The sequence below is a fragment of the Lampris incognitus genome, chromosome 1 (genome assembly GCF_029633865.1).
Source record: "Lampris incognitus isolate fLamInc1 chromosome 1, fLamInc1.hap2, whole genome shotgun sequence".
NCBI classification, from domain to species: Eukaryota; Metazoa; Chordata; class Actinopteri; order Lampriformes; family Lampridae; genus Lampris; species Lampris incognitus.
The window spans coordinates 150,269,422-150,341,510 of record NC_079211.1 but is presented as its reverse complement, the minus strand read 5'-3'; the positions used below and the strand labels follow the sequence as shown (position 1 = coordinate 150,341,510).

General features: G+C 47.6%; 1 protein-coding gene across 1 annotated transcript; it reads right to left on the bottom strand.

The window, feature by feature from the left end:
* Nucleotides 1-44,744: 44,744 nt before the first annotated feature.
* On the bottom strand, nucleotides 44,745-64,966 carry npffr2a (neuropeptide FF receptor 2a). The gene is made up of 3 exons (XM_056289734.1): nucleotides 64,639-64,966; nucleotides 53,854-53,953; nucleotides 44,745-45,594 (listed from the first exon to the last, which is right to left on the bottom strand). The coding sequence occupies exons 1-3, from the start codon at nucleotides 64,964-64,966 to the stop codon at nucleotides 44,745-44,747; spliced, it is 1,278 nt and encodes a 425-aa protein (XP_056145709.1).
* Between the last annotated feature and the right edge of the window lie 7,123 nt (nucleotides 64,967-72,089).

The window sequence follows — 72,089 nt, the reverse complement described above, 5'->3', positions numbered from 1 at the left end:
GATATCTGAAAATAAACATTCTGTGGCTGGGATTCAATGTGTGGAAACACGAGTCACGTATCAGGACATTGTGTAGACATATCGCACGTTACTTCCTTAAACGAAGTTAAGACTTTCTCCCCTCCTGGCTGCAGCGCTGCATCGTCTGGCCTCGTCCGTTAGATCCCGAGCATCAACCCTCACATCCATCAGACTACTTCTTCAAGCTACCACAAGAGCAGAGGCTTTTTAAAGTCAGTGTGCAGTAGCGCTCGAGAGGCTCAGTCTAAATCAGATATTCCCTAACTCCACCCACCCATCATCCACCCATTACCCACACCGCTTACCCTGCTCTCAGGGGCGCGGGGATGCTGGTGCCTATCCCAGAGGTCATTGGGCAGCCGGCGGGGAGGCTGCAGGCGGGGAGGCTGCAGGCGGGGAGGCTGCAGGCAGGGAGGCCACCACAGGGCGCATACACACACACACACACACACACACCTAGGGACAGTGTAGTACGGCTGATCCACCTGACCTACATGTGTTTGAGTCACCTGACCTACATGTGTTTGAGTCACCTGACCTACATGTTTGGACTGTTGGAGGAAACCGGAGCCCCCGGAGGAAACCCACACAGACACGGGAGAACATGCAAACTCCACACAGAGGACGACCCGGGACGACCCCCGAGGTTGGAAAACCCCGGGGCTTGAAGTAAGGGTGGGCGTGGTTTAATATTTTGATGATTTGATCTGATTGGCTGTATGTAAATAAGCGTGATGACATCATGAGGATCAGGAAAAGATGGCTGATAGAAGCTGAACTAGAAAAACTGAATTGTACCTTTAATACTTGAGCAGTTGTTACCTTGCACAGTTGACATGCCACTGGTGTGTGTGTGTGTGTGTGTGTGTGTGTGTGTGTGAGAATTAATTAATTGTAAAGCGCTTTGAGTGGCTGTTGCAGCTAGAAAAGCGCTATATAAAATGCAACTTAACTGATTGACTGATTGACTGACCGATTGATCTCTACCACGGTTGGAGACTCTCCAGTGTCTGTATACCGCTGCTGAAATGTCTTCCACAGCGTGAGCAGCATCAGCACGGAGATAAAAACCTGTGTGGTCTTTTGACTTTGCCACTGTTGTTGGGTCAGCGCTGCACCCGTGGTTACCTCGTTTGATGTTTGTGCTCTTTGACATTTGTATCCCTCTTCTCATTACCAACACAATCGGGTATCCTGGAGAACGGCAACATAAAGCATACTGGGCTCAAACCCAGTTTTATCCGCTAATCAGAACGGCCAACAGTACAGCAGTGCAGGTCTACACTCTTCTCCGACAGCCTCTGGCATTTCCACCTTCTCATACTGCAGTTTGACTGCTCACGACCTATTACGCTCTTCATCACCGTGCTCTTCGAACCACCGACACGGGTCGTAAGCTGAAGGTCCCTTTACAGCCTGTCATTTCTACAGCACCGTATTTTCTGATCCGATATTCTAGCATGTCATGCGGGGGGCGAGAGCGAGAGTCGGCTGCAGGCGGGAGGACACGGTGTTTGAGCCCAGTATGCAGGATACTGGGGTTCTCCAGGACACCTTACCGTGGTGCTGACCCGCGAAGAGGGATGCAAATGTCAAAGAGCACAAACATCAAAAAAATTTAACCATGGGCGTCCGGGTGGCGTCGCGGTCTATTCCGTTACCTACCAACACGGAGACCGGCGGTTTGAATCCCCGTGTTACTTCCGGCTTGGTCGGGCGTCCCTACAGATACAAGTGGCCGTGTCTGTGGGTGGGAAGCCAGATGTGGGTATGTGTTCTGGTCACTACACTAGCGCCTCCTCTGGTGGGTCAAGCTGCCTGTTCAGGGGGGGGGAATAGTGTGATCCTCCCACGCGCTACGTCCTCCTGGTGAAACTCCTCACTGTCAGGTGAAAAGAAGCGGCTGGTGACTCCACGTGTATGGGAGGAGGCATGTGGTAGTCTGCAGCCCTCCCCGGATCGGCAGAGGGGGCGGAGCAGGGACCGGGACGGCTCGGAAGAGCGGGGTGATTGGCCGGGTATAATTGGAGAGAACAAGGGGGGAAATCCAGAAAACATGTAAGCACGGGTGCAGCAGGGCCGACACAACAAAAGGTGGAGCGGCCGCGTTGTGTCAGTCAGTTGTACAGCGGTGCACACAGCCTGGACACTTACACCTCCCCACTGAGACAGGAAAACACGACTGGGACGTGATGCCCATGTGTCCATGACAACCAGCACGACTGTACCACAGTCGTGTTTACTGCTCAGGGATTTCTGCTTGAATTCAGCCATTTAAGTTTTTTATCAGTTTGCTTTGTTGGTTTGCTCGTTATTGGCGGGAAGCTATTCCAGATGAGGTGACCTGGGTAAACCCCTGCTTGTGGATTCTTGACCCCCTGTGGAGAACCTTCATAAGGAGAACAGAACTGGACTCGGCAGCACTACCGGTAAGAGTTTTCTAGTTTGGAGGTACACGTGTCGAAACTTGGCGGCACGGTGGTGCAGTGGTTAGCGCGGTCGCCTCACAGCAAGAAGGTCCTGGGTTCGAGCCCCGGGGTAGTCCAACCCTGGGGGTCGTCCCGGGTCGTCCCCTGTGTGGAGTTTGCATGTTCTCCCCGTGTCTGCGTGGGTTTCCTCCCATGTGTGTGTGTGATGGCCTGGTGGTCTGTCCAGGGTGTCTCCCCTCCTGCCGCCCAGTGGCTGCTGGGATAGGCTCCAGCATCCCCGCCACCCTGAGAGCAGGATAAGCGGTTCAGATGATGGAAGGATGTGGAAACTTTTTGCTGAGCCTCATGCTGTCACCACCACCACACACACACACACACACACACACACACACACACACACACACACGATGGCTCACTCCAATACATGTTTCGAGTGTCTGCCCTTTCCTGGAAATACTAAAAATAATGCGTGTTGGAGATTTTGATCTTTGTTACTTCATTGCTAATTTCTGGTGTGGGTTAGACGTATTTAAGAGGTTTTGACGTCGTTCCACCTTCTGTCCCTCGGGTTTCTTCGGTTCAGGTTTGCATCCCAAGTGCTTTTACTACGGAGGACATTTGTTTTGTCTGCAAATGTCAAACGTGAGCAGACCGGGCTTTCATATCCTCCGTCCAGATAGCATCGCCTTTCATATCCATGTGGGATGTGACGCGCCTGGCGAGAGACACCGTGTCATATTCTTTCTACAATATCAAATCTTACTTCATTCACACACACACGTAGGTTCACACTAAAAAACAACAAAGATACAACACAGGACATCCATCCATCCATCCATCCATCCATCCATCCATCCATCCATCCATCCATCCCTCCATCCAGCCATCCAGCCATCCATCCAGCCATCCGAACCGCTTATCCTGCTCTCAGGGTCACGGGGATGCTGGAGCCTATCCCAGCAGTCACTGGAAGGCAGGCAGGGAGACACCCTGAACAGGCCGCCAGACCATCACACAAGCCCCCCCCCCACACACACACACACATGCACAGACACACACACTCACACCTAGGGGCAATTTAGTTCGGCCGAGTCACCTGACCTACATGTGTTTGGACTGTGGGAGGAAACCCACACAGACACGGGGAGAACATGCAAACTCCACACAGAGGACGACCCGGGACGACCCCCAGGGTTGGACTACCCCGGGGCTCGAACCCAGGACCTTCAACACAGGACAACAACACAAAAATATAGCTAAAACAGCAGTTCACAAGTCCACAATGATTAAACCTATACAGACGAGGGGGTCTCCAGGTAGCATAGCGGTCTATTCCGTTAACTACCAACACAGGGGTCGGCGGTTCAAATCCCCGTGTTACCTCCGGCTTGCTCGGGCGTCCCCACAGACACAATTAGCCGTGTCTGCGGGTGAGAAGCCGGATGTGGGTATGTGTCCTGGTCGCTGCACTAGCGCCTCCTCTGATCGGTCGGGGCGCCTGATCCTCCCACTTACTACGTCCCCCTGGTGAAACTCCTCACTGTCAGGTGAAACAAAGCAGCTGGTGACTCCACATGTATGGGAGGAGGCATGTGGTAGTCTGCAGCCCTCCCTGGATCAGCAGAGGGGGTGGAGCAGCGATCGGGACGTACAATTGGGAAGAAAAACTGGGGAAAATCCAAAACAAAAACAAACTATACAGACATTTGTTCTGCTTCCAGAAACAAGAGGAGTAGCTTGTGTCACTTCGTGTAGGCTCCGTTAACAGCATTATAATTACATTCTTGGAGCCAATTAATCGACACAGCATGAAAAGTGGGAACATTACTAGTCACAAACACATGACGTGCACTTGTCCATCTTGGAAGCTTGAGCAAGAGTCTGAACGCTGCCTGCAGCTTTTTCAGTGTTGCTTTGCTATGGTCGCACCACAAGTGGGCAGTATAGAGTGCAGTACATTAGGCCCTAAAAGGGCAGTTTTAACATCATCTGTACGCATATGACATGTGCGTGCCAGCATATTGGCTTGTGCATACAGTTTGCAACACTGGCGCTGCACATCATCGTATTCGTCACATAGATCATCCCTGATGCTGTGACCCAGATATCTCACTTTGTTCACCACATGTAGTGCTTGGTCTGCCAAGACGAATGAAAGAAAATGTTGCTTCTTATCCTCCTTGGTTTTAGCAATCATGACAACACTCTTTTCAGAGTTAAATGTGATGTCATGCTGCACACCATACCTTGAGCAGCCTCTGAGCAGCTGCTGTAAGCCAGCGCTATAAGGGGACAGGAGGACTAAGTCATCAGCACACATCACATGGTTATAAGACTATCCCCCACCATACAGCCAGTCTTACACTCTTAACTTTTTGGAGAGATCATCCATATACACACTGAAGAGAACAGGCGACAGTGTTCCACCTTGTCAGACCCCAATGGTCACTGGGAAGGGGGCAGATATACTCTTACCCCATCTGACTTGCATGGTTTGATATGAATACCAAAAATGCAAGATCCTGATCAAATAAGAGAGGACCCCTCACTCTTGTAGTTTAACAAATAATTTACCATGATTAACTCGGTCAAAAGCTTTTGATGCATCAAAAAACACATAAATAGTGTAGTGTCTTCTATATTTACTAACAACTTCCTGCAGTGCATATGTGCACAAATCTGTGCTGTGTTTGTAAAGCCAAACTGGTTGTCAGTAGTTGATATGTATTCTTGAAGCCTATCCAAGAGAATTGGTTCCAGTACTTTGGAAAGTATGCTAGCCAGAGCAACTGGCCTATAATGTTCTCTGCTGGATATTTGACCAGTTTTGTCTGTGATTACTGGCACTAGTAAGACAGACAACATAGAGAGTCAGGTAGGATGCCCTGCATTAACAATCCAGAAAAACACACAGCCAGTAACACTGAGATTCTGTGGCTAGCATGCTTCAGATGTCCTGCTGTTATTTGGTCAAGGCCACATGCTTTGTTCACTGACCATTTCTCAATGGCGTAGCACACTTCATCAGGTCTAATAACCACATCATCATTGTTAGAGACATCACCAGCATTAAATCCATCACTCTTTACGCAATTAAAAATGTCTCTATAGTGTTTTCTCCACAGTTCAGCAATATTTCCAGGCCCAGTAATCCCATCAATGCGGGATAGGGCATCTTACTATTATTAATAACCTCAACTTCCTTTCAGAAGTCGTGGACATTATTCTGCTGAGGCTTTGTGGCCATGGAGTTTGCCCTCATGGCCTGCTCATGTCTTTTAATAAAACGTACAGCATATTTAAGTCTAGCATTAGGGTGCTTCTTGTGTTCACGTGCCTAGCTTTTCCTGATAAGACCCAGTTTTTAAAAGCTTCTTTGGCCTCTACATGTAGTTCAGCTACATAGCCATTCCATCCTGGCCTGACATCATGTTGTTTAGCCCTTTTTTTTGGCAGAATGATTTACTGCCATTATTTAGACATTTCACAGTTTTATCTTATACATTATACATAGATCACGCTTGTGGTTTTGGTTCTTACAGTTAATGCTGCCACACAAATAGCATCAAATGGTATATGCACATTACTTAGGCTCTTATCAGTCTATGAATTATAATGCTTTAAGTCATCTTCTGTAAGCCTAGACCAATAAATGTATTACACTGAATATTCTTGAGCAGAGAACTGCCATCATATTTTCCTGATGGACTATGACTCCATCCACCCGCCTGTCCATCACATGTGATATCTTAGACACTACTGATCCAATTTGGATGAAACCTAAGGCAGTAAAATGCTTCCTGCCACGGCGGTGCAGCATTTACAGTACAAAATAACAATGACTGGTCCAAGCGCCCCCTTCAGGCCAAATTTATCTACTTGAAGCAAGCACAAATTTCTCACCATTGCATCTCAAGTCTTGCAAATTTTATTTGCATGTTTTTAGCATATTCAACTTCTATTAACATTAACCTCCATCCAAACTCCGGAGCAACGACACGAGCGCCCCCGTCCCACAGCCAGCCGTACATGCAGACCGACACACCGCACCTACTAGCGGTTAGCTTAGCCAGCTTCCCTTTTAGCCTGGTGGCTAGGCTAACCGTCGCTATCACTGAGGATTTAAGCTTTTGGCACTTCTACTGACTTTTTATGCCAATTTTATCACTTGATCACACTTTCCCTGCCATGTGTACTGTTGCATGACTTGCGGCAAGGCTGGATTAGTACCCCATGGGGTCCCCAGGGTACTAAAGCCCCCCCACACACACACACACCCCCAGCCATTAAACCCCACCTTCATTATTTGGAGCTTCCAGTCAAGCTGGCGTGTCAAATCCACCAGACCATAATCACACCCCTACTGGTCAAAGGCTGAACAAGCAGTCCAGCTGAGTAGGTATGCCCATACAGTTCAGTAGACCAAATACTGCCATTTCACTCACACATCACAAGACAAGGAAACAACGGATTAAATCATCCCAAAAGCAGTGTGTGACTCTAGACTAGGACAACAATATTTGTGTTCATGGAAAGACACCCAAGCAGACCAGTTATTACTGATACATAATAATGTGACTGACTAGGACTAGGCTTACACCAACGCCATCCTAAGGTCATCACACAGCACAGCTGAATGCAGGGTTCAAAATAAGGCTCACTAAGTGAGCTAGACAACTTCACACAGAACTGCAAAAACCAACATATAATGAACTTGACAAACTGACTCCAATACAATATAGCAGCATCACACCACAGTGATGCAATACACGTTATGCAAACAAGCATATCAAATAAACTCATCCACACAATACAACAGATAATACTACAATCACCACAGATAATGCTGCTCAATGCACAGACAACATAATCAGATGGCTCTTACCTTTAGAAGTTCTTCTTGTCTTTTTCTTTGTAATCTCTGTGATCAAGTCCTCAAAATCCAGTTCCCTCACAAACTCAGACTCGATGGCCATCAAAGAGAGCGCTGAAAGCCTTCTCTGACCCATGGTTGTTCTGAGTTCATCGTTTATCCGTTTCAGTTGTGAAAATATCCTCTCTCCCTCGCAGGTGGATACAGGCAGTGTGAGAAAAAGCCTGAGCGCAACAAAAACGTTGGGGAAGGTTGTCCGGAGTCCTTTCCTCAGCACAACCTGCAAAGGGTTTGCAGGAGTCTTAACTTGCTCCGTGCAGACAAAAGACCTAAACTGGCTCAGCTCCTCGCAGGGGTGGGCAGTCTTATCCAGAAAGGGCCAGTGTGTGTGTGTGTGTGAAGGTTTTTGTTCCAACCAAGCAGTTACACACCTGATCCCACTAATCAGCCAGCAGAGTCTCTGCTGAGGAACTTGATTAGGAGACACAGGTGTGTAACTGCTGGGTTGGAACAAAAACCTTCACCCAAACCGGTCCTTTCCGGATAAGACTGCTTACCCCTGAGCTAAGGCCTTGTCCAGATCAGGTGGATATGAAGAGGAGAGAGCATCAGCCTGTTTGTGGAGATCAGTGTCATCACAGTCCGGGTCAAATAGGACACCAAAACCACCATTTATGTCTCTGTATGCATTCAGCCGTTGGTTCAGTCCTGAGGGCAAACTATCAGCAATCACATGGACTGTCTCAACTTGGAGGTCTTTACTCCCAGTGAGAACCACTTCGTATCCGTCTGTGTCGCACCCTGACAGCCCGGGCGGATGTCTCGAACTCGGCAAAAGCGCACGGCGGTCATTGGGTCCATGTGCCTCTTCTGCAAGCTGTTGCTTTGTAAGCTTGAGTCGGTGCAGCGCAGTGGCCCGGAACATGGTGGCCCGCGCTGTCTCCCGCTTCCCAAGCTTGGCACATAGCGAGCCGTGTCGTTCCTCCTTGTCGGGCGCCAACATCTGTAAGGCTAAGTAAGGCCCTCATCGTTTGTTTTTTGTCTACATAAATGTATTTCTAGTTTTTCCCCTCATCCCACCCGATTAACCCAACGGCACATCGCCGGAACTCTTGTCGAAGAACTCCCCTGGCTCACGTTTCCGCAGGAAGGAGATGGTCGTGACACCATCTCAGATATCCGCGTCTTCTCAGCAGCCAGTCAGACTAGCTTGGTCTAGTCAGAAAGGCACGAACTGAGGAAGCCTCTTGGACGAGAGGCGAAACGTCTTCACGGATATATACCAAGTCCAGTTGCACTTGATTCAGCTCCTTTGGACAACAATGACCTGGATGAATGAGAACATTCACAGACGTCACACCAGCTTCCTCCCCACGCGTGTCGGCTGCTCTCGCTAGTTTACACGCTGGAGCCTCCTCGCATGGACTGCATTACCCTCAGGCCGTGAAGGAGGCGTAGGGAGAATGCTTCCGGTTGCTTGGCTGCAGGCGCCCGGGTGGGCCAGAGGGGTCGCTGGAGAACAACGAGTCCCCGAACACTACACTACACCGATCTACACCCACTATCCCTCGGGTAAGGGTGGCGTAATGAGCGCCTTACCCCGTGGACGCTCTGGCCGGGACTGGGATACGAACCTCCCAGCCACGTGACGAGCGGGTTGCCAGAACGGCGGTTTATTCCGCTCGGCCACCAGAGCGGCCGTTTCACCGTAGTGTTAACAAAGAGCTCTTGTGGAGTCATCCCCTTCTTTGTCCATTGTCCATCTTGGCTTTTGGTTAACGCCGTCCATTTTCTGCTGCTTGACAGTTTCCCCTGCACACTTCTCACTGATACAACCTGATAGCGGGTCAGGTAAAAAATTAATTCCACTGTTTTTAACCTGGACTTGGTTTAAGAAAAAATGATCTTGAATCTGTGCAACGTAAGCCGTCTGCTCTCTATGCCCGCCCACCTTGAGGGTTTAGCCAATAGAGTGGGTTTACTGTCACGTGACTTTTGCCAGCTGACAACGACCAGCTCCGCCATGCTGGAGGACGGCTAGGCCTTAGCAACCACTGCTTACATGCTGGAGGACGGCTAGGCCTTAGCAACCACTGCTTACATGCTGGAGGACGGCTAGGCCTTTGCAACCACTGCTTACATGTTGGAGGACGGCTAGACCTTAGCAACCACTGCTACTCACACTTACCGACATGTTAGACCGATATGTTCACAAATGCACGATACAAAATTAGTTTCTCTCCCTCTTGTACTAATTATATATTCAAACCGAGTAATTTTTAATCATAACTGTTGATGATGGCTGACACCCAACTGTAAAATGTCTAATAAAATTGAAATGTCTATTTTAAATGCTTTTGTTAAAGTATAACAGTTTTATACATTGACTAATTTAAATAACTTGAGAGTTGTATCAGTCTGAAGCAGGGGCGGATCTACAGGGTGGCAAGTGGTGGCAGCTGTCATCTCTGGGATACAGTCTTGCCACCCCATTTATGAATCAGATAATATGTTTTTAAAGTATATTTTATGTACATGCATGGTGAAGGTCAATGAGACCCGCACCAAACTCATCTCAAACAGAAGTCGCCGATTTAGAATCCCCCTCCCCCTCACAGGCGCGGATCTACAGGGTGGCGAGGGGTGGCAGCTGCCACCTCTGGGACACAGTCTTGCCACCCCAGGAAAAAATCTCTAGATCCACTACTGGTCTGAAGGAGTCACGTCTGTCAGTGCACAAGAAAGCAAGGCGGCAGTTTAATCCACAGTTGTCATAGCAGCACAGTCCTTATTACTCAGGTGGCCTGTTGGTAAACTTGTACAGTTTCTCCGTACTAGAACAATGACACGCTCCAAATGGACGCAGACAGGCGCCATTTTTCCTGTCTCCGTTTCTAAAGGACGGAGGTGCCTTTTCCCAGCAGATATCTTAACTTCTGCATGATACTGTTTCATCTTTAAGATCTTCCCGACTTATCCTCGACATCCATTTTCTTCTTCTTTCCTTTGACAACCTTCGGGTTTCTTCTCCTTGACGGCTGATTGATTATCTTTGGCAAGCGAGAGTAGGACTTGTTTCTGCCCTCTGTCAGCTCGACTGGACAACCAGACACAGCGCAGAACTTAACCATTGTAAAATATGGAACCATGGCAGCTCTTCTGTATGAGTCAAACATTGAAACAAACTGTTTAGAAGACGTTCAGCCCCCCGCAGTGACAGCAACACGGGATCCTACGGACTGGAGCCGTTGTCCTCCAACATGGCGGACGTGTCCTCCAACATGGCGGATGTGTTGCCGTCACGTGATATATGACGTAATATGAGTGTAAACTACTAATAAGACACGTTAGCCCCTAGCTAACGGGTCTGACCCTTTAGCCGAGCGGTTAGTGACGTCGCCTTGTGGTGCAGTACACCCCGTTTCGAATCCCGCACCAGGCAAGAAAATAACCGCTTACATTGGTGGCAGCGGTGGGATCCGGAAGTGTGCAGATCCTCAGAAGTCTCTTCGGAGCGCGGGAATAACAAAGCGCGAGAGCTCGCTTCCGGGGGAAAGTGACGACTGTAAACTACTAATAACATACGTTAGCCCCCTAGCTAACGGAGCGGATCCTTTAGCCGAGCGGTTAGTGACGTCGCCTTGTGGTGCAGTACACCCCGTATCGAATCCCGCACCGGGCAAGAAAAGAACCGGTTACATGAGAATAACCTCGCCCAGCCATCTCACCAACATTAAGACTCAATCATGAGACTTAATTTTGACTTAATTTACACTCAAACTTACCAATTCTTTTTAAATGTTTAACTTCCGTGGTTCTCAAGTATGGTAGAGTTACTATGGCTGGTGGTGTTAATGTGCACATTGACAACGTCCCAGATTCTCCTGCAACCACCTTTTGAAATATTACCAACTCTTTTAACCTTGTTCTGCATGTGTCCGGCAGCTCTATGCATGACCATGGCCGCACGCCTGACCCCGGTTCCCCCCTCGCTCCGACCTCTTTCCGTGTCTGAGTTTGTCTCTGGCCACAAATGCATTGTTTTTGACGCCATGCGTCAGTCTACTGCGACTGTAAATTTGACAAATCATCTCTAATATACACAGATGGATAATATTTCCTCTTGTCAGAAAAGCTTTTACACACCTAAATTATTTCTTGGCTAATGTAAACCTGTTACAGTAACGCTTAGAAAAACTATTATTACATCGACATCAATATTAATGAGAATAAGAATAATTTATTTACTACTTACTATTATGACACAGCAATGCTTGCATGGATAAATACATAAAATTCCAAAGATTTGTCATGCAGAAAACAAAGCTATCTACCTATTTATCTGTCTGTCTCTTCCATCCATCCATCCATCTATCTACCATCCATCCATCCATGTCTGCCTGCTTGTCTATATGTATTCGGTTTTCCCCAAATTATTAGGCCACAATAATCCTTTACAATCATTAGGAGTTATATAAATAACTCAGGGCGGCACGGTGGCCCAGTGGCTAGCACGGTCGCCTCACAGCAAGAAGGTCCTGGGTTCGAGCCCCGGAGTAGCCCAACCTTGGAGGTCGTCCCGGGTCATCCTCTGTGTGGAGTTTGCATGTTCTCTCTGTGTCTTCGTGGGTTTCCTCCGGGAGCTCCGGTTTTCTCCCACAGTCCAAAGACATGTAGGTAAGGTGAATCAGCTGAACTAAATTGTCCCTAGCTGTGTGTCCCAGATGGCAAAATCGCTGTGACCCGGACCCGTCTCACACCCGGCACTTCATCCAGCCCACATACCGCATAGAATGATGGCACTTGGGCGGTCTGCTCCTGTTTGCCAGATGTGGGCCAGAACCAAGCCATAGCAATGCTGCATGTGCCACATATATGCTAAAGGTGGCCATATTTGTTTTGTAATATTTGGGCCATATTCACCATTTACCACACGGGCCACTTCAGGGTCACATCCAGATCACATGGTGCCCAGAGCACCGTGTCTTTGCCAAAAAGGCCCACATGTGATTTGGCATATTTGGGCCATATTTGCTATTATACATGTGGGCCACTTCAGGCTCACATCCATTTTGTCAGGGCCAGAAGAAGGCCGTCAGTGCCGCATCATTGCCTGAAGTGGCCCACATCCGGATGCTATCTGCCGTGTGTGTTGGCCCTGTGATGGCCTGGCAGCCTGTCCAGGGTGTCTCCCCGCCTTCTGCCCAATGACTGCTGGGATAGGCTCCAGCATCCCGCGACCCTGAGAGCAGGATGAGCGGCTTGGGAAATGGGTGAATGGATAAATAACTCACCAGTGGGTTTAAAGCAAAACTTGACGCATTTAAGCGATGACATACAGAGGTCATCCATTAAAACACACCACCGTGGAACAATAAAACCAGCTTCCTTGTTGTTTCAGTCATGTGGAATATGGCCTCCCTTCTCCTCGTTTCTGAAATAAACGGTAATCATGAAAAACATTTTCACACAACAAACGCTTCAACAAATTAGGTTACATGAGATCACTGGGCATCACGCTGTCGTTTCCTGTATGGCACACATGAGCATTTTCCATTGCGTCGCTAATCAATTTTTCCCCACTGGGTGAACTTCAGAACACAGTAGGTCCCCGTGTCGCACACAGTACACACAGAAAAACGTCTGAAGCACACATCTTCATGTCTAATTGGCCGCAAAAATAAGCACATTCGAAAATATGAGCGCACAACTAGTCAACGGAACCATCCATCCAGACAACAGTTTCAATTTGCCGGGTCTCGGCTAAGAACCGCAGAACCAGATCGTTGATGAAGAGGATGGCATGAAGCCAGAAACGAAAGAATACAAGTTGGGGTGTGGATGGACATGAGGGGAGAACTGAGATGAGAGAGAAAAAGATTGAAGTTTCTGAGTAAAGGAAAAAAAACCAGGCCCGTAACAGCTGCTCATGTAATAACTGCCAGACAATGTGATGATCTTAATAAAATGGAGTCCATTAATAATACAGCTGTCTGACTGTTTTTCCTCAATCGCTTTGGCTCAATTCTCGAATGAGAATTATCCATCCATCCATCCAGGCCGCCAGGCCATGACACACACACACACACACACACACACACACACACACACACACACACACACACACACACACACACACACACACACACAGCTAGGGACAGTTTAGTACGGCTGAGTCACCTGACCTCCATGTCTTTGGACTGTGGGAGGAAACCGGAGGAAACCCACGCAGACACGGGGAGAACATGCAAACTCCACACAGAGGACGACCCGGACACGGAGAGGACAAACCTTGGGGGTCGTCGGTGAAAATGTCGTTCTTCAAAACTTCTAAACCTTCCATCATCGTGTGAGCCGTCACATGCAAAATGATCTATTCAGTTATTAAACTCTGCCAGGCATACATGTATAGTCCATAAATATTTATGACATGGCATATTTGTGATGTCTGCTAAATTGGAAAATTCTACCTGCCAGGTGACATAGTGATGAAACAGGGATCACAGTCTCACCAATCAACCTTGGAAGTACACACTATATGGGGCTTGCCCACAGCATAGTCACTACCACTTTTGAACACGATGGAAGGTCAAAACCCTGAACAGCAGCTACATGCTCGTGGAAGAGGAGTAAGAAGAATGCATGGTGGTGGTGGTGGAGGTGTTAGGGGAAGACATAATAGAGGAAGAGGTAGAGGGCAAAGAATAAGAGTCCCTGATGAAATCAGAGCCACAATTGTGGACCATGTCGTAAACCATGGTCTTACAACGAAAGAGGCTGGCCGGAGTGTCCTACAGCCTAACGTGAGTGGGTCCGCAGTGTCATCAAATGTGCAAACATTCTGTAGGGAAAACAGGTAAATATACGTACTCGTTCTTTACTTTTGTCACAGCATTTCAATCACAACAATACTGCAACTATTGTCAAGGTAAATGCAGTGGTTTAGAAGCGATGAGCAGGCCCACTGCACTACCGAACTCTGCTTCCTCCTCAGGGTAGCTGACTAACTCCTTGGCTCTGGGTGCTGGCAGGTGCTGGCAGGACGGGCTCTGGAACAGACCGATCTGATTTCTGCAGGGCCCCTTGAACCCCTGGGTTTCCTGCCACGAAGCCTGGGAGTCTGGCTAACACTACGGGGACCACCCAGGGCCAGGTGGGATCCCAGCAATGGGTTTGGGACTGGAACTGGCTCGGGACAGGCAGACTGCAGTGCCTCCGCTATGGAAATGGCCGGTAATGGCGTGAAAGGGCCCTGGTATGCGCCAGCAGCCTATTCAGATAGCAATCTGAGTCGGCTGGGTTCACGTGTGGCCAGATTGTACTGTCACATTTCCCAAGGAAACTGGCAGACGTGAACCCGAATGCACGACTCACAGACAAGAAGGCTACAGAACACAGTTTATTAGTCTAGGGCAGGCAGACAGGAAAAAGAGGTTCAAAGCATACGTTGGAATTATACTGGGGAAGTCGGTCCAAACAGGCAATAAGATCGGATGAGGGGCTGGCAGAGAACCAAAGTTCAGGAACAGGAAAAAGACTCCAAACATGGTAAACAGGAAGAACTTGGGCTGGAGAATGCTGGAAAGCTTGGCTATACACACAAGACACTCTGGCAGGGGGACAGGGAAACCAGAGGAGTGTTTGAGCTGGGGAGCTAACGAGGGAATGGGGGACAGGGAAACCAGAGGAGTGTTTGAGCTGGGGAGCTAACGAGGGAATGGGGAAAAGGGGAAACCAGAGGAGTGTTTGAGCTGGGGAGCTAACGAGGGAATGGGGGACAGGGAAACCAGAGGAGTATTTGAGCTGGGGAGCTAACGAGGGAATGGGGAACAGGGAAACCAGAGGAGTGTTTGAGCTGGGGAGCTAACGAGGGAATGGGGAAAAGGGGAAACCAGAGGAGTGTTTGAGCTGGGGAGCTAACGAGGGAATGGGGAACAGGGAAACCAGAGGAGTGTTTGAGCTGGGGAGCTAACGAGGGAATGGGGAAAAGGGGAAACCAGAGGAGTGTTTGAGCTGGGGAGCTAACGAGGGAATGGGGGGCAGGGAAACCAGATGAGTGTTTGAGCTGGGGAGCTAACGAGGGAATGGGGGTCAGGGAAACCAGAGGAGTATTTGAGCTGGGGAGCTAACGAGGGAATGGGGAACAGGGAAACCAGAGGAGTGTTTGAGCTGGGGAGCTAACGAGGGAATGGGGAACAGGGAAACCAGAGGAGTGTTTGAGCTGGGGAGCTAACGAGGGAATGGGGAACAGGGAAACCAGAGGAGTGTTTGAGCTGGGGAGCTAACGAGGGAATGGGGAACAGGGAAACCAGAGGAGTGTTTGAGCTGGGGAGCTAACGAGGGAATGGGGGACAGGGAAACCAGAGGAGTATTTTAGCTGGGGAGCTAACGAGGGAATGGGGAACAGGGAAACCAGAGGAGTGTTTGAGCTGGGGAGCTAACGAGGGAATGGGGAACAGGGAAACCAGAGGAGTGTTTGAGCTGGGGAGCTAACGAGGGAATGGGGAACAGGGAAACCAGAGGAGTGTTTGAGCTGGGGAGCTAACGAGGGAATGGGGAACAGGGAAACCAGAGGAGTGTTTGAGCTGGGGAGCTAACGAGGGAATGGGGAACAGGGAAACCAGAGGAGTGTTTGAGCTGGGGAGCTAACGAGGGAATGGGGGACAGGGAAACCAGAGGAGTGTTTGAGCTGGGGAGCTAACGAGGGAATGGGGAACAGGGAAACCAGAGGAGTGTTTGAGCTGGGGAGCTAACGAGGGAATGGGGAACGGGGAAACCAGAGGAGTGTTTGAGCTGGGGAGCTAACGAGGGAATGGGGGGCAGGGAAACCAGAGGAGTATTTGAGATGGGGAGCTAACGAGGGAATGGGGGGCAGGGAAACCAGAGGAGTATTTGAGCTGGGGAGCTAACGAAGGAATGGGGAACAGGGAAACCAGAGGAGTATTTGAGCTGGGGAGCTAACGAGGGAATGGGGAACAGGGAAACCAGAGGAGTGTTTGAGCTGGGGAGCTAACGAGGGAATGGGGAACAGGGAAACCAGAGGAGTGTTTGAGGGGGGGGGCTAACGAGGGAATGGGGGACAGGGAAACCAGAGGAGTATTTGAGCTGGGGAGCTAACGAGGGAATGGGGGACAGGTGCGGGTAACACGGGTTGATTGAGGACAAAACCAAGAGCGGGAACCGACAGGACAAGACGGGTGAACTTCATAATAAAACAGGGAAGACAGACAATAATAGAGGTAATAGATTGACCGACTCAATCTATGGAAGACCAGGACTGCCAAAAATAAGTGACTGAACTAAACTGTGAGGCTAAACTAAACTAGCAGACGTAGTAAAATAACACACGTGGAGACGTCATAACACGATGTCATGTCCGAATCTTGTCTTGTGTCATCTGTTATTGGCCAAAACAAGTAAAACGATGCTCCAACAAAGGATGTCGTCCCCAACCAATCAACAACCAGAATACAATATTGACATCACACTGGTCCAATGATAATTTCCAAGTTTCATCTTCAATTCTCCACCACCCTGGTGTGTGATGAGCTGGTGGTAGCGTATTAGAAAAGAAAATTCCATCCATTATCCAAACTGCTTATCCTGCTCTCAGGGTCATGGGGATGCTGGAGCCTATCCCAGCAGTCAATGGGCAGCAGGCAGGGAGACACCCTGGACAAGCCGCCAGGCCATTACAGGGGCCCACACACACACACATACACACTCACACCTAGGGACAATGCGGTACAGCCGATCCACCTGACCTACATGTGTTTGGACTGTGGGAGGCAACCGGAGCACCCGGAGGAAACCCACACAGACACGGGGAGAACATGCAAACTCCACACAGAGGACGACTCGGGACGACCCCCAAGGTTGGACTACCCCGGGGCTCGAACCCAGGACCTTCTTGCTGTGAGGCGACCGTGCTAACCACTCCGCCACCGTACCGCCGGAAAAGAAAAGAAAGAAAGAAAAAATAACGTGCAAATTACGAACTACTTTTAAGCACATCAGCAACATTTTCATGCTCAACATCAACGCTGTGGTTCCCATCTGCCCCACGGGGGTAGTTAGTTAGGATGCAGTTACCTTTGATGATGCCATCAGCTGTATCAGGAGATACTTGCAGCCGGTGTTGTTGCACTCTCCAGCACTGGCTTGAGAATGCCAAAAACATTCACAGAAATGTGTTGGGCCCTGGCGAGGCGGTAGTTGAATACCCGCTGATCCTCTGGCCCAGGATAGGGATGGAAGAGCAAGGTTTTCATCAGGAAAGCCTCATCTGCCGCTATCACAAATGACACCGGTCCCAACTCTGATGCTGAGGGGAGTAGGGCTGTAAGAAAATATCGTTACACTCAAGTATGGCGATATTGTCTGTATCAATTCTCAAAATCACTATATGGATTTTTAATTGTTTACATGTAAAGGTTTGTGACAAACATGTTGTGTTGTGTGTAACCCCACAACCGCTACATAGATAACAATGTTGTCATCTATCTTCAGTCATCTGACTCTTCCACTCCAACCCAACAACGTAAATTGAGACAGGAAGTAGCATAAGCACAAAGAACACAGGCCTATGAAACCGCAATATATTGCCTTTCTTACAGTATCACAACATATCACCATGTATTGAATCGTAACCTCTGTATCATGATACGTATCGTATTGCCAGATTCTCGCCAATACACAACCCTAGAGGGGAGTGGGCATGGTGCTGGTACATTCAAGGTACCAGCTTGAAGGGCCTGTCCCAGAGAAGAGTTGGCGAAGATGTCTCCATCACTGTTGCTGCCAAAACCTCCCACGTCGACAGCCAGAAACCGGTACTCCGTAACCACCAGAGTGAGGAGGACCAGAGAAGGTGCCCTTGTCGTTGTAAAAACTAGAGCCAGGATCAGCTGGTGGCTGATTTACAGTATGCTTCCCATTAGTGCACTGATACAATTTGGGAAATTCCATTTTTCCTGGAACTTCCTGGCAGTGTTTCACCAGAGCTCCTCAGTTGGAACTGGCAAGTAGGATTACTTAATTTGTGCCCACATGACCTCACAGATGTCTTTCACCAAAACAGCCATGGTTGACACACCAAGACGGAAACTGGTGGCAATGGTCGTGAAAGAATCCCAATTCTGAGGAATCTGGGGGAGGTAAGAAAACAATTTGATCTGCATTTGTGCCAGTAGTTTATGATTTGTTTAAAATGATATCATTTATTAATTGATATCCTTTATTAATTGATATCATTAAATTAAAAAAAGTAATCATAATCTCATTAGAGGCCTGTGCCTGGCTCTGCAAAAATGTATGAATAGATTGTAAAAACAAAAATAAAACAAATGCCAGACCATGCTCAATTTGTAATGAGTCTAGTTAAAAAGAGGATGAGGATAGATAGATAGACAGACAGACAGATAGATAGATAGATAGACAGATAGACAGATAGACAGATAGATAGATAGATAGATAGATAGATAGATAGATAGATAGATAGATAGATAGATAGATAGATAGATAGATAGATAAGGCCGTGTTGGGAAACACTATAACATAAACATTTTAATAGGCCTACATATTCAAAACGTACACTATAGTAGTTTAGGTTATACAACTTACCTCGGACAGACTGCCAGACTCTACCCTGGGTCAATAGGATCTCTGTAGTTGGTCATCTGCCTCCTCAGATGCGATGCTAGCATCCCCAGAAGGACCTCAAACTGTCCTATCAATATCCTAAAATATGCCCCAAACCGGCCATGGTAGAGCTTCAGATCCTGTATGAGGCAGTAGAACGCTCCTTCTCTTTCTCTACCTTTTAAAATGGGATGTACCCAAAATCAAAAGGGCGGCACGGTGATGCAGTAAGTTAGTGCGGTCGCCTCACAGCAAGAAGGTCCTGGGTTCGAGCCCCGGGGTAGTCCAACCTTGGGGGTCATCCCGGGTCGTCCTCTGTGTGGAGTTTGCATGTTCTCCTTGTGTCTGTGTGGGTTTCCTCCGGGGGTCCGGTTTCCTCCCACAGTCCAAAGACATGTAGGTCAGGTGGATCAGTTGTACTAAGTTGTCCCTAGGTGTGTGTGTGTGTGTGGTGGTGGTGGTGGTGGTGGGGGGGGGGGGGCCTGTGATGGACGGGCGGCCTGTCCAGGGTGTCTCCCCGCCTGCTGCCCAATGACCGCTGGGCTAGGCTCCAACATCTCCATGACCCTGAGAGCAGGATAAGCGGTTCGGATAATGGATGGATGGATGGAAGATGGGGGTGTAACGGTACACAAAAATCCGTTCGCTATGTTTTCGGTACAGTGGGGGAAAAGAAACAAAACATATAATTGCACCGTTTTTCTTTGCTTTAGTGAACACTAGCACAGGTACCCGGCGTTGCCCGGGGAAAATGTTCTCACCAAAACAACCAACACGAGCTGATCTTTACGATATAATCGATGATGAAATATAGGCTTATTTATGATATGATGCATGTGATAAACGAATGTCGAATAAACTAATCTTATAAACGAAAATGATCAAATGTCATCATTTTCAATCCATTCATCAAGCTTCTTTGCCAATGTGTGTATTAATCGCCGCAAATCCACCGCCACTGGCGCCGCTGCTGCAAATCGCCACAAAATAAACTCAATTTCGCAAATAAATAAAAAAAATTTCAATGATTTTGAAATATTTTTCAAACTGTGCAATCTTTGGAAAGTGCTGATTGTAAAGATGCCTTTCTTTTTGTTCCACAATGAGTATTTCTGGAGTTTTAAGCGAACATACAAACATACACTCTTGCTTTATATATATATATACTAGAAGAGCCCCGCTACAATGTAGCGGTTTGGTTCTCCACCCGTCTAAATCTCCCTCCTCTTCATCCTGCCAGCAAACCGCCTTCCCCCTAACCCTAAACCCCCACCCCCCACTCCAACTCCCTCCTCCCCCCAAAGCTCAGAATCATCTGAAATGCCGAGAAAAGTGGTTTTTAGCCATTTTTAGAAAAATGCATATTTTGCATATTTATGCATAATTATGCATAATTTTAATTTTCTGGGACTTTTCCCTTACTCTCTGAGACAATACCTACCACCTCCGAAAAGAATTAGGATCATAAGTGCTTTAGTTTTCAGTCCTGCTATCTACACTAACACACACACACACACTCACACACACACACTAACACCACACTCACACACATTACGAAAATATATGAGTAGATTTTCTGGGACTTAGAAATGTTTTGGCATTATGCAAAATATATGCATTTTTGCAAAAATGCACTTATGATCCTTTTTTTTTGTGAGGTGGTAGGTATTGTTCCAGAGAGGACCAGAAAAATAGCAGAAAATTAAAATATAATTATAATAATTATGCATAATTATGCAAAATATACATTTTCTATAAATGGCTAAAAACCACTTTTCTCGGTATTTCACATGATTCTGAGCATTTGGGGGGAGGGAGTTGGAGGGGGGGGGTTTAGGGGCAGGGGGAAGGCGGTTAGCTGGCAGGATGAAGAGGAGGGAGATTTAGACGGGTGGAGAACCAAACCGCTACATTGTAGCGGGGTTCTTCTAGTATATATATATATATATATATATATATATATATATATATATATATATATATCCATGCATTATCTTAACCGCTTATCCTGCTCTCAGGGTCGCGGGGATGCTGGAGCCTATTCCATTTTTTTTTAATAAAACATTTTAATAAAATTATTTTAATTATTAGATCATTATTTTCTTTGTCGACTATTTCTTTGCCGTGCGCCACCTTTCTTAATTGTACCCGTTCCCCAGAAACCCCAGGTATTGACTTTCTGCCCACCTACGCTTCATTCAATTACTGAGTAATTTTGTGGCCATCTTCACATAAAGAAAAATAGATATTTCATTAATCGTGCATTCAAATATATATCGGTGGCGTCCCCATCCCTCTAATCTGTACTATTTATCTCCAAAACCTCCTTCTCTAAAAGGATGCTACTTAGTTTTTTTCAATACAATTACTACAGAATACAATAAGAGTAATACTGACTGACTTATTAATATTATTAGATATACTGATACAACAACCAGGTCTATACTGTGAACTATTAGTAATATCATCTTCTATTTGATTGATGGGGGATTTCTCTGTTGCATTTTTTGTGTACCTGAAATATATGCATGATACTATAATATCAATATCATATGTCAATATCATATATCCCTCTATGTGTAGACTATATAATTGCCATATTTGAAATCATAGATGGACAGACAGACAGACAGACAGACAGAGACAGACAGACAGACAGAAAGGTAAAAGTTGTTTTTATAAGAAATCAAGTTATTTCCAGCCTCCTGATCCTGCAGAGTGTCGCTAATCCATGTAGACACAACATCAACAGGATATCAGAGGAATTTAACAGAGTCGTGCACACACACGTCCAAGTTCAATCTCAGAGCAACAGCACCAGCAGCAGCAGGGATACCAATACATGTTTATTATGCTCATTACTTCTGTTTATTAGGGCGCCACCTCGAAGCCAGAGAGAAAAGATGGAGATGGTTTGGACATGTGTGGAGGAGAGATGCTGGGTATACTGGGAGAAGGATGCTGAATATGGAGCTGCCAGGGAAGAGGAGAAGAGGAAGGCCAAAGAGGAGGTTTATGGATGTGGTGAGGGAGGACATGCAGGTGGCTGGTGTGACAGAGGAAGATGCAGAGGACAGGAAGAGATGGAAACGGGTGATCCGCTGTGGCGCCCCCTAACGGCAGCAACCGAGAATAATAATAATAATAATAGTAGTAGTAGTAGTAGTAGTAGTAGTTTATTAGGGCGGCACGGTGGCGCAGTGGTTAGCGCGGTCGCCTCACAGCAAGAAGGTTCTGGATTCGAGCCCCGGGGTAGTCCAACCTTGGGGGTCATCCCAGGTCGTCCTCTGTGTGGAGTTTGCATGTTCTCCCCGTGTCTGTGTGGGTTTCCTCCGGGGGCTCTGGTTTCCTCCCACAGTACAAAGACATGTAGGTCAGGTGAATCGGCCGTACTGAACTGTCCCTAGGTGTGTGTGTGTGTGCATGTGGTCCCTGTGATGGCCTGGCGACCTGTCCCTGGGTGTCTCCCCACCTGCCGCCCAGTGACTGCTGGGATAGGCTCCAGCATTCCCGCGAGCCCAACTCGGATTAATTGGCTCAGACAACGAATGAATGGATGGATATTTGTTTATTACTTATATTACTTATAGTAGTCAACAGAGTTTATATGAAATCTACGGTACATCTTAAGTGTACCAATCACTCATTAGCTCCGGGCTCTAGGGTTAAACTGTTCCCATTAATCATCCATCCATCCATCCATTATCCCAACCGCTTATCCTGCTCTCAGGGTAGCGGGATGCTGGAGACTATCCCAGCAGTCACTGGGCAGCAGGTGGGGAGACACCCTGGACAGGCCGCCAGGCCATTACACAGGGCCCACACACACACACACACACACACACACACACACACACACACACACGTAGGGACAATTTAGTACAGCTGAGTCACCTGACCTACATGTGTTTGGGTCACCTGACCTACATGTGTTTGGGTCACCTGACCTACATGTGTTTGGGTCACCTGACCTACATGTGTTTGGACTGTGGGAGGAAACCCACACAGACATGGGGAGAACATGCAAACTCCACACACAGGACGACCCGGGACGACCCTCAAGGTCGGACTACCCCGGGGCTCGAACCCAGGACCTTCTTGCTGTGAGGCGACGGCGCTAACCACTGCGCCACCGTGCTGCCCCCCGTTAATCAATATTTGATAATCAATATTGAATACTTCACTGTCAAAAAAAGTGTTCGCCCTACCGTCATCCATTCAAGTGCAGCCTTAAAACGATGCGGTCAGTAACACTTTGTTTCAATCCAAATACATTTTAAAAATAGGCGATCAGGACGTTTAAGAATTAGCCTTGATTAAACACTTTGAAGAGTAGGTTTTATCTTTTTTAACGTTTCATTTTTTTCTCCAGAGCCCCTAAACAACTGATCGACTTATAAAAACCAGCGAAAAGGGCCTCGTGTGCTGTCAGCTGAGCCATTTGTCCCTATTCACCTTGTTTGAATTTGGGATTTGGATTTTTTTCCCCCCCGCATCACAATAACCAAAATCAAATTTTCATGTAATTAAAAAGTGAGGAGCCCCCCCGTCCCCAACCCGGAGGGAGCAATCCCCCATTTTCCGGAAGAGAACCGTGGCCTCAGACGTGGAGGTGCCGACTCTCACCCCGGCCGTTTCACACCCAGCTGCAGACCGCCCCAGCGTGCAGAGTAAACCAGATAACACCAAATGTTCCCACACATGAATCTCAGTAACACTGGATATTTCCTGTTCGTACCCCCTCCCCCCTCCCCCCCGACCAGCAATACACATCTGCAGTTGTTTGTATTTGATGCACAATGACGCAAAGTTTTGTTTTTTGCTGTTTTCAAAAGATGTGTTATTCTTTGAGATTCTTTACCCACAGGAAGAGTTCAAGTATCTCGGGGTCTTGTTCACGAGTGAGGGTAGGGTGGAGTGGCAGATTGACAGGTGGATTGGTGCAGCTTCAGCAGTAATGTGGACGTTGTACAGGACCGTTGTGGTGAAGAGGGAGCTGAGCCGGGAGACAAAGCTCTCAATTTACCAGTCAGTCTTCCTTCCAACCCTCACCTATGGTCATGAGCTTTGGGTAGTGACCGAAAGGGTGAGATGGTGGATACAAGCGGCTGAAATGAGTTTCCTCCGTAGGGTGTCTGGGCTCAGCCTTAGAGATAGGGTGAGGAGCTCGGACATCTGGAGGGAGCTCGGAGTAGAGCCGCTGCTCCTTCACGTCGAAAGGAGCCAGTTGAGGTGGTTCGGGCATCTGATTAGGATGCCTCCTGGGCGCCTTCCTTTGGAGGTTTACCGGGCACGGCCAACTGGGAGGAGACCCCGGGGTAGACCCAGAACTCACTGGAGGGACTACATGTCCAATCTGACCTGGGAACGCCTTGGAATCCCCCAGGAGGAGCTGGAGGGCGCTGCTGGGGAGAGGGACGTCTGGAAGGCCCTACTTAGCTTGCTGCCACCGCAACCCGACCCCAGAGAAGCGGCTGAAGATGAATGAATGAATGAATTCTTCACTCACAATAAAACAGGCATTCCTCAAGTGACTTGTCCTCAAGGCAGACACACACACAGAGGGCTGAGAGTGGTTTCCATCCTGCATCCTTTGGCACCATAACGTCGCTCTAAGTGTCGTAAAGTCTCCAGTGAATCATCGAGCTGAAGAGGATGCAAACAGGTAATTAACAGGAGGGCGACTTCTCTCACACTCATTGAAGAGTGCTCTTCCCTGTGAATGGAGCGTTTTGTTCTCATTCTCTCACAGTACTACAAGTATTTCCCATCCTATAGGTTATAGAGTGGAACAGCTGCATAGTCGAGGATGTGTTGAATGAATCCTTTACTGAATAGACTGCAGAGACGATGCTGTAAAGCCTGCTTCCTCTGGGGAACAGAAGATTAAGTAAACATTTTTTTCCCATGTATCTTCATTTTTTGGCTTCCCCCCCTTTTTTTCACCCCAATTGTATCCGGCCAACTACCCTATTTTTCCGAGCCGTCCCGGTCATCACTCCACCCCCTCTGGCGATACGGGGAGGGCTGCAGACTACCACATGCCTCCTCCCATACATGTGGAGTCGCCAGCTGCTTCTTTTCACCTGACAGTGAGGAGTTTCACCTGGGGGACGTAGCGCATGGGAGGATCACGCTATTCCCTCCAGCCCCCCCCCCAAACAGATGCCCCGACTAACCAGAGGAGGCGCTAGTGCAGTGACCAGGACACATACCCACACCCGGCTTCCCACCCGCAGACACGGCCAATTGTGTCTGTAGGGACGCTTTTGATTTTAAAATGAATCAGCCACTGAGAGACTGCTGTAAATCGACGAGCCACATTTACCACAGCTTATCTGTTGACTAGTCGTAGTACCCCACTCTGGACTCGGTCTCTAGTCCACATGTTGCAGGTCTCGGTCTCGTCTCGGACTTCATGGCATAATGACTCGGTCTTACACGGCATGGACTCGCGAGAAACTTTCGAGACCGGTCGGGTACAAGATTTATATTTGCTTTTCTTTTTCTGGTAAATGAACATTAAACTAAAAAGTTGAATTGTGATCTAATTTGTTCCCGTTTTATATTATTAATTAATGTCTCAACATTTGAAAAGTACAATCTGAAAGATTCCTCCCTTGGCACAGGAAAAAAGTCCAATATATTACAATATGTTGCAGTTTATATTAAGGTGACCTTTCCTTTGACGGTAGACTATCACAGTTACAGTCGTGGCGTTTAATTGGACTTGTGCAATGGAAGTTTTGGCCTCACTGGTCTCGATTCTGGCTCGCCACCCTGAGGAGGTGGTCTGGATTTGGTCTCGACTCCAAAGCAACTGTCAACATGAAATTAAACACTCTCTCGGACAAACGCAAGCATGCAAATCCTCCCAGCATCATGTACAACAAGCATCAGCTATTGCCCCATTAATCATAGTTTTCAAACACTCACCATTTAGTCTCCGTATGTGGGTTGTGTTGGACTGCAGGAAATTACCGTTTTTTGTTGGCGGTTGCACAACAATGACCTATTCCCAGCTGACATTCTGTAAGGGAGCACAACTTGGATGAATGAGTATATACATCAATGAATGTATCTCTAAATGGATTTACACAAACTGATAAATGGATTTACAGTGGCTTCATAAAAACCCAAAGAGCAGATAGCAGCACCTGTACAATAACAATTGTCCAACCCACCTCGTACCAACTAGGCCTGTGTATTGGTGAGAATCTGGTGATACGATACGTATCAGGATACCGGGGTTACGATTCGATATATCGTGATATATTGTGATTTCATAGGCCGGTATTCTTTGTGCTTATGCTACTTCCTGTCACAGTTTATGTTGCTGGGTTGGAGTGGAAGAGTCAGTTGGCTGAAGATAGATGACAACACTGTTACCTAGCAGTCACGGGGTTACACACAACACAACACAACATGTTTGTCACGAACATTTACATGTAAACAATTACATTTTGTGATACTGATACAGTATCACAAAAGATAATATCGCGATACTCGAGTGTATCGACATTTTCTTACACCCCTAGTATCAATACCATTAGTGACTTGAGGAACCTACCATATATTCTGCACGTATGTATTCCTCTGCACAGTCTTCTCATCCATTAAGGTTTACTTCTCATCGGTGACGGCTGGTGGTGATATTGGGTGGGTGGGCTAACAAATATAGTATACCCACCTATAGTTCACACTGCAGCAACAGCAACATAACATCTGAGGCACCATGTTAGAGCACTGACACTACACACCCTGTTATAGCAAGTGCTATACAACAACACTATAGAGAAGTATAAGAATGGCTTGATGCCAAAAAAAGGTCTTTCTCACACACACTTGTGTACACACCATTTGACTATTTTTTTCTCTGTACACATTAGCCCACGCCATTTTTAACAAGAACAACATATGCAAGAATGATGGAATGATATGCTGCATGATAGAACAGAATGCAGAACCATGTAGCCTACAGTGTCAGAAAAAGGCTCACCTAAGGATGCACAACAAAATGTGCCCCAACTGAAACGACTGCCGGTAAACACTGCAGCTGTTCCTTTATTAGTAGTTTACACTATCGCAACTGTTTGGCAACATGTTGTGCAATAAAACAATTTGGTAAGCACAGCAAAAACAAGGGTCGTTATAGAAGAGAGACAAGCGATATGCAGACAGGAAAGCTAACCCAGATAGCAAAATTGCTGAGGCCCGGACCCGTCCCACAACCAACACTTCCATCCAGCCCACATACCAATTGGAATGATGGCACTTGGGCGGTCCGCTCCTGTTTGCCAGATCTGGGCCAGAACCAAGCCATAGCAATGCCACATGTGCCACATATTTGCCAAAGGTGGCCCAAAATTGTTTTGTGATATTTGGGCCATATTCACCATTTACCACACGGGCCACTTCAGAGTCACATCCATTTTGTCAGCGCCAGAAGAAGGCCACCAATGCCGCATCATCGCCTGAAGTGGCCCACATCTGGATGCGATCTGGGAAAATGTGTGGTGGTCTCTTAAGAGGGCTATAGGCTTGGGCCCACCTTATTGGAAGAGAAGCTCACATCGGGATGTGAACAGGTTAATCACCATGTCGCTGAAGTCCCGCTCAACAGACAGCATAGTCAGGGCGTTCAGCCTATCCTGTCCCGCAGTACTTGGGAGGAATGATTTGACCCTCTTAGGGGTACTGAGGCACCTCTCTGACTCTGCAGGTGTCACGGGGGTTGTGATGGCCATTTGTGTTAATTTCAGTCTTTCAGAAAAAGTGCTCTGAAGATTGTTTTCGGGTTGTTCCCTGAGCACCGTCACACGCCGGCTTACTACACCTGCAGCGTCGGTTGTCTCGTCAGCTCGCACAGCCACAAACGGTGCCCGCCATACTTCATCAGCCAACTTCTGTCCACAAACAGCGACCATACACAATCACGCAACTTATTTTGCCTCGTCTTAGACGTGCACTTGGCAGTGGCGCCCCCATAAATGTTTCATAGGGGTGGCCAAATGGGGCCACTGAAAATCTTGGGGTGGCACACCAAAACCAAAAGCCATGACTGGATTTGGGGAATTCTATGCTGCTGTTGTAGTATACTGTATAGGCTAGTGGAAAACTGTCAATATGAGAGTTAAGAAAAATATACATTATTGATTTAAATGAACAGCCCCTAATGTAAAATATCAGATAGAAGCATATTATGCATAATCAGAAGCATATACTGCATATGCGACTCGTGGCTGGGGGGGGCAGCGGGGGGGCCAGGGATAGTGTCAGGGTGGCCGTGGCCACCCCTTGGGGGCGCCACTGGCACTTGGCAACCTGTGTGTTTGACAGGAGACCCGGCTGAGCGGCTATCCCAAAAAGAGAGCTGGTCTACAAGGTCCAGAAACACGCCCCCTGGAGTGACGTCGGAGATTCGCCAGACCCCCCGCAGAGCCAGCTCGCGCGCCCCACAGAATGTAATCCAGTCCACAATCCGGGATGGCGAACGCCTGCTAACTTCCCCCAGCCAGCACTGACGGCTTTACGCTGCTCCCAGCGTGTGCGACTCCTGCCGCCGCATTCATGTCTCCTAACTTTGTCGTGTTTCAAATCCGCAACTCCTTGTTGGGTCCGAGCCGCGTCTCCCCCAGAAAGCTTAGCGTGGGGAACACAAAAGTGAATTCTCAGCTACACTTGCCCAGAGCCCTAGGAAGAGAGAGTTGCGTCAATGGGCCAATTATTTAACAGCAATGGCGGCGGATCACGGGAGCCCCGGATAGTTCCAAACAGTGCAAATAGAAGATGTGTCACGTTGGAATATATCTATATCTATATAGAAATGTAACAATCTGAAAATATTGATTACTAGTGTAACCGGTTAATTTCTTGCCCGGTGCGGGATTCGATACGGGTGTACTGCACCACAAGGCGACGTCACTAACCGCTCGGCTAAAGGGTCAGACCCGTTAGCTAGCTAGGGGCTAACGTGTGTTATTAGTAGTTTACAGTCGTCACCCTCTCCCGGAAGCGCGCCCTCGCGGTTTGTTCTTCCCGCGCTCCGAAGAGACTTCTGAGGATCTGCACACTTCCGGATCCCGCCGCTGCCACAATGTAAGCGGTTATTTTCTTGCCCGGTGCGGGATTCGATACGGGGTGTACTACACCACAAGGCGGCATCACTAACCGCTCGGCTAAAGGGTCAGACCCGTTAGCTAGCTAGGGGCTAACGTGTATTCTTAGTAGTTTACACTAGCTACCAGAAATGGCGGCTAAGCAGTTCATTTAAATGACCCGCCGATCTTCGTTTGGAACTACTCGGCGGCTACATGAACCACGTGACCCTCTCGCCCTCTGACCCCTCATTGACGCGCCTCTCTCTTGCTAGGGCTCTGCACTGGCCGTTAGCCGGTCCTTTTGCTGAAACCAAGTGACACAAAACTTACGGTTTTGTCGTTTGTCCTTTCGTGTTATTTGGACATCGTTTGGACGACGCGTCCCCAGTCTCTTCACTTCCAATTCTTCCTCCAAAGACACCGAAGAAGAAAATGGACGAGAACGTAAATAATCCGCCTCGTTCATGCTAACGCCCGCGGCCGCCATTGCCACAGTCGCTCACTTTTCTCCCCGCCCACTCTCGCACGCGTACACGTCGCTGTCTGCGCTGTCATTGGTCAGAAGTCAGTGGCCTGTGGGCTGATTGGATTAAGCCCAAATGAGCAGCCATTAAGGGGGCGTGCCAGAACGCCTGTCACTCAAGTAACATGAAGATGACCGGAAGCTGATGCATTTGTGCTTGGGCCGTAAAAATGAGCCCATTTAGATATATTTTGTGTCTTTCTTGTGACTATTTAGCGCTGTTGCTGCTCTTAGGTCCCACCAAAATGTAAAATAATCTGTTCTAAGGTTTTTTGCAACAATAATTTTCTCATCTTTATTGTAAAAGATAGGGAGGGCTTGGCCCTGTTAGCCCATTTATACCATACTGTGCAGTGTGCCTTAGACACTGCAATATTCATGATCTTAATGTTGTCCATTAGTGTCAAAGTTGAGTCAATTACACAAGTGAAATGTTTTATTGTTTTATTATTTATGAGGTCAGAGTTCAACACCTTTTTTAAAGATCATTAACATATTTTGACGTTTACCACATGACACCGATGCTTCGTCTCACAGCGGGGAACAATTAAAAAAAAGAAGAAAAGTGAGGCCATCTATCCAGAGCCAGAAATTAATTTGACAATTTCAGAAAATATGCAGGAAAACTTAAACGTGAGCATCACATATTCATTTATTTACAGCTGCTTACATGAAAATATCATATCAGGACAATACAAGTCTCTTTACAGAAAGTAATCTGTAGTGAAACAGAAGTGACACCCAAACTTTATGTCAGGTCGACTGAGAAGAGAGCCGTGTACAGTACACAGGAGGAACAAGAAGGAAAATCAACGACCGATTCTGCTGCATGTGAAAATAATCAAATGGTCCAAGCACGTTCCAGTCTGAATAAACCTGTGTCAGGCTGCATCAGGCGAGGATGGAAAGACAATGGACAGAAGTGAATATTCACCGCTTGTCAAGTTTTGAAATCAGTGGAGCTTCTAAGCATTTCATCTTCTTTCAAAATGAGAAAGACACAAGCCAAGATGGCTCCAACACACAGTGTCCCCCACAAACGAATGTAATTTATTTCAACCCAATTTCCCCTCGGGGATGAATAAAGTATTCTGATTCCAATTTATCACATCATTACACCAAAATAATGATAAAAAATTCCCTAATGCCGTGATTATGCTGATTGATTGGAAAACCAATTCTAAATAATTGCTGTGTAGAGCTGCACATTATCCAAGCGATGACCCTGCTGGGTGACACGGTGCGGACAGAGGTCAGTTCCTCCGAGTGCCTGACCGCCATTCATGACTGCTTAAAAGATAAAAAGTAAATGAAGATTTGCCTTCCTTACCATTTACCATAACAACATATTTTAAAAGGGACTTGAACATCGAGCCACGTCTAGCCTGTATACCGCCATCTTGTTTTAGGCCTCAGCAATCACAGCCTGACAGGAACAGTGTGTGGAAAGATCATGTGTGCTGTGCCATTTCAGGTTGTTGTAAGACTTGTCTCCTACTGTAAGGCAAGGCAAGATTATTTGTATTGCACGTTTCAACAACAAGGCAATTCAAAGTGCTTTACATAAAACATAAAAGACAACAAGACCCGGTGGTGAGCATCAGGGGGCTGTCACGGGGTCCTCTCATGTTTCAGCTCTGAACCAGTGGTGATTGCACCTTACTTTTATTTTTATTTTGTTTTATCTTGTGTGTGAGTGTGTGTGTGTGTGTGTGTGTGTGTGTATATATATATACATACATACATACATACATACATACATACATACATACATATATACATACATACATACATACATACATACATACGTATGTATGTATATACACACAAGATAAAAATAGAAGTAAAGATAAAAGTTAAAAAGAATAATAAATAATATATATATATAAACATATGCTTTTTATTTATTATTCTTTCTAACTTTTATCTTTACTGTTAATCTTTCCCTCTTGCAACAACATAGCAAGACAAATGCATTGTATGTTCTTGCACTTGGCAATAAATATGATTCTGATTCCGATTGTGAAAGACAAAATATCTGGGTTGTACGTAGCATTGAGATGTGTTTATTCTTGGTGCGGGACATTAGGATGGTTTTCTTCTCCTTTTTTCTCTTATCGTTGTTCACAGTAGGCGAGGTTGTATTGCGCAGCACAACTTGCACTGAATGTGAACTACACAGTGCAGCGGGAAGTGAGTTTGTAATGTATAGCAGCTGAATTAACTTAAGAGCAGGTGAGAAGGGGTAGGAAAAATAAGTGTATACTTCCTCCTGCTGCTTTTCCAACATGTAACAAATAATCTGATGCATACCCACATTTGTTCGCTGCGTGTGATGTGTGGATTTGTTGATCACTTCAGATTATTGGCAATGGATTATGTGTACGTTATGTCCTGCTTATTTGCATGTTCGAAATAAATCATCGTCATCATCGAAATGTAAAAGTTATGGCAATATAGAAATATGTGTCTCCCCGCCTGCAACCCCGTGACGGCTGGGGTAGGCCCCCCGCGACCCTGAGAGCAGGATAAGCGGGTCGGTTAATGGACGGATTTGTAGATACCTTTTCCAGCTGTAGTGCTTTAAAACCCAGAGGTTACCCGGGTTAATGACAGCAGCTAACAGTGAACAGAATTAATTAAGTAATTAATTAGTGAACAGAACATGAGGGTAAAAAAAAAAACAAAACAAACAGACAAAACATGCAACTACCAAAAGTGAAATCCTATCAGTTAAATCCAGTTTTCAGCAGATTTTCCTCTCTAAAAACTTGACGTTGTGAATTGAAAATCAGCGATTGGATGTCTCAGAATTTTCTTCAGTTGAACAAAGATAAAACTGAACTAATTGTCTTTGGAGCCAAGGAAGAAGGTCCGAGAGTCAGTGCACAGCTACAACCGGTAATGCTAAAAACCCCAAACCAAGCCAGAAACCCCAGACCTGGGTGTAGATAGCCACATTGGGACGATTACAAGGTCTGTCTACTATCACCTGAAGACTAGATCAAGAACTGAAGGAGTCCTGTCTCAGCAGGATTTGGAAAACTTGTCCGTGCGTTGATCTTCAGTTGACTCGAGTACTGTAATGGTGTCTTTGCAGGTCTTTCTAAAAAAAAACTGATCCAACGGCTGCAGCTGACGCAGAACGCTGCTGCTCGAGTCCTTACAAAGACCAAAAGAGTGGATCACATCACTCCAGTCCTGAGGTCGCCACGCTGACTTCCTGTTCGTCAAAGAACTGATTTTAAAACTCTGCTCTTTGTGATCTACTGCTACACCATGACCCAGCCAGACCTCTCAGATGGTCTGGGACAGGTCTGCTTTCTGTCCCCAGAGTCAAAAGTAAACATGGAGCGGCAGCTCTCAGTTTTTATGCTCCACATATCTGGAACAAACTCCCCGAAACCTGCAGGTCTGCTGCAACCCTCCGGTCTTTTAAATCAAGGCTGAAGACTGCCCTGATTGCCGCTGCCTTTTATTAAACTAGAAGCTTTTGATTTTCATCTTACACTGCACTTATCTTTTTATTTGTCTTGTTCTACTTTAGCTTATTTTTATTTAACTCTTTTTAACTGCATTTAAAGCCACCCGCCCATCCGTCCATCCATCCACCCATCCGTCCATCCATTATCCAAACCACTTATCCTGCTATCAGCGTCGGGGGGATGCTGGAGCCTATCCCAGGAGTCATTGGGCGGAAGGCAGGGAGACACTCTGGACAGGCCGCCAGCTCATCACACAGCCCCCCCCCACCCCACCCCCCCCCCCACACACACACACACCTACCTAGGGACAATTTAGTACGGCCGATCCACCTGACCTACATGTCTTTGAGTCACCTGACCTACATGTCTTTGGACTGTGGGAGGAAACCCACACAGACACGGGGAGACCATGCAAACTCCACACAGAGGACGACCCGGGACGACCCCCAAGGTTGGACTACCCCGGGGCTCGAACCCAGGACCTTCTTGCTGTGAGGTGACCGTGCTAACCACCGTGCCACTGTGCCGCTGAAATTATCTTTATCTCAGTTATTAATAGTTTTTTAAGATTTATGGTTTACAGTCATTTAAAAAAGCTGTTTCAACCCAAAGAGACCACAAGAACAGGTCCGTGTCAATTGCCAGGTTAGACCGGGTCATACTGGACCTCCACTGAACACCCTCCTGTCTGTACTGTAACTGTCCATACTGAAACCAATGACTTCAGGTTAAACCTCAACACAACTTTCAGACGTTAAACTAAACTGTGAGGGTTTTAGCTGTCTCTCTTCAGCCCCCCCCCCCTCACCCCCCGCCCCGGCCTTTAACCATCTGCACTGCAACTGGACATGGTTTTACTATTTCATGGGTCACTTTGAGTCGTTCTGGACCAGGAACATAAAGAAGAGACCGTACCCACGCCTGCTTCCTCTCAACCTCTGCCGTGGCTGTTACTTCATTCCACTGTGACAATAAATGAGGAACAAGACAAACATCTCCTACAGTGTTGTCACCCCTTTTACTATGTTCATCAACAGACGCACAAAGCACAGACACTTAAGTGTGCGCCCTGGTCTCAGAGCCCACTCCCTTTACGCCTCGCAGCGCGAACTGCTTGTCCAGCTTATTGCAAACAAGTCCGAGTCAGGGCCACAGTGGTGCGTACCCAGAGAGTCTCCCTACTCCTGTTTGGAGGAAGTAGCTTGTTTTATTGCTGGACTGTCGTCCCAATGGATAGCACAACTTGCATATTGTTCAGTGAGTTCATAGGTCAGGTCTCGTCTCGTCCTTGTCGTCCAGCTCGTTATTCTCCAGGACCGTTCCTTCAGACCTTGTTAGGCTCCAGGACCGTTCCTTCAGACCTTGTTAGGCTCCAGTGAGCTCCCCATACGGTCCTCCGCTATCAGCTAACCGTTCCCAACAGGCCTTTATCAGTTCACATGGAGATGACACGTTACAACACCACCTCTGTTCTGCTACACGCGAGCTTTAAGCATCTGTCCAGGCAACAGACACCAACGTTCAACACGGCAGAGACCATACATGGTCAACGTTCAAAGTAAGCAAACATCATATATGATTATATGGCAGACAGGTCACCTTCACAACCTCATTATTCCACAACCGCATCTGATCGACTATCACTTTCAACGCGGGGCCACCCAGCATACACCTCCAGCTCGTATTCCAAATACCGCTGCTAGTAATGTACCTGCTAGGCAGTAGTCACAGTAGTTCGGTGGGGTTTTACGCATTCTTCGTGTATTTGATGTGAAAACCATCGCACGAGATACGATCAAGTCATTATTGATCAGATCAATTTAAATTCAGCTCCTGTTTTTGCACAAGCACGTCTCTGGAGGCTGATGGTAAAAATGTCCCGTCACGTTACGTTTGGTCCCCTCGATATTAGGTCACTTTCCAGCACGTCTTACTCATCAGGACGTCACATCATCACGACTGAAACAGGGCTCAGTGAAAGTGACTATATCGCTCCTTCCGTCCCCGATCCAGGTTTTCTGCTAGAAGTGAAAGGGTGTGATGTATTTTTAAAACAAGCTTTAACTCCTCACCCATCTGCATGGGTGACTTACCTTTCATTTTGTTAGTGCCCCCAAATCTATCAGTTTCATTTGAATTGTCTTTGTACGTCTTATGTAGCACACTTTGGATTACATCTGTGTATGGAATGTGCTATACAAATAAACTTGCCTTGCCTTGATTTTTCAAAACCCCCCACTCGGGTTATGCCCAATTATGACAGCATATTGATATGTGGGGATCTCAATAGCCCCACATTTTAATATATATGTCCATCTAACGCATTCTCCATCGATTTTGTAAATCTCTTTGACACTTTTAACATCACCCAGTCTGTGAAGGGGACCGTCTATTTAAATGGCCGTGCTATGGACCTTGTGCTATCCTCTGGTATCTGCCCTGACTGTAGCAATAGCTGATTATCAGCTATCTGCCCATAAGACAATTGCTTTTAATTTACCCATGTACCAGCCTCCCACAAAAGCCCTTTTCCTGGTGTCTGTTTGTGTAACTTGAACTCTGCTGTGTTATTCAACACCAACCTATGGCTCAGTAAACCAAGGGTGCATCATGACATATCATACCGCAACATTAGATATGTTAATCCAGACGATCTCAGCAGTTTAATTACCTCGAACCCCATTCCTGCTCCCAACCGCTCACTCCCTGATCTTATGGACTACTACAATGATAGTTCATCTTCTGCACTTGATACTTTAGCCCCCTGAAAACACAGGTCGTCTCGTTTGCCCATACTGCTCCCTGGTACACACATGAACTACATCAGTTAAAGGCTGTAGGTCGCCGCCTTGAGAGGCTTTGCACCAAGACTAGACTTGCTGCTCATAAACAAGTGTGTTCGGATCACATACTCCGTTACAGAATGCTTTTTCAACAGCTAAAACATCCTATTGTGCAAATGTCATCAGTACAGTTGAAGGTAACACTAGAACACTCTTCTCCACAGTGAAAAAGTTACTAAATCCACCTGAAATCAATGTGAACAGTAACCTTTCTAATGAACAATGCTCTGCTTTATTGAAGTTTTTACAACTCCAAAATTAGTACCATTCATGAGCCGCTCGCCTCTGCTATGATCATGCAAACTGAATTACTATCGGCAAGCACCATGAAAGTGTCCCTATTCACTGTCCTGTGTGGCTTCAGTCTTCCAGCTGAAATCACATTTTTGAACTTGTTACTAAGTCTAGCACCTCCACATGTCACCTGGATCCAATTCCCAAAACCTTAGTTAAAACATGCCTGCCCTCTATCATCTCCCTGATAACCTCCATTATCAACGCTCTGCCCACTGGTACAGTCCCCCCTTCACTGAAGGTTGACATAATCAGACCAACTCTGAAAAAAATCTAATTTAGATTCTAATGACCAAAACAACTACCGGCCTATTTCCAATTTACCATTCATCTCCAAAATCCTTGAGAGGGTAGTTTCATCTTAACTCCAGATCTACCTTGACAACAATAATCTCTTTGAACAATTCCAATCAGAAACAGCCCTGGTTTAGATCACCAATGACCTCCTTCGTGCAGCTGGTTCCAGTCCACTCTCTATCCTCATCCTCCTTGACCTCACCGCAGCCGTTGATACTATATCCCATCAGCTCCTCATGGCTCATCTGGCTAGCATTGGAGTTGTGGGCACTGTGTATCAATGGTTTGCTTCCTACCTTACAGACAGGACACGTTTTGTACAAATTCAGAATTACTGACCAGAAAGTTTGATAGTTCCTCATGGAGCTCCACAGGGTTCAGTGTTGGGGCCACTCCTGTTTATTATTTACCTCCTCCATCTTGGCAACATCTTCTGTCACTATGGTATCCATTTCCACTGCTATGCTGATGATGCACGGCTTTATCTGTCCATTAAACCCACTTCCACACCACACATTGCTGGTGGTTGACGTGAGTTACCCCCTTCAAACATGAAGCGCATTGGGTGTCCTGAAAAGGGTTATATAAATTTAATGATTATTATCCATCCATCCATCCATTATCCAAACAGCTTATCCTGCTCTCAGGGTCACAGGGATGCTGGAGTCTAGCCCAACAGTCATGGGGCGGCAGGTGGGGAGACACCCTGGACAGGCCGCCAGGCCATCACAGGGCCTATTGCACTTTTTAATGATACAGCCCAATTTCGCAAACCCCATGGTTATGGGTACCAGCACTTTGAGAACCACTGTTATATAAATAAAGTTTGATTTGACTTGACTTGGCTTCAGGAATCATTTAATGTTTCAACACATACATATATGGTACACTGGTTGAAGTGAGTTATCCCCTTGTGTCTAGAAAATCACTATGTAAATGTTATTATTATTATTATCATTATTATTATTCATTCATTCATTCATTATCAGCCACTTCTCCAGGGTCGGATCGCGGTGGCAGTAAGCTAGGTAGGGCACTCCTGACGTCCCTCTCCCCAGCAACGCCCTCCAGCTCCTCCTGGGGGATCCCAAGGTGTTCCCAGGCCAAATTGGACATGTAGTCCCTTCAGCGAGTTCTGGGTCTACACCGGGGTATCCTCCCAGTTGGACATGCCCAGAAAACCTCCAAAGGAAGTCGCCCAGGAGGCATCCTAATCAGATGCCCAAATCACCTCAACTGGCTCCTTTCGACACGAAGGAGCAGCGGCTCTACTCCGAGCTCCCTCCGGATGTCCGAGCTTCTCACCCTATCTCTAAGGCTGAGCCCAGACACCCTACGGAGGAAACTCATTTCAGTCTCACCTATATGGTTATGAGCTTTGAGTAGTGACCAAAAGGGTGAGATCGCGGATACAAGAGGCTGAAATTGTTAATATTATTATACTTCCACCCCCCCCCCCGGTACGCTCACTGCTTGTCTCCATGATATACAAATATGGATGACTAACAATTGTCTGAAATTCAGCAGTAGTAAAACTAAGCTATTCCTCATTGGCACTAAAGCTACACTCTCATAAATTGATATTTGCTCACTCCCCAATGCTGGAGCCACCATACCTGTCTCCTCTCAGGCTGAGAGACATGGTGATATCCTAGATAGTGCCCTTTTCTATTTCAGTCATATAAGCAATGTCTCCTAGATTGCCTTTTTCCATTTGCAAAACATCTTCAGACTACGCCCTGCTTTAACACAACACTCGTCAGAAGTCTTACTCAATGCTTTGGGCACATCACACATTGACTACTGCAATGTGATCTTGGCAGGCATCCACAACAAACTTATTCACAGACTTCAACTCGTCCAGAATTCTGCAGCATGAATTATACATTCAGAGTCCACTGAACATGCCTTCCCCCTGCTGATTCAATTACACTGGCTCCCTGAGTCACAGCGGATTCACTTTAAAATTGTATTATTAACATTCAAAGCTCTTCATAAGCTGTCCCCTGCCTAACTCACAGACCTCCTTCAGACTTACACTCCATCTCACCCCCTGCGGTCTTCACCAGCAGGTCTATTGGCACCACCAGCCATCAACCTCAGCACAATGGGTGCCAGAGCTTTCTCCTACGCTGCACCCAAACTCTGGAACTCTATTACCTGTCACACCAGCATACTGGACTCCATTACAGAATTCAAAACTGCTCTTAAAACCCACCTTTTTAAACTAGCATGCTCACTTTAACAACGTTAACAGCATCAGATTCAGGTGGATAGTACTTGGTGGATAGTACTTGATGGAAACCTAATCTTCCAAGAGCCGGTAAGCAGAGTTGTGCAATCATTTCCCCAGAACAATCTCAAAATCAGATGGAAAAAGTCAGCTGTGTGTTTATGCGTTTCCTCTCACCTAGGCTATTGTAATTTGCTCTTTTCCTGAAGCTAATCGTACACCTCCAGTTTGTCCAAAACTCCACTGGTAGGATTCTTATGGAGGTCAAAAAATGAAGCATATCAACCCCCTCCCCCGCATCCTCACAAAGGCTGCCTATACATTTTGGGTTCAGCCCTGGAATACCTAGCAGTTCATTTAACCATTTACCAACCAGAAGGTAGCCTGAAGTCCTCGGGACAGATTAAGAGGACCCAGGACCACATTAACTAACAGCAAGGGCCTTTTGCCATCAGGGCCCCTTGATTATAAAACACACTTTCTTAAGGAGCGTAAACCAGCAAAATCTGTCTCAACCTTGAAAACAATCTTAAAGGTGAAGTAAACATCGGAGATGCTTTGCTACAAGCAGAAACTGCAGGGGCCACTTGGGATGCTACAATTTCCCCCTCTTGGTGGTATTCCTTGGTGGAAGGGTGGTTAGCGCACTCGCACTGCGGTGAGCCCTTCTGCATCTCCAGCAGGTATCTCAGGGTCACAAGCGTTTCGCCCCTTAGCCTGTACGCCTCGCCTGAGTGGGGCAGCAAAGACCAAATTAGCCTTCACCTGCAGAAGGGCTCCAACTGCGGGCTCTCGTCAACCACACCCATCTTGAGCTGGTCTCAGCTGCCGTGGCTATCTCACCAATGGCTTGCCTCAGCTGTCTGGGTTCCAAACCCATCTTCTGCAGGAAACAGCGCAATGATGCTGCTGGGAGACCATGGCGGCTGACCTCGATGGGAAACAAGGTTGTGTACCATCCTTTGACGAAAACTTCATCAGTCAAATCCTGGTCTCCTCCCAGGGCGGACAGACCTTTTGCCATCAGGGCCCCTTAGATTATGAAACACACTTTCCTAAGGAGTGCAAACATGCAAAATCTGCCTCAGCTTTGAAAACACTCTTTAAATTTCACTTTTCTTACACTGACCTTTTATCATTTCATTTTTCCTTTCCCTGGATTTATTGTCCTTTTATCGCCGCACAAAACCGCATACAATATCTACAAATCTGACCACTTTCTTTTTATCATATTGTAAAGACCACGGATGACTAGCGTCGCTAGCCCTTGGCTAATGGGTCGGGCCCTTTAGTTGACTGGTTAGCACCGTCGCCCGTGGTCTGGGCTATCCGGGTTCGAATGCCTCGATGTTCCAGGACACAGGAAAAGTTTACAGAGCCTGTGCCAATGTAATGCTTGGTGACATAGCGGTGAAATTGTTTGGTGAGTTTTTTTCCACTTCCTGTAAAGTTAGCTCGTGTGTAGACACATACGTGGTCTTCTCAGTTCACTATTTCAATCTTTTTTTGGGGGGGGGGATTTTTCTCCCCCTTTCCCCCCCAATTGTACTTGGCAAATTACCCTATTTTCCGAGCCGTCCCGGTCTCTGCCCCACCCCCCCTGCTGATCCGGGGAGGGCTGCAGACTACCACATGCCTCCTCCCATACATGTGGAGTCACCAGCCGCTTCTTTTCACCTGACAGTGAGGAGTTTCACCAGGGGGACGTAGCGCGTGGGAGGATCACGCTACCCCCCCCAACAGGCAGACCAGAGGAGGCGCTAGTGCAGCGACCAGGACACATACCCACATTCGGCTTCCCACCCGCAGACATGGCCGATTTTGTCTGTAGGGACGCCCGACCAAGCCGGAGGTAACAATGGGATTCGAACTAGCGATCCCCGTGTTGGTAGACAACGGAATAGACCACCACGCTACCCGGACGCCCCTCCCTCCATTTTAATTTTCTATCGGTACTGTTACTGCTTGTGTTTTGCTTAAAAGCACTTTGTAATAATGATTTTTGAGAATCGTAATAATATATTCTCTATCACGGGGTCTCTGGGTGGCGTAGCGGTCTGTTCTGTTGCCCACCAACACGGAGATCTCCGGTTCGAATCCCCGTGTTGCCTCCGGCTTGGTCGGGCATCCTTACAGGCACAATTGGCCATGTCTGCGGGTGGGGAGCCGGATGTGGGTATGTGTCCTGGTCGCTGCACTAGCGCCCCCTCTGGTCGGTCTGGGCGTCTGTTCGGGGGAAGTGGGGAACAGCGTGATCCTCCCACGTGCTACGTCCCCCTGGTGAAACTCCTCACTGTCAGGTGAAAAGAAGCGGCTGGTGACTCCACATGTATGGGAGGAGGCATGTGGTAGTCTGCAGCCCTCCCCGGATCAGCAGAGGGGGTGGAGCAGAGACCGGGACGGCTCGGAAGAGGGGGGCAATTGACCAAGTACAACTGGGGAGAAAAGTGGGGGAGAAAAGGGGGGAAGTGGGGGGGGGGGGATGATAAATAAATAAATATTTTCTGTATCACAGGATGGAAAACAACAAATCAACGTTTCTTGGCGTGAGGGGTTGAACCCAAGCCAGGAAAGTCCACTTTCCAGCTGAGCTGGTACGGCGAACTGTGGAGTTTAATACTGGAAGAACTGAACGCGGTACGACACCAAACCAACGTGTAAATACTGGAGGTCTCACAGCGGACCGTTCGGGCCCGGGTTCTACTGAGTGTGTGTTGTGCAGACGGTCACAGAGGTACTACAGACAGTGTGATGAATAGCCCTTCACAAATAGACTGGACACGTTTTACCCCCGTCTGTCGCCACACTCACTCACTGTGTCACCCTCCCAGGGCCCACAGGACTCCGGAGGTCTCGTACAAAACTCCATCTCCAACACTGTTATTTCATACCACGTAGGTTAAACACACAACTACACTTATCAATAACCACAACATGTTTGTAGTAAATGTAGCGTACAACATATTCACATGCAGTCTGTACAGCGGCACCAAGAGTCTCTTAATGCCAAAAAACTCCAGACAAAAAAAAAAGAAAAAGAAAAGAAAAACACCACCACGTGTGTTCACCGAGAAAAGGATGGAGCAACATCAAAAATACAAATAGCCTTCCCACCAACAGGCACTGAAGGATAATACAAGCTCAATACATTCAAAACTCTAGTGTCACGCCAACAGGACTTTGTTTTAGTTCGTACAGTCGAAATCAGCTCGGGGGGGGGGGGATGACCCAGATAGCAAAATTGCTGTGGCCCGGACCCGTCCCACACCCGACACTTCATCCGGCCCACATACCGCGTGGAATCATGGCACTTGGGCGGTCCGCTCCTGTTTGCCAGATCTGGGCCAGAACCAAGCCATAGCAATGCCACATGTGCCACATCTTTGCCAAAGGTGGCCATATTTGTTTTGTGATATTTGGGCCATATTCACCATTTACCACACGGGCCACTTCAGGGTCACATCCAGACTACATGTTGCCCAGAGCACCACATCTTTGCCAGAAAAGGCCCACATTTGATTTGGCATATCTGGGCCACATTTGCTATTACACATGTGGGCCACTTCAGGCTCACATCCATCTTGTCAGGACCAGAAGAAGACCATCAGTGCCGCATCACTGCCTGAAGTGGCCCACATCCGGATGCGGTCTGGGTGTGGGCCACTTCAGGCTCACATCCATCTTGTCAGGACCAGAAGAAGGCCATCAGTGCCGCATCACTGCCTGAAGTGGCCCACATCCGGATGCCGTCTGGGAACGAAGCGGCTGGCGACTCCACATGTATGGGAGGAGGCTTGTGGCAGTCTGCAGCCCTCCCCGGATGGGCAGAGGGGGACTGGGACGGCTCGGAGGGGTGGCCAGGTGCAACTGGGGGGGAAAAGGGTTTTGTGATGGGGCTGCAGGGCTGCACGTAGAGGAGCGATGTTAGCCAGCAGGGTGAACTGTATTAAAATCATGGCAGACGAGCTATCTCACCCTTAGCTGTTTTGTTTTTCTTTCATTACCAATCTGACTCTCCAGGACACTACTCAAGAGATTTACAACAATTAAAACACCTAAATCTAAATAGCAGAAGAGGGTTTTTTTTTCTTCATTTAACTACGCCAGCAGGAAGTAGTAATGTTCCAGGAATCACAGCTCACACGGAAAAACATAAAGACTCCATAAGCAAGCTTACGGTAGCTTTACACACAAGTACATGAAGTCAAACGGTACAGCCGAGGAGCCCAGTGTTGGCTCCCCCGTTTTGTTTTGTTTTGTTTTGTTTTTCACCTTCATTCTGAATAATGGATTTATAATTCATAACAACAACTTCTTATCTGGGACTTCTGCCTGCGGCACAGTCCTTGCAAGTCCATGACGTATTCATGAATGAACAACCAATCCAGTATCAAACATCTCCCACATTTGGCCAAAGCACATTTCACAATAAAAGACCCCCACCTAATCAAACATCTTCTTTTTTTTGTAAGTTTGAGAAAATGCAGATGATTCACACAGTGATAATAGGTTTGCCTTCCTCACTGAAACCACGTTACATAAATGAATTATTCAACCTCCTGAGCTGTTTGTTTCACAGCTGTGGTGCATGGCTGCACCACCAGTACCACACGCTCAGCCTTGTTTCAGCCTGAATATAACTTCCTTGGAGCCTGTGTTCATAGTTCTGGGGTTGTTTTTTTTTGGGGGGGGGGGGTTATTTATTACATGTCCGCCAAGCCAAGACTGACTAGCCGTCCATTCATTATTCCATCCATCCATTATCCCAGCCACTTATCCTGCTCTCAGGGTGGCGGGGATGCTGGAGCCTATCCCAGCAGCCATTGGGCGGCAGGTGGGGAGACACCCTGGACCGGATGCCCGTCCATCACAGCCCCCCCCCCACACACACACACACACACACACTTAGGGACAATTTAGTACGGCCGAGTCACCTGACCTACATGTCTTTGGACTGTGGGAGGAAACTGGAGCCCCCGGAGGAAACCCACACAGACACGGGGAGAACATGCAAACTCCACACAGAGGACGACCCGGGACGACCCCCAGGGTTGGACTACCCCGGGGCTCGAACCCAGGACCTTCTTGCTGTGAGGCGACCGTGTAAACCGTGTAGTATTTGTTGGCCGCTGTGAGCACGCATATCGGATGAAAGACCATAATCTGACCACCTTCAAGAAGGTGTAATTTCACAGGAAACAGCAGTTGAATCTGCCAATCATCCGCTGGCAGGAGTGGCGATGTGTGTGTCATCCACAAAAGATGAAGGGAAAGGCGACGCAAACTCGGAATTTTGAGGTTGTCTCTTGGGATTTTGGTCAAAACAGATTCATATAATTTCCCTTAGAAACAGATGCTCATTTGTGGGCCAATTAAGTTCTTGATGTTAATTGAGATTTGGAATATACATATAAGGTAACTAACTGTTCAGGTCTCTTTTGTACGTATTAATTGTTCATTTGTGAAACAGTTTGTCATAAATCAGGCAACAGTCTATTCTGAATGTAAAGCCATTTTAAGGGAAGTCTCACAAATAGACTCACATTATGCACAAAACAACACGAGTTCAACTACACAGACATAAACACAGTATCAGCAGCATCACCTGCTTATATTTTAACACAATATGTGCAATATACAGTAGACTGTCAGCCTTAAAGCTGATAGGTAAAGGTCAGCAACCAAATGGTGGATCCTCTTAAACTGACAGGTGTTATAAAGTGAGGGCCAAGTCCTGACTTACTGATTCAAAAGGTATATACACCACAGGAAAGGTTTGCTGTGTATTTTGAAATCAATCTTGTGTGACGTTCACCCAGTGATTGCACTGAAAAGTGCGAGGAACCTGCTGAGACTGGATGACACCTTTATCTACATGGGGAAGAGAAATGAAAGAAACAATTATGAGCTTCTACACTGAGGGCACAAGAGCAACTGATCTGCTTACGTATTGACAGATCACCTTTTCCCCATCAACTTTGAGAAACCGTCTAAGTAGCCACCTCCTCAAATAGACACGACGGTCACCCCACCGCTGCTTGGCGATACCTTTTCCAGATCTTCCATGACCAAGTCCTGTTCATTGACATGGTTGAGTCGCCGTGAGGTATTATTTTCCAAGCTGTTCAGCGAAATGGGCTCCATGGAGGTTTGTGGATTCGCCGGAAGCACCGAGTTCCCCTGCAGCCGGTGTGAGTAGGTCTTTCTCCGCTGTCCGTCGGATTTGCACAAGCCAAACTTGAACACCGCTTGAAATCCTTTGCGGAAATTCTCATTGAAGAAGCCGTAGATGATAGGGTTCACGCTGCTGTTGAAGAACGCTAGCCAGTGGGCGAAGGGGTAAATGTATATGTTGATGATGCGGTACTGCTGCTCGGTGAGGCTGGCATAGTCGCTCAGCATCATCAAGGTCCACAGTGGCAACCAGGACAGGATGAAAAGCAAGGCCACGATAAGCAGCATTTTTATCACCCGCTGCTTCTTCTTGGACACCGTGTGGTGGTTGTCATGCCCCGGCTTGCCCCCTGTTGGGACGGCCGTTTTGAAGAGCGTGATGCCGATCCGGGCGTACATGATGACGATGAGGGAGAGAGGAGCGAGGTAGATGTTGGAAAACAGGACGGTGGTGTAGATCTTCCTCATCTCCTGGTTGGGCCAGTTCTCCCTGCACCAATAGAAAGGGCTTGTTTTGTTGTCATACCCCAGTAACACGTGGATGGTTTGCTCCTTGGTCACCTGTAGCATGACCCCAGAGGGACACATGATAGACACAGCCAGGACCCAAATGATAACTATTATCAGGGTGGCAGTGGATATCGTCAGTTTTTGCTTGAAGGGGTACACAATGCATCTGAATCTGCAAAAGAAGAAAGGGGCGGATTAAGTAACAATAAGTGATAAGGGCGATGAAAGGAAATGTTCAGTCCACTTTTAAAAGTCTCCAGAGCTGAAGCTGTGACGATTAACCACACTTTAGTAAGTTCAGAAAATCTCCTGAGATTCTGTCTCTCTTAATGCTAATTTATAACCCAGGCTTTTCTAAACCCCAACATTAGGTTTTCCCTCGGAGCAGCTGTACTTTGTCTTTGTTCCCGGAGCTCCTGGAGCCAATGGCAGCTTCCTGCCCCCCCCCCACTTTTCTCTTTTAAATGACATTCAGACAGCCAATACAGCAAAAAACCCAGTAGAACTCGCTGTTAAAATAATTAGGTAGTAAATGAATATGAGAACAGTCTATAGGATTTAAAAATATTCCACATTTTTCAATTAATTATCAGTTAAAGACCACAACCCCTCCCGTTTCAAAATTGGCAATTTAAAAAATGTGAGCTGATACCAGGCCCATACACAATCAAAAACATAATGGGATTGATTGTTACGAACCCCAAAGCGATTCTGGTCATCTTGCACACAAGCAATAAACAATAGAGCGCTGACACCTTTGCGCCCAGCCAACAGGGTGTCAGGTTTAATCATACCCATATGCAAATCCAATTACAATACTGTGGAGGACAGCACCATGAGTTTGACTTCTGGATGACGAAAGGGTCGCAATGCCCCGTCTGTCCTCTCAGGGAGGGGAGTGGCCATCTGGCAGCATCTACATCTAACAATGTGACCACATCACACACCAAGTGCAGTCAAAAAAAAAAAGCCAATGGTAAATTGTTAGCAAACATCCTATCCAAAAATTAAAGGGAACTGCTATCATGGGTCTAAAGACAGAGTGCTGTTTCTGTATCTGTTTCTCACTGTGTGAATGTAAGGGCTTCTGAGATGGGAACTATGAGATATAGATCTATATATATAGATCTATATATATATAGATCTATAGATCTATCTATCTATATATATATATATATATACATACACTACCGTTCAAAAATTTGGGATCACCCAAACAATTTCGTGTTTTCCATGAAAAGTCACACTTATTCACCACCATATGTTGTGAAATGAATAGAAAATAGAGTCAAGACATTGACAAGGTTAGAAATAATGATTTGTATTTGAAATAAGATTTTTTTTACATCAAACTTTGCTTTCGTCAAAGAATCCTCCATTTGCAGCAATTACAGCATTGCAGACCTTTGGCATTCTAGCTGTTAATTTGTTGAGGTAATCTGGAGAAATTGCACCCCACGCTTCCAGAAGCAGCTCCCACAAGTTGGATTGGTTGGATGGGCACTTCTTTGAGCAGATTGAGTTTCTGGAGCATCACATTTGTGGGGTCAATTAAACGCTCAAAATGGCCAGAAAAAGAGAACTTTCATCTGAAACTCGACAGTCTATTTTTGTTCTTAGAAATGAAGGCTATTCCATGCGAGAAATTGCTAAGAAATTGAAGATTTCCTACACCGGTGTGTACTACTCCCTTCAGAGGACAGCACAAACAGGCTCTAACAGGTACTATTTAATGAAGATGCCAGTTGGGGACCTGTGAGGCGTCTGTTTCTCAAACTAGAGACTCTAATGTACTTATCTTCTTGCTCAGTTGTGCAACGCGGCCTCCCACTTCTTTTTCTACTCTGGTTAGAGCCTGTTTGTGCTGTCCTCTGAAGGGAGTAGTACACACCGGTGTAGGAAATCTTCAATTTCTTAGCAATTTCTCGCATGGAATAGCCTTCATTTCTAAGAACAAGAATAGACTGTCGAGTTTCAGATGAAAGTTCTCTTTTTCTGGCCATTTTGAGCGTTTAATTGACCCCACAAATGTGATGCTCCAGAAACTCAATCTGCTCAAAGAAGTGCCCATCCAACCAATCCAACTTGTGGGAGCTGCTTCTGGAAGCGTGGGGTGCAATTTCTCCAGATTACCTCAACAAATTAACAGCTAGAATGCCAAAGGTCTGCAATGCTGTAATTGCTGCAAATGGAGGATTCTTTGATGAAAGCAAAGTTTGATGTAAAAAAAATCTTATTTCAAATACAAATCATTATTTCTAACCTTGTCAATGTCTTGACTCTATTTTCTATTCATTTCACAACATATGGTGGTGAATAAGTGTGACTTTTCATGGAAAACACAAAATTGTTTGGGTGATCCCAAACTTTTGAACGGTAGTGTATATATGTATATATATATATATATATATATATATATATATATATATATATAGCAGCTGGATAGCGAAGTAGGTAAGAACATCAGCTTTCCATGCCGTAGATTGGGGGGTTTAAACCCTGGTTGGGACAAGTCTCCAGTAGGAGTCCGTGGCTTAGACTCCTAATGTTATACAAGCCAGCTACCTCAGATATGGGTGACAGCAACATGAATAGAGTCATACCGGCTCGGATGTCACCCAGGTTGACAAGGTCCGTGTCAGGTGTTGGGGAACCAGGGCAACTTGATGAGAAATGGGCTACTGGAACAAGACATTCATGGACAAGGGCCAAGAACCTGGAACTGATGGAATGCTACTGTAACAGCAGGCCCCTAGAGAGGGGATATATGAAGTGTATGTGGTAAGTGTGGACCAGTAGGAGACCTAATTCCACACTGACTCAGAAGTAGCTAGTGACTTAATGCTCGAACATCAATAGAAGGAAGCTGATGTCACAACTTGAAATGGAGAGGCTCCTACAGCATGACTATACAATTCAGCACCCTGAATGACCACCCAGTAGGCAGGAGATACATGAGGACAGACCCAAACCAGCTAAAATAATCCTACCATCCACGACAGCTGAACCTACTGAGGTTCAATTGAAAATCATGGCCAAACTCTTTGAAAACTTCTCTACACTTCTTCAACCCCCACCTCCTCCTCCTACCTCTTCCCTTCTCCCTGATGACTTCACTAAATTCTTTGACAAGAAGGTAAACGACATCAGATCCTCATTTTCTCACCATCCGGTTAGCACTCCTTGCACTAGCCCACCCTCTGCACCCTCCCTCACCTCTCCACATCCCACCCTACCCCACCTCGCTCCCCTGTCCCCCAACGAGGTCCTCAACCTCATCACATCCAGTCACTCCACTGCATGCTCCCTTGACCTGGTCCCCTGCCCTCTTCTTCAGTCTATAGCACCTGAACTCCTTCCCTTTCTAACTCACCTCATCAACACCTCCCTCCAGGCAGGATGCTTTCCATCTGCCTTCAAGACTGCTAGAGTCACCCCCCTTCTCAAGAAACCATCACTTAACCTCTCTGATGTCAAAAACTACAGACCGGTTTCCCTTCTACCCTTTCTATCCAAAACTCTTGAACGTGCTGTCTTTAACCAACTTTCTTTGTACCTCCACCAGAACAGCCTCCTGGACACCAACCAGTCTGGGTTCAGGGTGGGTCACTCGACAGAGACGGCCCTCCTTGCAGTGACAGAATCGCTGCACTCTGCGAGAGCAAACTCTCTCTCCTCTGTCCTGATACTCCTGGACCTGTTAGCTGCGTGCGACACAGTGAACCACCAGATCCTCCTCTCTACCCTCGAGGGGCTGGGTGTCACAGGCTCTGCACTCCCAATGTTTGCATCCTACCTGACGGGTCGCTCCTACCAGGTGACATGGAGGGGATCTGTGTTGGAGCCTCGCAGACTGACTACAGGCATTCCACAAGGTTCAGTTCTGGGTCCTCTCCTGTTCTCCCTGTACACGACATCCCTGGGTTCTGTTATTCGCTCGCATGACTTCTCTTACCATTGTTATGCTGATGACACCCAACTGATCTTGTTCTTCCCTCCCTCTGACACACAAGTAGAGACATGCATTGCTGTGTGCTTGACTGGCATCTCGGAGTGGATGGTGACACACCACCTGAAGCCCAATCTGGACAAGACAGAGCTGATGTTCCTCTCGGGGAAAGGTTGCCTGCACCAAGACCCGGCCATAACCATTGACAACACCGTGGTGATGCCAACTTGGACTGTGAGGAATCTGGGTGTGATCCTGGACGACCAACTGTTGTTTGCTGCAAACGTCCGGCTGGACTACGACAACTCCCTCCTTGCTGGCGCCCCGGCATCGGCCATCAGACCCCTGGAGCTTGTTCAGAAAGCTGCAGCTTGTCTGGTGTTCAATTGCCCTAAGTTCTCCCACACAACTCCCCTTCTCATGTCTCTACACTGGCTCCCAGTAGCATCCAGTTTAAGACTCGGGTGCTAGCCTACAGGGCAGTGGAAGGAACAGCTCCTTCCTATCTCCAGACCATGGTCAAGTCCTACACCCCCGCCCGACCACTTCACTCTGCTGCCTCGGGACACCTGGTTGCCCCGTCGCTCAGAGGGTCGCTCAGAGGCCCCTGCTGCCGATCGACCCGGTCATGGCTCTTTTCTGTCCTGGCCCCACAGTGGTGGAATGAACTCCCCACTGATGTCAGGACAGCAGAGTCGCTATCCATCTTTCGGCGCAGGTTGAAAACTCACCTCTCAAAAAACTACTACCCTGTTACTTGCTCTTAGCACTTATTGTATTCACTCATTAAAAAAAATCTTTCTTGCGCTTTTACTTTAGCACTGATTTTGCTCTTAGATGCTTGCTCAGAGAGGAGATGCACTTATGACGTTTGATGACTAGTAGTTCTCCTGATTTCCTATGTTAAATGCACTTATTGCAAGTCGCTAGGGGCTAAATGCGTCGGCTAAATGACTGTAATGTAATGTAATGTAAACTAAAGACAGTCAACCCCCAGGCACGGCTTCCACAACTCAGTGACAAAGTACTATCACAAAGCGTGCTTGTGGATGTGAACACAGCCTGATGCAATATCTCGACTGCCACTATAACAAAGACCAATGACTGGCCACTGCAACCATAATCCTGGAGATGTTTGGGTACAGGATTAAGAACACAGGTCATCAACAGTATCCCCATGGAAGAGAAGGCTGGAAGCCAAGATTAAAACAGCACAGAGAGATGTTAGCCAGTTAATAGAGGTGCAGAAACGTGTGATGAAAGACAGGCCCTAGTTGAAGAAGTACAGTAAGATGTCCATAAGTAGGGCCCTGGAAAATTCCCCACAATGCACGGATGATTCCACCCAAAGTCCAGCAGCCCAAGACTTTAAGCGAAAAGATGGGAGCCAACAGTTAGTAAGTGTTAGAGCCACTATCCAGGATGAAATAAGGAGCATCTATGAGTACATCAGAAAGATGGCCTCCCAGGACAAACTGCTGAGTGAGTACCACAGGCAGCAGAAGACAGAGAGTGCAGAAGAAAAAGAAGAAGAGGGGGAGGTATCATGGAAGATCAAGCCACTTTATAGGCTGTACCATCGACGGATAGGCGACATGGCTGATAGAGAAATCCTTCCAGTAGCTAGAAAAGGCTGGACTAAAGGATAGCACAGAGGCTCTGATCATAGCAGCACAAAAACAGGCACTCAGCACCAGATTGGTTGAGGCAGGTGTCTACCACATCAGACCCAAGATGCAGGCTGCGCAGATGCCCCTGAGATGGTCTACCACTTAGTAGCAGGGTGTAAAATCCTAGCTGGGGAAGTTTACCCTGAAAGGCATAACCAAGTGGCTGGGATAGTATACAGGAACATCTGTACTGAATATGGACTGGATGTCCCCAAGTCCAAAATGGGAGACACCACCAAAGGTGGTTGAGAATGGCAGAGCTACGATCCTGTGGGATTTCAAGTTCCAGACTGACAAGCAGGTGCTGGCTAACCAACCAGACATTGTGGTGGTTGATGAGGAACAGAAGATAGCAGTAGTGATCAATGTAGCAATCCTGAGCGACGGCAACATCAGGAAGAAAGAGAATGAGAAACTGGAGAAATACCAAAGGCTGAAGGAAGAACAAGACGGGATATGAGAGGTGAAATCCAGAGTAGTCCCAGTGATAATAGCAGCACGAAGAGCTTTTACCCCCATACTGGGAGAGTGGCTCCAGCAGATTCCAGGAAAAACATCTGAGGCCTCTGTCCAGAAGAGTGTGGTCCTAGCAACAGCTAAGATACTGCGCAGAACCCTCATACTGCCAGGCCTCTGATAGAAGACCCGAGCTTGAGGAAGACACAAACCACCTGATATATATATATATATATATATATATATATATATATATATATATATATATATATATATATATATATATATATATATATATATATATAAAATCCAGTGAGTCAGGTAAATTCCTTATGAGGCAGTACAAGCCTGTTTCATCCCATCATGAAACAGGCTTGTACTGTCTCATAAAGAATTTACTTGACTCACTGGATTATTTTGCTCCTTATTTGTCGTGCACTTCCCCTACCATTGAGTGTTTCTTTTAACAAAGTTTTATATATATATGTATATATACATAGTCTTGACTGGACTCTGTCACCCTCTCACACATCATAACAGCTTTTTACCTATTTAACCTTTTAACCTTTTAGCTTTTAACCTTTTGAATGTCAGTAACAGCTGGTGGGATTAATGACAGTTTCCCAAAAGCAGATTAAGCAACAAACCGCCATGATTTATAAAGTGATTCTGCGGGATTAATGTCCGACTGTTGTAATCCATATGACCAGAAATGACATCTGGGGAAGACCCTGGTATTTGATCAGCTGTACACTGATATACACCAGACAGGGTTCATACAGGGTGAAATTATTTCAGAAGAAAAGAGAATGAGCACAAAGGAGGTACATGGAAAACAAATTCTTATGGTTAAATTGTTAAGATTTTGTGGTGCAAAATACAGTTACAAATCCATCCTCATCTCCTAACCATACTGTAACATATTAGATAAGGTACAAATTATAGTATTTGAAACAGTAGATTAACAGACGAAAATGTAATTGAAGATTTTTTTGGTCAGAAAAATCCCTTCAGATTAAATTTGTTTGAACGTTAATCAGCAAAAAACAGGCATAAAATGATGAAGCAGAGCATTTCAGCCCGATTAACACTGCAGGATGGGACGTTATATATAGTGTTCGAGTTACAGTGTGATGGCCGGTAGACCCCCCCTCCCAAAAAAAAGCAACAGTTATCTTAAATATTGGATGGACGGACATGTCACGCATTGAAATGGCTCATCAGTATAAAAACAACATATAGCACAGACGCCATTATTGTGATAACAATAATGATAATAATAATAATAATAGAAAATAGGTTGCAGCTATTCCAAATACTGGTTGTGTTTGGCACAATGGGACTTGTAAATTTATCCCATACAGTGTTTGATGTACATCATACTCGACGGCACAGTAAAACGAAACAGAATCAAACTGGAGATGTAGAAAAGCCTCTGTTTTACTCAGATGTTACTCAGTGACCACCGCTCATCGTAGTTCCATTACGTCTGCTTCACTCCTACTTTACTCAGCCATTTCTACATGACATTACCATGGATGGCCCGGAATCTAAAGCGTTACCCTGCAGCGCCCCCTGCTACCAGACTGGTGTTGTGACAAGAGAGTCTGAGCTGCGTGACGACCCGTTGAGAGATCCCAGATTCACATTCTACATACTTTATATTTTCTCCCTACAACTTTCACAACCAAACACATTTTAACTGCCTTGCTTTAATTCATGTTTTCTTTGTTTATCCATCCATCCATTATCCAAACCGCTTATCCTGCTCTCAGGTCGTGGGGATGCTGGAGCCTATCCCAGCAGTCATTGGGCAGCAGGTGGGGAGACGTCCTGGACAGGCCGCCAGGCCATCACAGGGCCTTTTTTTTTTCAGGAAGTCAAAATAATGCGAACAGTTAGCATGTTTGCCTCGTGGCCAGAAGGTCCCAGGTTCGAGCCCTGGGGTAGTCCAACCTTGGGGGTCGTCCCAGGTCATCCTCTGTGTGGAGTTTGCATGTTCTCCCCGTGTCTGTGTGGGTTTCCTCTGGGTGCTCCGGTTTCCTCCCACAGTCCAAAGACATGTAGGTTAGGTGACTTGGCCGTACTGAATTGTCCCTAGGTGTGAATGTGTGTGTGTGTGTGTGTGGGGGGGGGGGGGCTGTGTGATGGCCCGGCGGCTTGTCCAGGATGTCTCCCCGCCCAATGACTGCTGGGATAGGCTCCAGCATCCTCACGACCCTGTGTGGGATAAGTGGCTTGGGTAATGGATGGATGGATGGATGGATAATGGATGGATGGATATTGGATGGATGGGTGGATGACACATTATTTCACATTGTGTGTAGTCCTGGTGAGTGCAGCGTGATACTGGTACCTGTCCACAGCGATGGCGACCAGAGTGAAGACAGACGCCGACACGGAGATGCCTTGGACCATGCCGCTCATTTTGCAAACCAGGCTTCCAAACGGCCACCCTGTCACAAGCAAAGACACAGTCAGGTGCTTATATGGCTTAACCAACGTTAACTCGGTTGGACGTATCGACATATAAATTGGATTTTATGCTTTTTCAAGTTCTCTCTCTCTCTCGCCACCGCGGGTTATGGAGGTACAGCTGCACGCAGTCTGCTGTGATGTTACAGTTCAGCGCCTCGAGATGTGTGAAAACCCGTTCAATCGGATGCTCGGTACCGGGTATCATCTGCAGCAGGGGTTTTGAAATGCTCGCCAGGGGAGATATCCTCGGGTGGCAACACTCATCAGTCAGTCTGCATCATCCTTTTGTTTCTTTAACCTACCTGCAAGTCAACCTTGTGCTTCACTCACAAATCAATGCGGTGAGTTGATTTGATTTGATTGTGTCAGTCTGTTTGAGCCGGTATTGCACCAGTTTTGGATAGAACGAGAAAAAAAAAGGAAAGCTTTGCGAGCACACGGCCGGGTCGCCAGGAAAACAGTCATTCGTAAAAGGCTGTGTAGTCTGGGGGCCTGCTGCAGTTGCAGCCTTGAATTGTTTTCTTATACATGAGAACGACGACGTCATACTCAAATGTGACAACAACACCCCCCCCCCCCACACCTTTCTCTCCCCAATTGTACTTGGCCAATCACCCCACTCTTACGAGCCGTCCCGGTCTCTGCTCCACCCCCTCTACCGATCCGGGGAGGGCTGCAGACTACCACATGTCTCCTCCCATACATGTGGAGTCATCAGCCGCTTCTTTTCACCTGACAGTGAGGAGTTTCACCAGGGGGACGTAGGGCGTGGGAGGATCACGCTATTCCCCCCAGTTCCCCCTCCCCCCTGAACAGGTGCCCTGACCGATCAGAGGAGGTGCTAGTGCAGCGACCAGGACAGGATTGTGGCGGCCCCTTCAAGGCTGATGCACGTTGGTTGGCCGCCTAGGTCACACCAAAGGACTGTATCTGGACTGCCAACTTGATGGTCGATCCAGCCAGGCCCTGGTAGACATACAGTTTACCATTTCCCTGGTGCGACCTGGTGTCCTCACGAGCACCACCGGCCCACTCTCAGTGGCATGGTCACCAACCAACACCCAGCTGATGAAGGTGACAGCGGAAAAGGCTGGCATGAGAGGAAAGAAGTCACTATGAGTCCAGGCTGGAGACCAGGAGCTGGCACACGAGTTCTGGCTTACCAACATCCAGGACCCATTCATCATTGGCCTTGACCTGCTTGGGAGCCTGTGTTAATGTGTCAGGAGCAACCATCACCATCGGCACAAAAACCGTGGCACTCCAGTCCAGTCAGGAGAGGAACAGACCCAAGAACAATGAGCCAGTCACCAAGCAGCCACTGCCCAGCAGGCACCGAGCCCCTGGGTTTCTTTGCCCCAGCGGACCAGACCACCATCCAAACTGCCTGCCAGCATGCCCACCACCTGTAGCCCTGCACCAACCCAACCTGCCTCAGCCCTGACCACTGAGGACTGAGGCCATATGCGACTTATGGCAGTGCGGCAGTAAAGGCCTTGACCCACAGCAGCGCCACCAGTTAAAACTCCTCCTCAATGACTATGCGGACATCTTTGCTGATAGAGATGAAGACTGCAGACAAACTGGGCTGGTCTAGCATGCCATCGAGATCGGCCCTGCCCAGCCCATCCATCTGTGGCCCCATCGGCTGGCCCTTGCTAAGCAACAGGTGGCGGAAGACAAAATCCGAGAGATAACTGCTGCCGGGGTGATAGAGCACTCGCTTCTGCCATCTTGGTGAGGAAGAAGTACAGTGGCTTGCGGTTCTGTGTGGACTATCAACATCCTACTGCCATCACAAAAAAGGACTCTTACCTGCTCCCTCGAATCGACAATGCCCTTGACCATATCATGGGGTCCAGCTAGTTCAGCTCCCTCAACCTGTACAGCAGCTACTGCCAGGTGGAGCTGGTCCCCGACATGAGACCGAAGTCCACCTTCGCCATCAGGCAGGGTCTGTGACAGTCCGCGCCATGCCGTTTGGGCTCTGCAAAGCAACGGCTACATTCGAGCAGCTGATGGAGAGGGTACTGATGGACATACCCCGGAGCTGTTACATCGTATACCTTGACGACATACTGGTATACGCCAACAACTTTGACAGCACCCTGTCCAACCGGCGTGAGGTCCTCGTTGCCATCCATCAAGCCGGGCTGCAGCTGAACCCTGTCAAGTGTCACCTGCTGAAGAGGGAGATGAAGTTCCTGGGCCATGTAGTCAGTGAGTGTGGCATAGCCACTGACCCAGCTAAAGTGGCTGCCGTCCAAGCCTAGCCAACCCCTGCTTATGTCAGCAAGCTGCAAAGTTTTCTGGGCCTGGCGTCACACTACCACAGTTTCATTTGGGACTTTGCCACCATTGCCAGTCCACTCCACCGCTTGACCGACAAGGGCCAGCCATTCAACTGGGATGATGCCTGTGCTGCAGCCTTCAACCAACTCAAGGTGGCACTCAACGAAGCCCCAGTCCTGGCCTACCATGATGTCCAACAGTTGATCATCGCGGACACTGATGCCAGTAATATGGGGATTGGAGCTGTCCTCTCCCAGCAGGGAGGAGAAAGGGAGCATGCCGTGGCCTACTTCAGTCACGCCCTGAGTCGTACAATACTTCTTAATATTTGCACGACAGCCACTTCCTCATCCGCACCGGCCATGCCTCACTTACCTGGCTCCTGAACTTTAAGCACCCTGAGGTAGCTGGAGCCCCTTCAAGGGGATGACTTTGAAATCCAGCATCGGGTGGTGCAACATCATGGCGATGCCGATGTGCTCGCCTGGTGACCCTGTTTGGCATTGGAGTGACACTACTGCCAGCGGCAAGAGGAGCCGTTGCCAGATGACACAGATGGTGGCGGTTGTCCTGACCGCCAGCAATGAGGAGAGGTGGTTCCCATTAACCATGCAGCAACCGAGGCAGCCACAGGAGGCAGACGTGGTCCTGGCGCTGGTGAGGGGCTGGCTGGAGATGGGACAGTGCCTTGAGTGGATAGAGGTGTTAGCGCTGGGGCCCGAAGTAAAGGCCTACCATTCTCAATGGGGCAACTTCGAGCTCCACGAGCAGTTGGTATACCGGAGATGGCAAGCTCTCAGACAAGGGAGTGACTTCTTGCAGCTATTGGTGCCCTGTGTGCTCTGTCCCCAAGTTTTCCAGATGGTCCATGGCTCAGTGGGGGCAGGGCGTTGTGAGAATGCCAAGACCCTCCACCGCCTCTGGGGGGGGGGGGGGTTCTACAGGCCTAGTTGTTGACGAAACATGGAGCTGCACGTGCACTGCTGTGACTCCTGCACCACCCAGAAGGGACCGGCCTAGAGTTCCCACACCCCATCGCGGCAGTACTTGGTGGGGGCCTCAATGGAGCGAATAGGGATGGACATCCTTGGGCCTTTCCCCGTCACTGACTCCGGCAACCGCTATGTCCCTGTGGCTATGGACTACTTCACAAAGTGGCCATAGGCGTATTTGGTGCTGGATCAGAGTTCCACCATGACAGCAGAGAGGCTGATGGAGGAGATGTTTGCCCGCTTCAGACTTCCTGCCGAGTTTCACAACGACCAGGGATGGAACTTTGAGTCCAAGGTCTTCAGTGAGGTCTGCCAGCGGCTGGGGTTGAAAAAGACGAGCACAACACTGCTCCATCCTCAAAGTGATGGTTTAGTGGAGCAGTTCAACCACACCCTGGCCACCCAGCTTGCCATCCTCACCAGCCAACACCAGCAGGACTGGGACCGCCGCCTGTTCCTGGTCCTGTGGTCCTACAGGACTGCTGTCCAGGAGTCCAGCCAGTGAATGCCTTCTGCCCTCATGCTTTGGTGGGAGCTCTGGACACTGGTGGACTTGGTGTTCAGGGCCCCAGCTGAGCCTGAAATTGCCAGAGGAAAAGAAATGGACTACCTCCGGAGACTGAGGGATTGCCTGGAAGTGGTCCATGACTACACCCACCAGGCACAGGCCAACTCTGGGGTAGGACAAAAGAAGGCCTATGACACACAATGCATTGGGCAAGCCTTCGTGTGAGGGGAAAAGCTGTGGGTGTATTGTCCCATTCACAAGAACGGGATTTCCCCCAAGCTTCACAGCCACTGGCAGGGGCCTGGCGAGGTTCGTGGACCAGCTGTCTGAGGTGATGTACCAGGTGCGCATGCCCGGCCAGGGGCGCATCGTGGTGCTGCACCAGGAGAGACTCTCCACATACTGCCCCCTTGCTCTGCCTGTTGTTAGGGCTGGGGGCAACAGTAGCACACCATGCGCTGATCAGAGTGCTTTGCCCCCAGTTGTGCTTCCTGTGAGCCCCAGGCGGAGAGGGCAGTTGCTCTGACTATCTGCAGTTCTGCGCTGGTGGAATGCAAGGGATTCTGAGACTGTTAACGTTCATATTCAAATTGTTGTTTTAGTTCAAGTTTTGGTTATTGTGTTGTTTGTTTGAGGGTTCGACTCAGATTGGGTAGACGACCATTTTACTGAATGACCAACTCTAGGACTGTGACCAAGACTGATGTATTTAACAGTAACCTCGGGAGGGGGGGGGGCATTGTTCGGCAACCATATGGGGGCAAAATAAAAGAGCCCTCCTGGGGCCGTGTGGTCTATGGGACACGGGAGCTGCCATTAAAACGAGGTCCCTGTCTCCCGCCTCCTTCTTTCGCGTCAGCTTGCCACTGTATGTTTTACTCTTTCATTAAGCTGATGTGCACTGGGATGTGAAATCCTTGACTCGTGGAGGGCGGATATGACGTGACTGTGTGCAGCAGTCAGTATGTCCAAAGTGTGATGACTGTGGACGTTCCCATCGGGGAGTTGCCACATTTGCAGCCTGTGTGTTTGTGTCTTTTCTGTCTGCAGCATCAAGCCTGTGGTGCAAGGCAGCATGCAGCATCATGTTCAGGACGTATGAGACGGTTTGAAATAGTAGGCCATAAATCCTTACGAACTGAAGACTATGTTGTGACATACTGCAGGGCTGTCGTTTAATTCATGCATACAACCACGGTGAGGTCCAATTCATATGGACGTACTGACTGGACTTGTACTCGTTTGTGCCGCTTAATCCAATTAGATGCTTCTCCTGCACAGCAAAACAAGAAAAGGGGAATATTTCTTGGACATCCGTATCCTCCTCCTCTGTTGCTCTCCCCGAGGTTACTTCCTATTTTCAAGGGAGTTGTTCGTTATCTGATGCGAGGGTCTAAGGACGGGACGTTGTGTTGCTGTAAAGCCCCCTGAGGCAAATTTGCAATTTGTGATAATGGGCTATACAAATAAAACTGACTTGACTATAACCTAAGAGGAGTTCTGTTTACAAACAAAATGAAGTTGTTTCACTTTTAATGTTTATGTTTCAAAAAATGTATGTTTCAAACTCATTTGTTATCAGGGCTTTGTGGAAGACCTGTGTCTTCGTGCAAGTGTCTCCAGTCTGGATTGGTTTTGGATGGATGGATGGATGGATAACTCAACAGTGTAGCACCACGGCCCAAATACGATGAGCCAAAACAACGTGTTATCTGATCCAAACAAACGTCACATCAGTGAGACAATCCCCCATTATGCACGGCCCTGTGAAAGCAAAACCAGAAGTGGTTAAGATTAAACTGGTTTAGGTTGGGAGCAAACGGCCGCTGTGGGGAAACAGTGCTCATACGCAGCAGGAGAGATTCTAATATGACCGTGGATCAGACCTGCAGAGACCACTAGACGGTCTTCTTTAAAACATCACTTACCACCAGACATCAGAAACACACAGACAATAGATAAGACTGAAACGGGATCGGCCTCATGTTTTTTGAGTGTTGTAGGGCAGGTGGGTTTAATACTGTCCTAAACTGTTTAAAAGTTAATGACTGCTGCTGATATTAATTCTTCAGAATAATGTAATGCCATCCATCCATCCATCCATCCATCCATCCATTATCCAAACCGCTTATCCTACACAGGGTCGCCGGGATGTTGGAGCCTATCCCAGCGGTCATTGGGCAGCACATTCACACCTAGGGACAATGTAGTACAGCCAATTCACCTGACCTACATGTCTTTGGACTGTGGGAGGAAGCCGGAGCCCCCGGAGGAAACCCACACAGACACGGGGAGAACATGCAAACTCCACACAGAGGATGACCTGGGACGACCCTCAAGATTGGACTACCCCGGGGCTCGAACCCAGAACCTTCGTGCTGTGAGGCGACTGTGCTGACTAACCACTGTGTCACCGTGCCAGAGTTACCATCTAGAGACACGCCTGCATGAGGACTTGTGCTTCGTGGATGCCATGATGATGATGATGATGTCACCTGACGACGACGAACAATGATTGACATGTAACCCCCCCCCCCACCGCTTCCGGCGTGTGTAGCCGGACTCTGATCGGATAATGTAATGCCAGTGCCTTTCAAAACAAGATGAGCAGGATCAGCAGTGAGATATATACATATATAAGTACTATGTTATGTTTTGTTAAGTTTGAGTTTGCGATACACAACAACCACAACTATCCAGAAAAGTGCCATTTAAGCTTGACTCCTGGTAGAGAGCAGACCCCAGTGACTTGTGGCTTTCACCCCTTCGCTCTGATGACTCTTCAATCCCTTTCAGCACAGCAAGGGACATTTAGTTTTAATGGAGATTAGGAAAAAAAATCCCATCATTGTCACTTTGAGCATTACATGCTACAGAAGTCTCTGAAGTACACTTAATAAAAAGTTCTGCAGTCCAGTCTGAGTCAGTAGACCTCTGAACAGCAGCCCGGGGAGACTGAGGAAGATCAGTCGTGTGCAGCAGCGCTGAACTGAACGAGTCCATCAAACCAACTTCACTTTCTGTGGACTGAATGCTGAACAGCAAAGCCCCTTCTGGACTTACTAGAGGTGACACACGTGACCATGTGCCGACTCTACCGTTCACATTTACCCTGGCGGCAAAGATCCACAACGTGTCACGGCCCCGTTCAGACGGGACGCTGATGAGCCAGTCAGCCACAAGTGTGGTGCACTTCCTGTACTACAGCTTGTTTGGTGCCATGTTGAAAATCAGAAGGCTGAGAAAAAGAAAAACAGGAGCTGATCCGGAACACACTGGACTGACGCCAGAGATGCACCAGTACTGATCCTGGGATCAGATATTGAGCCAATTAAAGGCGAAATTAGAGTATCGGTATCAGAGATTTTCCTCAAGACTCAAATCTGAAACCATCCCTCCATCCATCCACTATCCAAACCATCCATCCATCCACTATCCAAACCATCCATCCATCCACTATCCAAACCATCAATCCATCCACTATCCAAACCATCCATCCATCCACTATCCAAACCATCCATCCATCCACTATCCAAACCATCCATCCATCCACTATCCAAACCATCCATCCATCCACTATCCAAACCATCCATCCATCCACTATCCAAACCATCCATCCATCCACTATCCAAACCATCCATCCATCCACTATCCAAACCATCCATCCATCCACTATCCAAACCATCCATCCATCCACTATCCAAACCATCCATCCATCCACTATCCAAACCATCCGTCAATCCACTATCTAAACCATCCATCCATCCACTATCCAAACCATCCATCCATCCAGTCTAAACCATCCATCCATCCACTATCCAAACCATCCGTCCATCCACTATCTAAACCATCCATCCATCCACTATCCAAACCATCCATCCATCCACTATCCAAACCATTCATCCATCCAGTCTAAACCATCCATCCATCCAGTCTAAACCATCCATCCATCCACTATCCAAACCATCCATCCATCCACTATCCAAACCATCCATCCATCCACTATCAAAACCATCCATCCATCCACTATCCAAACCATCCATCCATCCACTATCCAAACCATCCATCCATCCACTATCCAAACCATCCATCCATCCACTATCTAAACCATCCATCCATCCACTATCCAAACCATCCATCCATCCACAATCCAAACAATCCATCCATCCGCTATCCAAACCATCCATCCATCCGCTATCCAAACCATCCATCCATCCACTATCCAAACCATCCATCCATCCACTATCCAAACCATCCATCCATCCACTATCCAAACCATCCATCCATCCACTATCCAAACCATCCATCCATCCACTATCCAAACCATCCATCCATCCACTATCCAAACCATCCATCCATTCACTGTCTAAACCATCCATCCATCCACTATTCAAACCATCCATCCATCCACTATCCAAACCATCCATCCATCCACTATCCAAACCATCCATCCATCCACTATCCAAACCATTCATCCATCCACTATCCAAACCATCCATCCATCCACAATCCAAACCATCCATCCATCCACTATCCAAACCATCCATCCATCCATCCACAATCCAAACCATCCATCCATCCACTATCTAAACCATCCATCCATCCACTATCCAAACCATCCATCCATCCACTATCTAAACCATCCATCCATCCACTATCCAAACCATCCATCCATCCGCTATCCAAACCATCCATCCATCCGCTATCCAAACCATCCATCCATCCGCTATCCAAACCATCCATCCATCCGCTATCCAAACCATCCATCCATCCACTATCCAAACCATCCATCCATCCACTATCCAAACCATCCATCCATCCACTATCCAAACCATCCATCCATCCACTATCCAAACCATCCATCCATCCACAATCCAAACCATCCATCCATCCACTATCCAAACCATCCATCCATTCACTGTCTAAACCATCCATCCATCCACTATTCAAACCATCCATCCATCCACTATCCAAACCATCCATCCATCCACTATCTAAACCATCCATCCATCCACTATCCAAACCATCCATCCATCCACTATCCAAACCATCCATCCATCCACTATCTAAACCATCCATCCATCCACTATCCAAACCATCCATCCATCCACAATCCAAACCATCCATCCATCCGCTATCCAAACCATCCATCCATCCGCTATCCAAACCATCCATCCATCCACTATCCAAACCATCCATCCATCCACTATCCAAACCATCCATCCATCCACTATCCAAACCATCCATCCATCCACTATCCAAACCATCCATCCATCCACTATCCAAACCATCCATCCATCCACAATCCAAACCATCCATCCATCCACTATCCAAACCATCCATCCATTCACTGTCTAAACCATCCATCCATCCACTATTCAAACCATCCAGCCATCCACTATCCAAACCATCCATCCATCCACTATCCAAACCATCCATCCATCCACTATCCAAACCATCCATCCATCCACTATCCAAACCATCCATCCATCCACTATCCAAACCATCCATCCATCCACTATCCAAACCATCCATCCATCCACTATCCAAACCGCTTATCCTGCTCTCAGGGTCGTTGGAGCCTATCCCAGCAGTCACTGCGCAGCAGGCAGGGAGACACCCTGAACAGACCGCCAGGCCATCACAGGGCCCACACACACACACACACACACACACACACACACACACACACACACACACACACACACACATTCACACCTAGGGACAATCTAGTACGGCCGAGTCACCTGACCTACATGTCTTTGGACTGTGGGAGGAAACCGGAGCACCCAGAGGAAACCCACACAGACTCGGGGAGAACATGTAAACTCCACACAGAGGACGACCCGGGACGACCCCCAAGGTTGGACTACCCCGGGGCTCGAACCCAGGACCTTCTTGCTGTGAGGCGACCGTGCTAACCACTCCGCCACCGTGCCACCCATCTGAAATCATAAGCCATGAAAATAAAAGCAAAATGGCTTGATTTACTGCATTTTGGCACATGTAAGCCTCTATTTCTTTAATGGTGGAAAAATTGGATTCCGTCTCACCATTTTGTCCACTGACCCCAAACTAATGGTCTAAGTCTGCACTGTTAAGCAAAAGTCATGGATCAGCTCGGTATTCGGTATCAGCCGACACTCAAAGACTCGTACTCAGACTTAGTATCAGCAGTGATATCGTTGCATCCCTAATTGACACCCATATTCGTTTATCTCCCTACTACTACTACTACTACTACTTCCAGCTGCTCCCGTTAGGGGGCGCCACAGTGGATCATCCGTTTCCCTCTCTTCCTGTCCTCTTCATCTCCCTCTGTCACACCAGCCACCTGCATGTCCTCCCTCACCACCTCCATAAACCTCCTCTTTGGCCTTCCTCTTCTTCTCTTCCCTGGCAGCTCCATATTCAGCATCCTTCTCCCAGTATACCCAGCATCTCTCCTCCACACATGTCCACACCATCTCAATCTTGTCTCTCTTGCTTTGTCTCCAAACCGTCCAACCTGAGCGGTCCCTCTAATATACTCGTTCCTAATCCTGTCCTTCTTCTTGTTTATCTATCTTGCTACACATATTCATATACCCCCCCCCGGCCAAAATAAATAAATAAATAAATCAAACCTTGCGCCACAGCAGCACAGGATTGGAAAGTTCTTGTCTACTGTATAAACTCCAAGTCTTAACTGGCAAAAAAGCAAAGGCGAGCCGGTAATTATAAAAGTTATCCATTTTGCAGGCCTTGCTGCTCCGTGCCTGAAGAGCTGAGGCGAGCAGAAAAAGGATTTCAAAAGAAGCACAAATTAGGACTCGCATCTAAATCCCCTCCGGCTGACTGACAACAGACTTGGCGGGGCCGGGCTGCTCACCTGTAATTATGTTGTCGAGGAGAGTGGTGGGCATGCAGAATATTCCAACCAGCAGGTCGCTGACGGCGAGGTTGAGGATGAAGAGGTTGGTGACGGTCCGCATAGTCTTGCTCCTCAGGACGATGAAGCACACCACCCCGTTCCCCACCATGCACACCAAGAAGATCAGCAGGTAGGACACCACGAAGATGGCCGCTATGGAGGGCTGATGCAGGTAGAACCCGACATAGGTGACGTTGCTCCTCGGCGCCAGATGCTCCATGGAGGAGTCGGAAAAGGTCCGGTTGTCGTAGGCATGGGTGAAGTTGTCCTCGAGTCCCTCGTTCATCTTAAACCTGCAAAACGAGAGCAGGTCAACCAAAGGGTCTCGATCAGCTTATTTTACAACTCAATATAGGAATCCATATTGTGGAGCAGTACCACAGGAGTTTTATGTTTTAACATCACCAGAAAGTATGTCCCCCCCCCCTTTTCTCCCCAACTGTATCCAGCCAATTACCCCGCTCTCCGAGCCGGCCCGGTCTCTGCTCCACCCCCCTGCTGATCCAGGAGGGCTGCAGACTACCACATGCCTCCTCCCATACATGTGGAGTCACCAGCTGCTTCTTTTCACCTGACAGTGAGGAGTTTCACCAGGGGGACGTAGCACGTGGGAGAATCACGCTATTCCCCCCCAGTTCCCCCTCCCCCCCCCCAAACAGAGGAGGCGCTAGTGCAGCGACCAGGACACACACCCACATCCGGCTTCCCACCCACATACACGGCCCATTGTGTCTGTAGGGACGCCCGACCAAGCCGGAAGTAACACAGGGATTCGAACCAGCGATCCCCGTGTTGGTAGGCAACGGAATAGAGCGCCACGCCACCTGGACGCCCCCAACAGCAAGTATGTTAAATGACTTTGTTCAAACCATTTGCAAAATCTTCAAACAAAGAAGTGATTAGTGCGAAATGACATTAACAACGCATTCACGGCCACAATGGGGTTCAAGTAAGAACTGAGGATACTCTGCTGTTCACAAGACGAGGTGCCGCCCTCAAACTCCTGTTTTCCATTGTAGTCTGCCTACAATGCGTAGAATCCATCCATCCATCCATCCATTATCCAACCCTCTTATCCTGCTCTCAGGGTCACAGGGGTGCTGGAGCCTATCCCAGCAGTCATTGGGCTGCAGGCGTGGAGACACCCTGGACAGGCCGCCAGGCCATCACACACACACACACACACACACACACACACACACACACACACACACACACACACACACACACACACACACACCTAGGGACAGTTTAGTACGACTGAGTCACCTGACCTACATGTCTTTGGACTATGGGAGGAAACCGGAGCCCCCGGAGGAAACCCACACAGACACGGGGAGAACATGCAAACTCCACACAGAGGACGACCCGGGACGACCCCCAAGGTTGGACTACCCCGGGGCTCGAACCCAGGACCTTCTTGCTGCGAGGCGACCGCGCTAACCACAGCACCACCGTGCCGCCACAACGTGCAGAATGTCCAGTGACATGCCTTCATTTGAGTTCACTGATGTAGAAAAGAGAAGCTGCCCCATTGGTCATTTTCCACACATGGTCACATGTCTAATAAAAGTGGCCTATTCTCACATACTGTTCCTGGATCACTGACATTTTTTCTATTGACATTTTAAACGTTTACACAGATCTATACGGAGCGGAAGACATTCTAGGAAAGGTTGATTGCCGTCAAACGGCGTTCGTCAGTTCAGATCAATAGTCCCGGGAGGACAGCATGGGGCTCTGCGACCAAGGGGCATTCACACAATAGACATGTTCGACAAAATGAAATTACAGTCAGCCCAAAGGTTGCAGACGAGGATGGGGAAACTGGGACCCGGCTTTAATCTGCGAGTGCCACGGTCTGAAAAGGCTAATAACAGTTTCCATTAGGCGCCGTCCGTGTCTGCACCAGTCAGCCGTGCCACAGGGCCGTGAAAGTGCTGATTTGCAAAATCACTACGTTGTTGCAGGGCAATAATTTACATCAGGTAAGTAGTTTGTTCAGGAACATGTCTTGCTCATTAAGTTACAGTACACCCAAGTGTAATATATGCAGTGTGCGGGGCTCTACTGGATAGCAAAAGCAGGTTTTTGCCTCACAGTTTAATACCAGCAGGGCTGCTTTTGTGGCCCTTTCTGATGTTTGCACCTCGAAACTTTCCTTCATAATTTGTGGCTGTCACTTAAACATTTGACTTATTTTCCTTGGTTTAGGGGTGTCAATACTGTTGCCTTGAATATTTTCAAGAACAAGGACGATGTGCAGATCTGCAGCAACTACAGAGGTATAAAGTTGATCAGCCACAGCATGAAGATTTGGGAAAGAGTAATAGAAGCTAGGTTAAGAGGAGGAGAGGTGATGATCAGCAGCAGCAGTATGGTTTCATGCCACGAAAGAGCACCACAGATGTGATGTTTGCTTTGAGAATGTTGATGGAGAAGTATAGAGGAGGCCAGAAGGAGTTACATTGTGTCTTTGTGGATTTAGAGAAAGCATACGACAGGGTGCCGAGAGAGGAGGTGTGGTATTGTATGAGGAAGTCGGGAGTGGCAGAGAAGTATGTAGGGGTGGTGCAGGATATGTATGAGGGAAGTGTGAGAGTGGTGAGGTGTGCAGAAGGAGTGATGGATGGGTTCAAGGTGGAGGTGGGATTACATCAAGGATCGGCTCTGAGCCCTTTCTTGTTTGCAATGGTGATGGACAGGTTGATGGAGGAGATCAGGCAGGAGTCTCTGTGGACTATGATGTTCACAGATGACATTGTGATCTGTAGCGAGAGTAGGGTGCAGGTGGAGGAGAGCCTGGAGAGGTGGAGGTATGCACTGGAGAGAAGAGGAATGAAAGTCAGCAGGAGCAAGACGGAATACCTATGCGTGAATGAGAGGAAGGACAGTGGAATGGTCAGGATGCAAGGAGTGGAGGCGATGAAGGTCTATGAGTTTAAATACTTGGGGTCAGCTGTCCAAAGTAACGGGGAGTGCAGAAGAGAGGTGAAGAAGGGGGTGCAGGCAGGGTGGAGTGGGTGGAGAAGAGGGTCAGGAGTGATGTGTGACAGAAGGGTACCAGCAAGAGTTAAAGGGAAGGTTTACAAGATGGTTGTGAGACCAGCTATGTTGTATGGTTTGGAGACGGTGGCACTGACGAAAAGACAGGAGGTGGAAAAGTGAGATTTCAATAACCATATTTAGCCAACTGGGAGTGCAAACACAGAATGGACCATTTCTGCACAACTCTGTTTTTCAGTCGTAACAAGAAATGTGTGTGGTTGTATTTGCAGAATTCTGTAGACCTCATAACACCGTGTGATGACCACAGCACACGTATAATAGCATATTGGCACTAACCCTTTATGAGAAAAAAAATACAAGGAGGCAATTAGATTATTTGCCAGAAAAACTCCCCCTGGATAGACGTTTCAAGCCTTTCCCGAGGCCGTAATTGGTTGCCATTCATGTGGAGCATTAGAGGGCCTGTGGCTCTGCTAGTGTCAGTCAGTCTGGGCAGTGTTTCCCTGCTCTCCAGCAACGCAAACCTTCACCCGTGTGCTCTTCGTTAACACACAATTTACAGTAGTAAAGGAAAATACGCATCACAACTGGAAACCTTTATCACACAACGACCGACAAGATATTATTCAGTTACGAAACATGGAGCTCACAGTGACAGCGCCACTATGTGGAGACATACCAACAACTGCCAGTCTGTTTCAAGGTGAAGTTATTTATGTGTGTTATTCAGCAGGTCATTCAGAACAGTTTGTTGCCTACCAACACGGGGATCGCCGGTTCGAATTCCCGTGTTACCTCCGGCTTGGTCGGTCATCCCTAGAGATACAATTGGCCGTGTCTGTGGGTGGGAAGCCAGATGTGGGTGTGTGTCCTGGTCGCTGCACTAGCGCCTCCTCTGGTCGGTCAGGGCCCCTGTTCGGGGCGGAGGGGGAACTGGGGGGAACGGCGTTATCCTGCTACGTCCCCCTGGTGAAACTCCTCACTGTCAGGTGAAAAGAAGCGGCTGGTGACTCCACATGTATGGGAGGAGGCATGTGGTAGTCTGCAGCCCTCCCCGGATCAGCAGAGTGGGTGGAGCAGAGATCGGGACGGCTCGGAAGAGTGGGGTAATTGGCTGGATATAATTGGGGAGAAAAAGGGGGGAAATAAAAAAAAGATAATAACAACAACAACAACAACAACAACAACAATAATAACAATAATAATAATAATAATTCAGAGCTGAAGAAGCTAACAGTAGCTACAAGTGGTTCCTGCCAAAAATATAAATGTATTCTGGGGTCTGCTGTGTACAGAATCACTCCGCCCTTTACAAGATCTTTAGCTTGCTTTTAACTTATTTTTACATAAATTACTTCTGCTGGAGCAAGCACGCCAAACCTCTCAACAGGGGGACTACACTCACAGGATTTGTGCATTTCTTTTTATCTTATGGCGGATTTTATTTTGCAGTTTCTTTTTTGTCACACGTCCCTTGGCTGTTACTGTGCCTTATGTACAGCACTTTGCATTGGCTTTTTGTATGGAGTATGCTGTACATATAGACCTGCCTCAGCTCCAGACCCAGCTATTAGATGACAGAACGTAATTCTATACATACATCTGCAATTGCCGTTGTGCTGCAATACTCTGAGGGCCAGATATGCTAACACACATTATAATTTCTATATTCAGATCTCCCCCTTGTAAGGGAACAGGCAAACGCTGCTTCATATGAATCTGAGTGCTTGCTGTTCAAGATTGGCCCAGCCAACAACACACCAGCCTAGATCGTCACTTTGTACCCTAATGAGATGTTATCTATCTATCTATCTATCTATCTATCTATCTATCTATCTATCTATCTATCTATCTATCTATCTATCTATCTATCTATCTATCTAGCCATCCATCTATCTATCTATCTATCTATCTATCTATCTATCCGTCCATCCATCCATCCATGTAATGAGATGCAGCGTGGAAAGGACGTTTCGGTCACCTCAGGAAGCACATGGCTTCATTTGGTTATGGGCTGCAGGTCAGCTCGGAGCTCATTCACTGAGTGGAAGATTGTGTAACTTGGCAGCCGTGGGTTTTTATCACATTCAAGGGGAGATGCCAGAAGTGGTGCCATGGTTATCAAAGACCTTGTCTTTCTGCATCTGTATTCTACATTCATTACAATAAAGCCCTCCAGCGTGTGGTGGAAACATCACAGGACAGTGTTGTTATTGAGCTGCCTTCACTAGAAGATCTTCACAGCACTCGCTGTGTGAGGAGGACTAAGAACGTCATAAAAGGGATCACACACCCTGGACACCATCTGTCTCAGCTCCTCCCATAAGGCAGGGGCTTCAGATCCACCCGCACACCCACAAAGAGACTGAAACGCAGCTTCTTTCCAAAAGCTGTGGAACTAATGAACTCCGACATCTCCTCAGTGCGACGAGACTGATGTGCTGCCCCCATTGGGCACGTGCGACATTTGCATATATTTACTCACAAGTCACGTTAAGCCATTTCATATCTGTCCACCGCACCTTTACTGCATCTTTGCCGATGATATGTTTGCATATTTTGCACTTGTAGAATCTTGAAGCCTCTCATGCCGCCTCCTCCCACAGCACAAAAGCCCGCAGCATCTGCTGCCCACGCTGAAGGAAGATGTTAAGATGTCAGCCAACAGACAAATGAGTAAAACTGCTCACACTTAACAATACTGGTGCCCAAATAAGCAATCACTAGTATGTTAATGATGTCTGTGAATGTTCTCATTCATCCAGGTCATGGTTATCCAAAGGAGTTGAATCAAGTGCAACTGGACTTGGTATATATCCGTGAAGACGTTTGGCCTCTCATCCAAGAGGCTTCCTCAGTTCGTGCCTTTCTGATGAGACCAAGCTAGTCTGACTGGCTGCTGATGAGACTCAGAATCAGCAGCCAGTCAGACCAGCTTGGTCTAGTCAGAAAGGCACGAACTGAGGAAGCCTCTTGGATGAGAGGCGAAACATCTTCACGGATATATACCAAATCCAGTTGCACTTGATTCAACTCCTTTGGATACGTTAATGATGCACTGAAGCATATTACTACAATAATAACAACACTACCTATCCATCCATTATCCAAACTGCTTATCCTGCTGTCAGGGCCGCGGGGCTACATCGCACTTTTCAAGACCTCAGCGCGCTTTACAAAGAACAAAACTCACAACAGGCAGACAGAAACAGACGATGAGGACAACAAAACATTACATCAAAAATGACCCGCCCTACTCCCACGGACGAGTGTTTGTTCGTGTTTCACTCAAATTTACTCACATCATCCCCCCCGGATATGACTGAAAATGTCCAAGGCTCCGTCTAACATCCGCTCCCTGTGCACCATGTTCCTCTGCAACCTCGTCTGGAGCGTCTGATACCGTTCTACGGTCTTGAACGATGAGCCTCCAGAATTTGCACCCAAAATGCTGTCAAAGCTTTCATTCATGATTTCCCCCGCAGCGTTCACAGTTCTCGACTGGGAAAGAGGCAGAAAGTAGGCGTGGAGGGAAACAATTTGCTAAAAATTTTAAAAAAAGAGACCCCAAATGACAGAGATGCTGCTTCGCACAGGACTAATTCTATCAGATGACCTCTGTTTTTGCCAAGATGTGGTAGGTAATTTGCACTGGAATTTTTACTTTTTCAATCATGGACACACGGGATTAAGCTCACAGACGGCCGCTGCAATGATTAGCGATGACTAGGGGTCCCCAGGTAACACTGGTCCTGTGAGAATAGGACTTCATATTAAACATATCAAGAATTAATGAAGCCGTCCTCGGTGGTGTAGCGGTCTAAGCGTCGGCTCTGTGTCGATGCAGTTGCCCACTGGGGACTGGGGTTCGCGCCCCGGTCTTGTCAGATCCGACTATGGCCGGACTCGACGAAGCAGCAATCATTGGCAACGCTGTCTTCGGGAGGGGGGCGGAGTCGGCTTGTGTTCGTCACGTGAATGCGTCTCTGTGTGTGTCGGAAAAACAGTGGTTCGGCTTGGAGTCGCCTTGTCACGAAAGCGGCGAGGCGGTCTCCTTCGAGACTGCCGGCCGGAGAGATGCAGTTGGCGAACGCATACAGTGCGAGGGTGGGTGTTTGAATTAAAATAGGGATCCATTGGCCACTAAATTGGGAGAAAAAAGGGAAAAATCAGAAATAAATTTATAAAAAAAAAAAAAAGAATTAATGAAGCCCCTAGATAGCAGCCAACTGAGTCACACATGAATATATTAACCATGTTTGTTGTACTGAAGTGATTTCCTGTTAATTGATGGCGTTAATCAAGGCATGAGTTCATGTATTAATTACATTTTAAGGACATGGGTTTGACTGACTTGACCTCTGCAACTCCAAAGTACCCCAAAGATGGTCGGGCATCTG

What these genes read in the sequence shown, in the direction of transcription:
- npffr2a (XM_056289734.1), bottom strand. Translation starts at nt 64,966, where the DNA reads ATGAACGAGGGACTCGAGGACAACTTCACCCATGCCTACGACAACCGG. An exon ending in CCTCGACAACATAATTACAG is followed by an intron (nt 53,954 to 64,638) that starts GTGAGCAGCCCG and finishes TGCTTGTGACAG; the next exon opens with GGTGGCCGTTTGGAAGCCTG. An exon ending in GTCGCCATCGCTGTGGACAG is followed by an intron (nt 45,595 to 53,853) that starts GTACCAGTATCA and finishes CTTCTTTTGCAG; the next exon opens with ATTCAGATGCATTGTGTACC.